The sequence below is a fragment of the Salvia miltiorrhiza genome, chromosome 7 (genome assembly GCF_028751815.1).
Source record: "Salvia miltiorrhiza cultivar Shanhuang (shh) chromosome 7, IMPLAD_Smil_shh, whole genome shotgun sequence".
Taxonomy (NCBI): Eukaryota; Viridiplantae; Streptophyta; class Magnoliopsida; order Lamiales; family Lamiaceae; genus Salvia; species Salvia miltiorrhiza.
This window is the reverse complement of record NC_080393.1, coordinates 51,481,725-51,553,813: the sequence shown is the minus strand read 5'-3', so window position 1 is coordinate 51,553,813 and position 72,089 is coordinate 51,481,725. Positions and strand designations below refer to the sequence as shown.

The 72,089-nt window shown below is 38.5% G+C and overlaps 2 protein-coding genes and 2 long non-coding RNA genes across 4 annotated transcripts; 2 read left to right on the top strand and 2 right to left on the bottom strand.

The window, feature by feature from the left end:
• Positions 1-641: 641 nt before the first annotated feature.
• LOC130994719 (uncharacterized) lies at positions 642-1,933 on the top strand. Its single transcript, XR_009091895.1, has 3 exons — positions 642-1,277; positions 1,366-1,475; positions 1,568-1,933. It is a non-coding gene; the product is annotated as an uncharacterized LOC130994719 (long non-coding RNA).
• A 36,163-nt stretch (positions 1,934-38,096) lies between these two features.
• LOC130994363 (uncharacterized) lies at positions 38,097-40,986 on the top strand. Its single transcript, XM_057919408.1, has 8 exons — positions 38,097-38,106; positions 38,160-38,231; positions 38,796-38,861; positions 39,017-39,082; positions 39,623-39,688; positions 39,850-39,924; positions 40,017-40,082; positions 40,176-40,986. Exons 1-8 carry the CDS (start codon positions 38,097-38,099, stop codon positions 40,841-40,843), a joined length of 1,089 nt encoding a protein of 362 aa, XP_057775391.1. The 3' UTR covers positions 40,844-40,986.
• Positions 40,987-41,390: 404 nt separating this feature from the next.
• On the bottom strand, positions 41,391-42,628 carry LOC130994717 (uncharacterized). Its single transcript, XM_057919786.1, has 2 exons — positions 42,562-42,628; positions 41,391-42,467 (listed from the first exon to the last, which is right to left on the bottom strand). Exon 2 carries the CDS (start codon positions 42,286-42,288, stop codon positions 41,818-41,820), a length of 471 nt encoding a protein of 156 aa, XP_057775769.1. The 5' UTR covers positions 42,289-42,467; positions 42,562-42,628; the 3' UTR covers positions 41,391-41,817.
• A 12,058-nt stretch (positions 42,629-54,686) lies between these two features.
• On the bottom strand, positions 54,687-56,229 carry LOC130994716 (uncharacterized). Its single transcript, XR_009091894.1, has 2 exons — positions 55,453-56,229; positions 54,687-54,940 (listed from the first exon to the last, which is right to left on the bottom strand). It is a non-coding gene; the product is annotated as an uncharacterized LOC130994716 (long non-coding RNA).
• Between the last annotated feature and the right edge of the window lie 15,860 nt (positions 56,230-72,089).

Here is a 72,089-nt window from a genome sequence, read left to right as displayed (position 1 = left end):
TTAACACTATTACCGGCGGCAAAACACGCTGCCGGTAATTAACGGCGGTAGGTCCCGCCGTTAGTTGTCCTCGGCGAACGGCGGAGATATGCCGGCAAATTACCGGCAGCATGATGCCACCGGTAATACTCACCGGACGGCGGCGGTGAATATCATCGGTGATTGTTGCACTTATCGGCGGTAAAATGCCGCTGCTAATTGCCGGCGGCAAAATGCCGCCGGTAATTTTTTTTTGTAATTCAATTAATTAATTAATTATTATTATTATTTATTTATTATTTATTATTTAGACGAACTTCCCAGTCGGTCACCCATCTTAGTTGTGCTCTAAGTCAAGCACGCTTAACTTTGAAGTCCTTTCGAATGGTCACCGGTACAGAACACTCGTATTATTGATATATATAGTACCTATTAATTCATTTAAAGTCTAATTCAATATACAAAATCATATATATATTCTTAACCTTATAATATATCAAGATGATATCGATGAGATGCTGTTAATTACGGATCGAACTCATTTTTGTCTTTATTTTTATGTCGCAAAAGTATTTATTTATTAATTTATTATTATTATTAATTAATTAATTTTTTTTAATCAATATAGTTTATATACACCATTAGTATTTTATGATGATAATTGTATTTTGAATTTATTTCCATACGTCCTTATTTTTATAAAAAACAAGGAGATAATTTGTTATAAGATAAGTAATTTGAATTTATTTCCATTCGTCGTTATTTTGAATTTATTACTTTGTTACGAATTAATTGTAATGTTGTTTGAAAACATGAAATTACTAGTTGCTCAACATAACATATATAAATGTAAAAAGAAAGTGCAAGTGTAATTTTGTTCCTAAACATTGTTCAAACAAATAGTTCCAAAACATGAATTAATTAAATAGTCCAAAACATTAAATTAATAGTTCCAAAATATAAAGTGCTGCTCAAGGTAGCTGACCCGACCGCCTCATGAACGCCTCGATTTCAGCCATACGCTGCTGGAGGGCCTCACGTTCTGCTTGTTCGGCCAGAAGGCGCTCTTCCAGCGTGGAGATCCGTGTCTCATACATCTGCTGAGACATCATGGAAGTGCCTGTGCTTTGAGAAGACCCCCTACTAACCTGGCTCCTACTGGCACTTCCAGTGCCGTAGAGCCGGGACCTGTCGGGCCGTACGACCTCCAAGTAGATCTCAGGCAGCCGGTCCTCTCGCCCAGTCTCAACAGCAATGCGACGAATCTCCGCCTAATTCAGACATAACAATTGAAAATTGTATTAAAATAAATACATTTCACTATGAATTACTAATATTTGATTAAACTTAAGCGCTTACATCAATGTCCGCATCCCTCTGTGACAGAAAAGATCCATCCTCGCGCATGTGGAGACGGAGGAAGGTGCTATAGTTCTGTGCAGTCAGGGGGAGTCCAGTGTCCAAGCTCTGTCCATGCATGCATATAAGATAAACAAGTTATTATTTGCGATATTATATATATATATATATATATATATATATATACTTATGAATTTATTTGATAATTACTAACCAGACTCTGCTGCAGGACACGAGTGGACCGAGACCCTCCCACGTGCCTGCTGATCCCTGTACTGGGTCCATCGGGCTCAGACATCCGGTTCGCACGTGCTCGCTCGGAAACGGCCTTAACAGTCTCCTGACTCCAGTATGCCTTGAGTCCTATCCAGAATTCGGCAGACATCCAGACGGGTCTATCCATCTCCCGACCTGCATCGGTATGAGCCCTGAGCTTCCTCTTGTAGTCGCTCATCATGTCACTGTACCTCTTGCTGGCTTTCTGTTCCCACATGGCCCTGACCTCAAGCTCGTCCGCAGGCGACCAAGAAAACTCTTTCTGTTGAAAGAAATAGTTAATTTAATATATAACATTTTACAATAGATAATGATAAATTTATATGCACCATAAATTCAATCATACCTGTAATTCGGCATAGTACAACTCCTTCACATCCGGGGGAGTCAACCTCCAAGTGTACCCGCCTGGGTTATCCACCCTCTTAAATGTTTTAGTGCGGGCTTTGGCCAGGCCCACTGGCTCCATCAAAGCACTGTGTAAAACTAATTTAAGGATTTGTTTGCTATACGAAAAATAATGATTTAAATTAAAATACTTACCCATCGGGCATCCTCTGAAAGACAATCCTCCCATGTGCTTCCCTAGGCGCGTTGGCCCTGATGGTGGCAGCTGGAGGGGCGATGGGCCTTCTAGCCTGTGAACTACTAGACGCCTGGGGGGTCTCAGGAGTCGCAGAAATCCATGTACCGGACCCATCAGATGTGTCATCAGTCGGCTGCTCATCTCGATCAGACCGACCAGATCCACCAAACGAAAATATACTTCTACGGCGAGACATGTTACCTGTTTCAAAATGATTTATATAAGCATTGACACACACAAAATATCATGAATTACTTGAATCTAACGAAATTTCGACAGCATAACCCCCACTATCCATCAACCAAGCAAACAAATACATTATCAAATACTGGGTGCAAACAAATACATTATCAAATACTGGGTGCAAACAAATACATTATCAAATACTGGGTGCAAACAAATACATTATCAATATGTTCCCTAACCAACACTACTGTCATCATCACTATCGTCGTCATCAGATGTCAACGGTTGATCATCTGATTCTGGTTTATCGTCATCGTCAATGTCGACGATTCCACCGAGGGGATGAAGAAGAAGTGGCTGGTCAATGTCTATAGTTGTGTGGGTAGACATAATGGTAACAACCTCTTCTTGGAATGGTTGATCTAATGTTGAATTAGATGTGTCAGTAGAGACCTGAACCTTTGATCTTGCGTTGACCTTGCATGCTGACCACCAGTTTTTCTTTGATTGGTTCATACTGGGATAGGGGCAGTAAAACACTTGAACTGCCTGACTCGCTAAAACAAAGGGATCATACTTCTTGTATCTTCTTGTATGGTTTACTGAAACCAACTTGAAGTCCGTATCAATAGAAGTTCCCTGAGCCGACAAGTCAAACCATTCACATTTGAACAAGATTGTCTTCTTAATTGGATACCCTGGATACTCCAGCACGCAAACCTCATGCAGACGCCCATAAAAGTCTAGCACATCTCTGTCATAGACCGAGCCTTTAATGCAAACTCCACTGTTCACAGTCGCACTGTCCCTATCACGATCGGTAATGTGAAATCTATAGCCATTCACAAAATAGCCGGAGTACGTTTCAATCTCATGTAAGGGCCCGGCTGCAAGCGACTTAACATACGGGTTCAAATCATCGTTATAAGGACGACTCACCTGTTACACGCATTGATTTTAGTTTGCAAGCCAATTTTAGTCACGTAAATGTATATTAGACATAAGGAAGTCGCATCTTACATAATGGCTAAACCACACGAAAAAATTGTTATCATATGCAACCTCTAACTCCACTTCGGTGATTGAAGGATTTGCATATCGCATTTCCCCCTCGAAGATCCTTGGATACACAAAAAAAGTTATATGTTATTACCTATGTACGATGCTGAAAATATACATAAATTGAACGAGAATACTTACTTGATATATGTGTCTGCAACTTCCGCACAGTTCCTCAAAATATACATGTGTGCAGCAAAGTATTCTTTTGGCTCCATGTATCTCCTTGTCGTTCGACCAATCGGACGTCCAACTGATTTGAATATTGCGAGTACATTGGGATCATCATTCTCGGCAGTAGGTTCTTCAATATTGCGAGGCAAATTTCTCCACTTTGTAGTCACATGATCCTCAAAATAATACGAAGAGAAAGTTGACATTTCTTCTAGTATATATGCATTGTTGATGGATGCCTCAACCTTGGCTTTGTTTTTTATATGATTTTTCAATGTCCTCAAATATCGTTCAAAAGGATACATCCATCGATACTGCACTGGACCGGCAAGTCGAGCTTCATCTGCCAAATGAACAGTAGGTGCTCCATTGAGTCAAAAAAACTCGGTGGGAAGATACGCTCAAGTTTGCATAGAGTAACAACTATCTTCTCACTCAGGGTTCCCATATCATCTATTGAGATGTTGCGAGATGTTAATTCTCTGAAGAAGAAACTTAACTCTGTAATTATCTCCCAAACGTTCTTAGGAAGAAGTTCTTTAAAGGCAACATGTAGCAGTATTTGCATGAACACGTGACAGTCGTGACTTTTCATGTTGTGCATCTTCAGGTTGTTCAAATCAACGCATCTGCTAATATTTGACACGTACCCATCAGGAAACTTAAGACTCTGTATCCATTGTAGTAAAATCTTCTTCTCATCCCTTTCAAGCGTGTAACATGCTTTTGGATACTGTCGGGCTCCATCCAGTTTCTTCAATTCAGGCCGGCGATAAAAGACGTTCAATTCTTCTCTTGACTTTTTTGTATCTTTCGTCTTCCCCTTCACATTGAGGACAGTATTGAACACATTATCAAACACATTTTTTTCAATGTGCATGACATCCAAATTATGTCGAATCAAAAGATCCTTCCAATAGGGAAGATCCCAAAATATGCTTTTCTTCTTCCACCCTATATTTTGATGTTTTGCAAGTTGAGCGTTTCTCCCATCAAAGTCTTCTGTAACCTTCACGAAGCCCAACTGCTCTATTTGATTCAAGATTTCTGTCCCCGATCTCTGTTCTGGTGCATACACATTGCAAGTCTTATTCTTCAAGAATGATGTTTTATTTCTTCTAAACACATGGTTACGAGGTAAGAACTTCCGATGACAGTCAAACCATGATTGTTTTCCACTCTTCGTTAGAGTGAAAGCTTCTGTATTCTCCATACAATGTGGACATGCCAATCTCCCAGCTGTACCCCACCCAGACAACATAGCGTACGCTGGAAAATCACTGATAGTCCAAATAAGAGCTGCCCGCATGTGAAAATTTTGCTTCACAGATACGTCGTAAGTGTTCGCACCTACGTCCCACAAATATTTCAACTCTTGTATCAGTGGCTGCAAGAATACGTCCAACTTCATCTTTGGATTGGATGGGCCAGGTACGAGAACTGTGAGGAACATGAATTGTTCTTTCATGCACAACCATGGAGGCAAGTTATATGGTGTGACAATGACCGGCCAAGAAGAATATTGACGTCCTGATTGTGCAAAGGGGGCAAAACCATCTGTAGATAGACCTAATCTCACATTTTTGGTCTCTTGAGCAAATTCAGGATAAACTGAATTCAAATGCTTCCAAGCCGGAGAGTCTGTCGGGTGGCGCATAACCCCATCGTCTGTTGAAGTCGCATGCCAACGCATATTCTCGGCTGTTGCTACAGATGCAAACAACCTCTGCAGTCGGGGCGTCAAAGGAAAGTAGTACATCTGTTTGGCGGGCACGTGTTTCTTTCGACGACTTCCAGATGCACGCAAATTCTCCTTATATCGTGATTGGTCACAGAACATACAACTATGTAGCTCACTAGTTTCCCCCCAATACAACATACAATTATTAACGCAACAATCGATCTTTTCCATGGGCAAACCCAAACCGCGCAGATTTCTTTTCGTACTATAGAAGTCTTCTGGATAGTTGTTATCATTCGGTAAAGCATTTCGAAACATCGAAGACAACTGATTGTAAGTTCTCTCTGACATGTGACTTTCAGTCTTTATGCTCATGAATTGAGTCATCCAGGATAACTGTGAGTAAGTGTCACAACCTGGGTACAATGGATTATCGGCCGCGTTCAACATGTCGTAAATCTGTTGAGCATCAGGATTGGGCGGCTCCTCCAGATTTGACACATCTTGATAATTACTAGGTCCAGCATGATCATGCACCATCCTTTCATAGTTATTGTATGACCCATCATCCTCATCCATTACTTGGTAATTACTAGGTCCAGCATGTTCTGTCGCCATACACATCGGTGCTTCCCCGTGATAAACCCAAGTTGTGTAATTGTGGACAAATCCACGCCTAGTAACATGTTTTCTGACTGTAGGTACAGATAAAAAGGCTTCATTGTTACACTTCTTACACGGGCACCTAATGTTACCTACTCCATCTGTATACGCCGTTTGATTTATCGCATAATCAAGGAAACTCTCCAGCCCCGTTTCAAATGCAGAACGATCATTGTATCTCGCATACATCCACATGCGATTATCACTCATTCTTGCAAATTCTAATTGAAAAAAATAAATAAAATATCATAAATTACTTGAATCAAACGAAATTTCGACAACATAACCCCACTATCCTAACTACCAAGTGCTCGACTCTACCAGCAGCTATAGTGACCATAGTGGTCCTAATTTACTAAGCCTATACTAGGTCTACCCGGCCCCCCAATGTCGAAGCAATAATACAATACATATAAAGCAATAAAAAATAAAGTTTGAAATTTAAAACAATCATTTATTGGGAGAAGATCCTTAAGAAATAATCAATTTCTATCCCCAAGGGAGAAGATCCTTAAGAAATTGATTAAATTTATCCCACAATATATAATATCATATCATTTCATGATAAACACATACTAGCATACTTAAAATTCAATTAATCATACTTCATTTAACAAAATTATTTAACATAAATAAATCTCTAACAAATTCATACTTAAAATTAATCATGCTTTATAATTAATCAAACAACTTTAATTTAAAATTAATCAAACTCCAACTAATTATTAATTAGATTGTAAAAACAAATTTCAATATAATTTAACTAATTAAAATTAATCACACTTCACATATTATAAATTAATTAAAATTAATCAAATTAACATTAATTAGATTCTAACAAAATAATATTAAAAACAAATTTTAAATTAATTAATCATACTTCAAATATTATAAATTAATTAAAATTAATCTAATTAATTTTAATTTTAATCTAACAAAATAATTAATAAATAAATCAAATAATTAACGAGAACGAAAGCGTACGGTAGTGGTCGGCGGCGGAGCGGTGTCGGCAACGGCGCGGCGTCGTTCAACTAATTAAATGTTAAAGAAATAAATTAATTAAATGTGAAAGTGAGAGATAAAGAGAAAGAGAGAGAAATAATACCTGCAGGGGTGGCTGGCCGGCGGCGGTGGACTGACGGCGGCGGCTGGCAGTCGGCGGCGGCAGCTGGGTCGGCGAAGAGGCGCGGCAGGGGGCAGGGAGAAGGGTTTGAGGGCTGCGTGTGAATGCTGTGAAAGAAAAGGGGATCTGAAGTCGTTTTTTATTTAAAGAATTACCGGCGGCATTTGCCGCCGATAATCAACAATTTTTTTAAAATTAAAGTTAAATTAAATTAATTTGAAATTACCGGCGGCGAGCCGCCTCTAATTACCGGCGGTGATAATGCCGCCGGTAATACCGTCGTTAAAGAAAAAAACCGACCCGCCTTCTTTCGGCGTCGTTCGGGCCGCCGATAATTACCGACGGGCATTTTGCCGCCGGTAATGCTCGATTTTTTTGTAGTGGGAGGAATTCACTGTGAAGATAAGAAAGGATGAATTCTCTGTTAGAAACAATCAAAAGAAGGTGGTTCTGAAAGGATTCAGACAAGGAAGTCTCTACGTCGTCTCATGGGAAGACAGCCCACCAGAAACGTGCCTCATCAGCAAAAGCAGCTTGGAGCTCAACTGGCTGTGGCACAGGAGACTCAACCATCTCAATTTCAAGACGATCAACAAGCTTGCTAAACATCAACTGGTAGAAGGTCTTCCTTCTATTGTGTTCGAGAAGAAGCAAGAATGTGAAGCATGTCAAAGAGGAAAGCAGACAAGGACGTCATTCAAGTCAAAGTCAGGACACTCCTCTAAAAGAATTCTTCAACTACTTCACATGGATCTATTTGGCCCAATCTCTCCAAGAAGCTACAACGGTAGGAACTACACCTTAGTTGTTGTAGATGATTATTCACGATATACTTGGGTTATCTTTCTCTACACCAAGAAAGAGACACTGGAGGAATTGCCAAAGCTGCTGAGAAGACTGAGCGTCGAAAAGGAAGTCAACATCATCAGCATCAGATCAGATCGTGGGACTAATTCCTCAATACTGTCATTCGTGAGTATTGTGAGGAACAAAGAATCAGTCATCAAACTTCTGCAGCAAGAACTCCTCAACAGAACGGAGTTGCAGAAAGAAGAAACAAGTCTTCGAAGGAAGCAGCAAGGACGATGCTAGCCAAATCAAAACTTTCTTTGAAGTTTTGGGCCGAAGCAGTCAACAACGCTTGCTACACGCAGAATCGCTCATTCCTCACTCAATGACATGGAAAAACTCCATACGAGCTATGAAAGAATAGGAAGCCTTCAATTGCATATTTTCATACTTTTGGTTCTAGGTGTTTCATCCACAACAATGATAAGAAGAGGTTAAACACATTTGATAGCAAGGCTGATCCAAGAATCTTTCTTGGATACTCTGGAATAGAACGATCCAGCAAAGCCTATCGAGTGTTTAATTCTCAAACTCTTTGTGTTGAAGAAACACCACATGTTGTCTTTGATGAGTCTACAGATGATTTTAGGGAACAGGAATCTGAATGATGTGTTGAGAACACTGAAGTTTCCAAGGCTGAAATCGACAACACCAAGCCTTCTACTGTCTTGGTGTGGGGACCAAGAAAAGATGAAGATACTGAGAAGCTTCAGTATCAAAAGATCAGCCAAAGGTCTGAAGTTCAGACTGGAGCCAATGCAGATGGCATCAGTCAAGGGGGAACTCCAGTTGCTGAAGAACGAGTTGAACATGCCGAAGCAGCTCCAGCTCAACTCTCCCCTGCTCCAGAAGGTGCTCAACACTTCAGAACCATTCTGACTGAAGAAGCCCCACCATCACCAGAAGAGATCAAGAAGTATCGAAGATGGTTTGAACTCCATTCAAAGGAGAACATCATTGGAGAACCATCAGACGGTGTCAGGACTCGAAGATCAATGTGCAACCTCATCTTTGATATCAATCAGAACTGCATCAACGAAGATAAGAATTTCAGCTGTTTTTTATCATCTACAAAGCCCAAAGATGTCGAAGAAGCTCTGAAGTCCACTCAATGGATCATCGCAATGCAAGAAGAACTCAATTAATTCAACCGGAATTCAGTTTGGGAGCTTGTGGATCAACCAGACGATGCAAAGGTGATTGGTTTGAAATGGATTTTCAAAAATAAGAAAGACAAAGAAGGAAACGTTGTGAAAAATAAAGCAAGGCTAGAAGCAAAAGGTTACAGTCAAGAAGAAGGAATCGACTACGATGAGACTTTTGCCCTAGTTGCCAGATTGGAAGCAGTCAGACTCTTCTTAGCCTTCGCAGCTCACAAAGGATTCAAGGTACACCAAATAGATGTGAAGTGTGCATTTCTCAATGGAGTGCTCACCGATGAAGTCTACGTGGAACAACCTCCAGGCTTTGAGGTTGCAGGACCATAAAAGGTGTACAAACTGAAGAAAGCGCTCTATGACTTGGAGCAAGCTCCAAGAGCATGGTATGATACTCTCTCGGAGTATCTTGTTGAACAAGATTTCAAGAAAGGATCTGTGGAAAGAACGTTGTTCACTCTTAAAGTAGGAGAAGATCTCTTGCTTGTTTAGATTTATGTCGATGACATAATTTTCGGATCCAAATCCGAACGCATGTGCAAGAAGTTTGCTGACATCATAACCAACAAGTTTCAGATGTCCATGATGGGATAAATGAATTTCTTTCTTGGATTGCAAGTCAAGAAGACCAGCGAAGGAATACTGATCAGTCAGTCCAAGTATGCCAAGGAACTGATAGCCAAGTTCGGTATTCAGCACATGTGTAACAACCCGCTCTTTTATCAGTATTTAATTCCAGTATTGCGTGTTTATATATCTATCTGCCAGTAAATGAAGCACCTTATGTTTTCAGCTATGTTTCTGAATTACGTATTTTGGAGACAAAGTCACTACACTAGCAGTATGCATTTCTATTTATCTTCGCGTGTTTAAGACCGCGACGAGAATCTTTGAGTCGAGGAATTATTATTACTCAGTTATAACCAACTTAGCGAAGTTGTGTTATTTATTAATCAAGATGGAGATTATTTCATGTTGTTGCTTAAGTCGTGAATTACTTCCGACTTTGAAGCTAAGTAAATCTATGGATTTAATTTAAGTATTAGAATGACGAACGAATTAAATCTACGGATTTAATTTAGCATTTATCGATTTTAGCAAACACGAAACCAGTATTTCTAATACAGAGAAACCAACACTGAAGGGTTTTACTTAGATCTTTTTCTTTTAGATCACACCACCACCCACGCCACCCTATCCTGCCACCTGCCAACGCCATAATTAAGGAAAAGAAGGAAAAAGGGAGAAAAGAAAAGGTGAAAAAGGTGAAAAAGGTGCTGCAGCAACAGCTCTTCCCTATGGCTGGGCAGCCGAAAGGTCTCCCATCAAGCTGCAGCAACAGCTCTTCCCATTGGTTGGGCAGCCGAAAGGCCTCCTATCACCTCGACTGCTGCATCCCATCCCACGCCATGCAGTACTACAACCAATGCCCTCCATTCGGCACTCAAGTGCACACCAACCGAGCTCCTAGTATAAATTCACTCTTCAATCCTTGAGCCACCCCTTTCTCCTTTCAACACTTAGAATTTTCAGCAGCAACAACAAGAAGTTTCATCTCTCTCGATGCCTTGCACGAAGGGAGGTAGAGCGAGATTCTTGCTGCCGACTTGAACAAGGTAAAAACTCGGCTTAATTTTCCTCCCCTTGCCATGTTTCTTTCCACCTGTTTTCAGCCTAAGAACAGCACCCTTTTCATTTTCAGTTTGCACCTCGACGCTCGAAAAACCGAGAGAGAAACCATCGTTCTTTACCCGACCAAAGCACGCGATATATCAAGGTAACCTTCGACCTCTGTTGCTACTCCAATCGGCATGAATCACACTCGCAGAAATCATGTTTCATGGGTTGTAAACGAATGAACAAAAAGCATGTTAAGTCACGTTTTTGTGGAACTTACAACTTGAAACCTTGATGAACGATGAGAACTTTAGCTTTAAACGTAGACGAACGTGAATAATCACAGCATGCTCACATAGGTAGAGATTAAGGTCTGTGTACGAGTGAGAATCGAGGCGAGATAAGGACGGAGAATTCTGGTTTTGGAAACTGGAGTCTCCGTCGCTCTTCCCAGACCAGAGAAATGGCCAGACCAGAGGAATGGCCAGAGCAGAGGAATGGCCAGAGGAATGGCCAGAGCAGAGCGGAGAAAATGCCTCGCTAGAGGAATTGCTTCGCCAGAGAAGTCGTTCTTCGCCAAAGGAATCGCTTCGCCAGAGGAATCACCTCGCCAGAGGAATCACCTCGCCAGAGGAATCGCTTCGCCAGATGAATCACCTCGCCAGAGGAATCACCTCGCCAGAGGATTCGCTTCGCCAGAGGAATCACTTTGCCAGAGGAATCACTTTCACCAGAGGAATCGTTCCTCGCCAGAGGAATCACTTCGCCATAGAGCTAACTCAGCCAGAGTTGACTTAGAGGCTAGAGCTGACCTCCAGAGCAGAAAGCGAGGAAGCAGAGCAGACCGCGAGAGAGAGAGAGAAGAGAACATAGGGTGTTTAAATCTTTATTATTTCCTTTCCCTTGCTTACACGAAGGGAGATTATTATGTTTTACTGACAGTTTAGAACACCCTAATGAGAACGAATCAATGTAGTTAATTACTTGACTTCATGGGATGGAACCTAGTTGGGTTAATTGTTTAATAAAAAGGAATATGAGCTATGCATAATTACATTACGCATCCTCATTTATTTGAGAATTTTCCTCGGACTAAGACCTTACGTTATTTCTTTTCCGAATCAAGGTTGAACGCAAGAGTTTAAGGCTTAGTCGTGAGTCTCCACTACCAGGTGGGCTTTCTTACATATAAACTAAAACCATATTATAGAATTGTTACGACTTTATGCTTATGAATTTGAATGATATTGTCAATGCCTAAATGCTTTATATTTTGTTATTAATTGCCTATCTGATGTTAATCAAATTCGGATTCCGGATGGGACCGCAAATCCCTTCGGAATTAGTGTACACCCTTGTGATCGTGAGTCATCTAGCGGGTTGGCCGATCATAGTGACCGTAGAGGGAGGCCTCCCTCTCGGCACGAGTTACTGATATGGTGATTAATGATATTAAAATGCCTGCGCGGGTTATTGATGAAAGAAATGATGTTATTTTTTTTTGGTAAATACGAGTATTTAACGGAAAACCCTCGTATCTTACTACTGTTGAAAGGCTTGACAATAAAATATTATGCATGTATGTAAATTTCGGCAAGTGTCCACTAAGTACTCCCGTACTTAGCCCTGCATGTATTTTTAAATGTGCAGGTTGAGCTGTAGTCGGGGATGTAGTGTGCAAGCGGAGCTTTTGTCAATCTAGGACGAGAATCTCAGAGTGGAGTATATGTCTTCATACATATATTCGAATTGTTGTTTTTCCGCTGCAAACACTGATTTTTACTAAGATATTATGTCATTTGGCAAACAATATGTATTATTTAACAATGTACTCGAACTCCTTGAGTACCCTTTTTGGATGATATTATGTACGGTCCCCTTGTGGCCTTCGTTGATAACTAGTTATTTCGATTGTTTCCCTTATACAAAGTCGAGTCATCAAGAAGCTATGTATGTCCCTTTCTAATCCCGCTCCTAAATCCCCTCCCCTAGTCGCGGTTTCCCCGAATTTGCTACCTTAGCAAGCGCGGTCGTGACAACATGAAATCAGTCAAGATCCCAATGAATACAAACTGGAAAGTTGATCCAGGTTCAGAAGGAAAATCTGTCTCTTCGACGAAGTACAGAGAAATCATTAGATCATTGTTGTATTTGACTGCGAGCAGACCAGATATCGCATATGCAGTCGGGGTTTGTGCAAGATATCAGTCAGATCCAAAGGAAGCTCATTTGGATGCAGCTAAGTGAATTCTGCGATATCTCAAAGGCACACCCAATTTAGGATTGTGGTACCCAGCAGACGACGACTTCAAGCTCACCGGATATTCAGACTCGGATTTTGCAGGTTGCAAAATTGATCGCAAATCAACCTCTGAAACCTGTCAATTCCTAGGCAACAAGCTCATCTCATGGTTTTCAAAGAAGCAGACTTCAGTCGCCACCTCCACAACTGAAGCTGAATATGTTGCTGCCGGAAGCTGCTGTTCACAACTCCTATGGTTAGTCCAACAGTTGAAGGACTATGGGATAGACGAAAAGGAAGTCCCAATCTTTTGCGACAGCTCCAGTGCTATTGCAATCTCCCAGAATCAAGTTCATCACACCATAGTCAAGCATATTGCTATCCGACATCACTTCATCCGTGATCACATCGAAAAGAAGAATATCACTGTTGAATGGATTCCAACTGCTGTTCAGAGAGCGGACTTGCTGACCAAAGCTCTTCCAGAAGAAAGGTTCAACGATCTGTGTGGAAGGATCGGCCTCATCAACCCAGAAGAGTGATGCTGTGTTTGAAGATTTTCTTAAATAGTCATGATGACTGGTGGTCAACCAACTGCTGTTCTACGACCGCTGACGTGGAAAGCAATGAAGATAAGCGCTCATCTGAAGAGAAGTCATCCTGATAAATCAACCAGGATCAAGTGGTATCGACTGACTACAATGATCAGTCGATCAGTAAGTGTTTTTCAAGCTTACTATTTAAAATCAGTTATTTCAGTTAAGAGCTTTGTATTTTAAGTTCAAAATCTTTCTCTAACTGATCAGTTTCTTTCAAAATCTTTAACTGATTGTTGAAAAGTGGAATATCCGAGAAGGACAAGTATTTTTAAAAGGAGAAAATTCGTATTTGATTGAACTTGCCCTGATCTTCTCTAAAAATCTTTCCAACCATTTGCCTCTGTGATCAAATTTCTTGAAAACCTCATTGACATGACATAATGCAATGATACCTCTCACTTTTTGAAGCTTCCTGTCCCTTGCAGTGACGGCGGACGTGAATTTTTACTTCAAAAATATTTTAGGCACAACTTTTGAAAAACTTTTCATCTTCTTACTTGGTAAATTTATCTATTTATACCATGTTGTCTTCACATATTTTCTGCATCAACTAACAACTCTCCACAGCCTTCACTTGTGAGAAAAAATTCCAATCTTTCCAAAATTTGCAGAGAAAATTTGTTCCGACAAAAGAAGAAATCAATGACTGCAAAGTCATGGAGTGGGAGAATGACGCTCACATACTTGGCCTTCACCGGACCCTTCCACTGGATCTCAACGTCTCTCCGATGTCAAAGTTTGCTCTACCCTCACTTGTATCCAGTGAAGTGAGTGTCTTCCATCCTCATGCCCGGCCCATGGTTTGAAGTACCTGTCTCAAGAAGACGAACTTCACCTGGTTCTTAGGAAAGCTTCTCACCTTTTTGTGAAGCTTCCATGTGGTGCAACAGCAATGAGCAGGAGCTCGTTGTCAATCGGCGCAACATCGACAGTGTCTATCCTCACGATAGCCGCTGATTCGATTTTCCTTACCCACACACCTCCCCTCTTATGCTTCTTTCTCTTCACCAAAAACCCTCTCCTCAACTTCCTTTGGTTTGCATGTTCACTGCTCTCTTCTTCCCAGTCTCGAGAGCCATGCAAATCAACCCCTGCCCCTTTCTTCGTCTCCTCTCATCTTTCACTTTCTTCTTTTTCTAAACCTCCGTATTCTCCATCTACCTCTTACCCTCAGCATCTTTCTCTGGACCATTCTGCGATTCTGTTTCCTCGCAATGGTCTTAGCTTCATCCTTCAGTCAATTCTACCTTTTTGATGTTACCAAAAAGGGGGAAGTTCTTAAGAGACTTATTCTCAAAAGACTAAAGACGATCAAGCAAAATGATCATCTCAATGATCATGAGGAATATTAGCCAAATGATAAGACCTCAAATCAACGGAAAACAAGTGAGAGTGGAACAAGCTTAGGAACACAAAGACAGAGATGAAGATCAAGAAGTTCAAGGCGCAGCAATGAAGACTGCTGGAGTCCATGGGTTTCCCATGATGTTTTTGTTTTTCTTTTTACTCCAATGTAAGTCTTGCTCTGTACCTCGACTGATGCTTATCAATCTTACTTTTTAATGAAAAGAACTTCTTTTTTACCTCAACCTGAAGACAATGACTCTTTGTCCAGGCTCTGATTAATGTTTTTCTGTCTTCTCCTTGTTCTGTTTTAGAACTGTTTCGTTCTTGACTCTAAGTACAAGTTTTAGGTTCTATTGTTAAGGGGGAATTGTATTCACCCAGTTTTAGAACTTGTGCTATGAGTTCAGTCTTTTTGTTGTCTAGAACTCCTGTATGGATTTGGCATCATCAAAAAGGGGAAAATTATTGGGAAACCTTGTGGAATATTCTAATCCTTGTTTTGATGATACCAAAATCCATAGGTCTTAATTGTAATAGACTAGAACTATTTGAACTCAAGTGTTAGAGTTAGTTTCTAGTTTAGCTTGCGGTTCTGAAGACTGAAGACTGAAGACTGAAGGACGATGGATTGAAGACTGAAGACTGAAGTTACCAACTGAAGTATCAGTTGAAGAATCAGTTCGGAACTGATTACTTAATGCGTGCCGCGTGGACTCAGCGGACTGATACTTAATGCAAAGCCAAAAATCAGTCACTGTTGATTACACACATTCTCTTAGACCTTAGGCAAACCTCTGTCTACCCAGAAGCCAAGGTCAAACTTGCTCCAAAGAACTTGTTCTTTAAAGTATAGTTGGCAAGTGTTCAAACCTCCTTTCGAAAGAAAGAGTAGAGCGTTTGAGTGATTCGGAGTTCAAGAAGGTACTCTGACTCTGAGAGATCTTAGCACGGGTTGTGCAAAGAGTGATAAATCCGACACGAGTGAAGTGTGGGTACTGAAGAGTGGAATCTTCAGTGGTACAGTTGTGTGCACCCGGCAAGCACACAGATTAGTTTGGAATGCACCAGTTAAGCATTTACGGAGTGGATTGTTAGTCTGATCAACCGACCGTGGATGTAGGAAGTCTTTTCCGAACCACGTAAAAGTCTCTGTGTTATTTACAGCTTTCAGTTTTACATTCTTACTTGTGTTATTTCAATTGATAAACTGAATACTGAATAACTACAAAGAAAAACCTAAGACTAACAACGTGCTCAACCGAGGCTATTACGAAATAAAGTTATTTCCGCTGCGTATGATATCAGTCTGACTTATCTATCCTCTGATAGTCAGGAAGAGTGTTATCATCTCTGTTTTAGCAAACTCGACTGAAGCCCTTACGTGGATCAGTTAAGTTCCAGTAACTTAACTGATAACTCCTTACTGAAGAATTTTCAGTATCAGTCGTCAACCCTGTTTGGTCAAAACTCTTTTCAGTTAACAAGTGTCATAGTTTGCGTGTAAAGTTTCGTTTTGATCTCTATCTTGAGATCCCTCTATTTTAGAGGAGAAAAATAGCCCAAAGGTGTATTCCCCCCCATACACCTATTCGAGACCCTCCGGACCTAACAACGTCCCTTTACTTAAGTTGAACTGTATTCAGTTTTTTGTTTTACAAATATTATTTAAACATTGTTTAGGTATCTCGTATACTTTATAACAACTTTTATTTTTTATATGAAGTTATTTTATGTCGATCGATTCAATATTATTGGTGATATTCCCCAAAAAATGTTCCCAATATTGATGAATTGGTCTAGTAGTGACTTACGTGAACGACAACGCTTGGAAATGGCTAAACCGGCTTTCGGAATTGGGACGTTGCGCGATGCTCTAAGACTGCCCCCGAGATATAATGTTCGGTCAAAAACTTCGGAAGCATCAAGCTCTATACCATTGAAACTTCAAGAGGATGCCAAGTTCATTGCAGACAGGATGGCTGAACTCCACAAACTTGCGAACAGTGCATCCATGAGTTAGAGACAAACAAAGTTTCTTGAAGACAGTGTTAAAGAGGCATCATTATTGACTGGTATGTGTATCGTTGTATCTGAACCAACTTTCGAACACACGCCTACTGTTGTTGTAGATATAGAGGACTATATATAATATCTAGACGATTTCCTAGCATGGGTTGATACTGTATCGGCTGAAGCAGATACCAAGAAGAAATCCATCAAAATAAAAAAAGATGAAATCCCAAAGTTTGATTTGTCCATTGCTAATGATGAGGCTGTTTTATGGAACGAGGTGATTCATTATGTATTACAGTCTTTACAATTAAATGTGTTGTGGTTTATTACATATCGGGTCTCATGCTTTCCATTTAATTATACACTCAGTTGTTATGTGCATTATACATTCATCAACAACACGTCCGTCATCCATAAAAATGAAGAATGTGCAGGTATGATTTTTAATATGTATAGACCACTACGTTAAGATCAGATTAAACATACAATCATAATTCATTTAAATATATTAAAGTGCGGGTGTTAAAACAGAGGAATGGTGTGCCACAAGTAGAAGTCAATAATGAAAACATCAGTTTCCAGACACCCGTTAAATTTGTAAGCCTTTATATATATTTTTTTAAATGTATTATTTTGGTAAATATTGATTCATAGCTTCTCATTCACATAGGTACCTGATGCCACCAAAGCGAGGGTTGCGCTTCAACAAGTTGATCCCAACCACAGCAGAATGACATTAGATGTATGTCCAACTAATACTGTGTATGTTTAAAAATCTTTTATATCTCAAATGTATTAACATGGCTCATTTATTTTATTTTCAAGGTCCCCATTGGAGATTCCCCAATTCTTGGTTGCGTAAGGAAAAAATTATACAACAAAGGATCACACTCCCGGGGGAAAGAAATCGATAATACTGTCTGCACCAAAACACAATTGAGCAATAATGAAAAGGCAATTGGGTCGTTCTGTTTTGACGTTGGTGGAGCTGACGTGTACGATTTTTTGAACTTATACAGTTTTAAATATATACAGTTTTATAGTTTTATGTATTGATCTGATTTTAGTTGTTTCTGTTGGACTATATGAAGTGGGGAAATCTTATTCTGGTTCAAAGAAGTTGAGTTAAGGAAATATGACATGATGTTTTTGAAGCTTGGAAATTCAATACAGCCATCTTTAATTGATGCATGGTCGGCCATTCTGAACAACATGGAGAATTATAGCGGTGTTAGTAGGCCGACACGTTTCTTTGGATCCACAGACATATATGTAAGTATTTAATAGCATAAACTTTTAATTATAAAGTACGTATCATGGGTCATCTTATTTTCGTGTAATGACAGATTGATAGCATTTATCCGACTGACATGTCATACGAAGAACAACATGCAATTTTTTATCGGGCACTATCCAATGATTTGCGTATGTCCAAGAGCAACCCAGTTGGACTTATAGATATGGTAATATTTTATGTTGGTTTTTTATAAAAACCATTTTATTGAACTACTACTAACACTTCTAACACAACTATAGTTTTTCTTTCCTATTTTTGACGAATAGCACCCATATGCGTTGTGTGTTGACACACGTAAATGGACAATGTTCGTACTAAACAATTCGGTATTGCTAAACGACAACTAGGTTCAAGGACGACCTTACAATGTCTGCAGCGTTTTTGTAAGTTAGCGTTCAAAAATTATGCCTCAGTTTGTGTCATTTTACTATTTTACTATTTTACTTAAATATTTGTTGTAACAGCGCAAATTGTTGTCGGAATACTTAACTCATCTTGGTGAGAAGTCTAAGGGTGCCTCGGTTTCTAGATCGACTATCCACTTTTTAGATCTTGAATGGTTTGCTGGATCAAACATCATAGACGTTGGGATTCATCTTATGAGATGCATGGAAATTTTCAAGGGAGAGACTTTGCCTAGCTGGAAATGTGGATTATTGGATACAAATTATGCCTCAATTTGTCGAATGAGGATAAGATATTGTGCAGCGATTATTGAATGGTCTGGGAACAAGTTTAAGGATCATGTCCTGAAATATTCACATGAAAGATATGGTGTGTTACTTGAGACAGATGGGTTGAAGTTTGATGAATTACTATTTAGTTGATATTTTGACAATTGAGTTTTTTCTTTATGTGCTAAACGATTTGATGGTGGATAGTTTAAACTTAATAAATTTATCATTTATTAGCTTAGTTATGAACTGAAACATTATTAATATGTTCGATCATTATTTCTTTGTTCTAAACAATTTATTTTGTTGTTCAAACTATCATTTTTTAATTAGTTAAGCAGTAAGAGCTTCTTAGCGTAATTTTACTGAAATTACTTTTTTATGTTTGATCAGTATTAGCATATGCATATCATTATAGTTAGTTGTAACTTTATAAATCTTATAACATTTGAGATAAGTTATGCAAGAAGTGGTGTTTATCGTTATTTTCTGAAATATCCTTTTTATATTCAATCATTATCAACCGGTTCATATCTGTGTACTGAGATGTTCAAAAAATATTAAATCGATATCTTAATACAATTATCCTATTTGAATTAGTCATGCGTTATCAGTTTATTAGTGTAAATTTTTGAAATGATTTTCTATGATGGATCACATTTATTATGTTCATATCATTAAAGTTAGTTGTTAGGTCTCGAATAGGTGTATGGGGGGAGGGGAGGGAATACACCTATGGGCTAATTTTCTCCTCTAAAATAGAGGGATCTCAAGATAGAGATCTAAACGAAACTTTACATGCAAACTATGTGTCGCAGCCCGATCCCGACACTAGTGATAGTGGGGTACGAGTATCGATACGACTATTTTAAAAGAATAAAAGACAAGAAGAATAGGTCGAACATCAAGCGGAAGCTTACATGAAAAAGTGTTAAGGAAAAGCATCATAATTTAACTCCAGGGGTATAAACGTCAACATCGTCATAACTCCATAAATATCGGGAATTTCAAGATCAAAAATAAAGCAGGTATAGCTTATTTTTCATAAGGAATAATAATATGCAGAGTATCGCAGCAAAAGGCGAACCGATTATATGTATGAAGACACATAACCGTGAGTATATTACTTGATTCAAAAGAAAAAAATAAAGTATTTCAATCATCAAGACTGTATCAATCATAACGGCAATATTAAATATGAACACATCGATTGAAACGTTCCCCCACCAGCACCAGACCAATCTCGCTCCCCGCTTAGCCTGCACATTTAGAAATATAGCAGGGCGTGAGTACATAATACTCAGTGGGCAAACGCCGAAAAATAAGAAAGGTGCTCTTAGAGCTATAGGTTTGAAGCTTGCCACATCTCAGCAATACACAGAAATAAGTTAGCATAAATGAATCTGTGCATGCAGTTTTAATAATAAGCATCATAAATAAGTGTCTGCAGACAAGTAATCGACATGTATGTACCGCATCTACAACTCATCATCATAAACAAGGTACTGAGAAGTAGGCCTCCTTCTCAAGCACCGTGACCGGCCGACCCGAAGACGGCTCACAGTCACCTCTGTGTACACAACCCCGCTAGTAGCAGGATCTGAATTCGTCTCATCTCATCAGTAGAGGGTAACATACAAGCTCAACATCAAAAAATTGGCAAGTGAAACAGTTCTCAAACATCATTTATCTCAACATTTGATAAACTCATAAATATCATCATCAAAATCATTTTAGAAAGCTCGTATAATATTTGTATACTCAAAATATTGCTCATCCGAAGACCTTACTCAAAATCTCCCGTCAAAGCGGAGTTACTTACTTCCTTGCTCTGCTCGTGTCTTCAGGGATCATCATCATCATCGAAGGTTCATGTCATAAAATGAATCTCGATTAGAAACTCATTAATTGACAAATTCTTAAGCCTTAACTCATGCTCTATCTCATATTCTATCTCCTTACTCAACTCTATATAAACTCTTCACTCATCTCAAATCCTTAAGTTCAAGGATAGGTTTCAAGAAAATCATGGTTCTAAGTCTCGATTTCACTCATATAAGGCTCGTCTAATCTCATTCAAACACATAGGCAACACAATCACATAGAAGCACATAAGAAACACAATCAAACATCATCAAAACATGCTCTGTTTTTACACTGACTCAACTTCAAAATTTAACCTGTTCTGACTCTAACACCTCCTGGACTCGAGACTCATACCGAAAGAAAGATATTTGAGTATAGTTTCATATAAGAAAAAGTAGAGTCGAAAACTCCAAGTGGTTTGAGAGATATGACGTTTTTACCACGATCTACCATTTTTGGCAGTTTTGAGCAATCGAAAACTTGGATTTTTGAAAAACAGTAAATGTTGTCAAACTGGGCTCAACTTTAATAGATATCTAGATAACACGATAAGATTAATACCATAAAAATTTGGAAAGCTAGCTCACACAGGAAGCTACTGAAATGAATGACTCTTGCCCCTGTTCTCTGAAATTCTCGATAGTAATGTGCAGTTTAGGTTTTTCATTTTATAAAAATAGTAAACGAAGTCCAAATGACTTGAAATTTTACCGGTGTGCTCAAGACTCATGTAGGGACTTGATATAAAATTTTCAAAGCTATTAGATATCGACAAACCATCGATCACAGTAGGTCAGTAGGCCTACGAAATTCACCAAAATCTCATCTCAACTCTTTAAATGCTCAACTCAACATTCCTTCAAAGAAAACTCATCAAAGATCATTTTTTTGTAAACACTTATAGCACTCAAAATCATTCAAGCACATTATAATACTCATCATACTCAATCTTGACTCTCTTCTTACATCATAAACTCAAATCTCAAGGAAAACGTTTCAACGAACGCATCAATTCAATTCTCTTTTCATTTTCCCTGCTCCAAATTACTCAATCATTTATAAATGACCTCATACATCATATAAATCATTATACACATATAGATCCTCTTAATCATGCAAACTAAACTCGAAGGAAAAACTCACGTATCCACGTAGACTCTTAATAAAAGCATGACAAACGTTCACATAATGATCATAAAGCAATTAGACCTCGTTTTATCAATCATCGACTTCTCAAAATATAAAAACTCAAAAACTCATACAAACTAAACTAAGTCAAAAATTTTCTTAGCCAACAAAAGACTTAATCAAACATAATTATACACTAATATCATGCTCAATTACATATATCCTAAACCAAATCATTTATTAAACACATAGGCAAGAAAGTCATATTTTTCATTAAACTAAACTCTTTGAAATTTTATAAACACACATGATACCTTAATCTAATCATAGATCTATCAATTTTAACCATTTAAACTCACATATAATCCATTAATTTACAATTTAGGGCATAGATACACATATCCCTAATTTTATTAAACTAACTCACCTCAAATTCATCAATTAACATCATATACTCAATCTACTCCATCAATCATCATCATAGACATCTCATAGACTCATTCACATCATCTATTCATCACTTAATACATCAACTCACAAACTTCCCAATTTTGGGGTAAACTAAACTTCATCGATTTTTGCATTTCAAGGCATAGCCTTTCAAAACACACATCAATCATCACCAATCATCACATAGATCTCATTTTTCACCCCAAATCAAGGAAAGAAAAATAAAATTTTTTGAAGGGTAGAACACCCATATTTTCGAAAATTTGAGGAATAAAGGAGGGGTGATTTTCTTGCTTCAACCTTTCAAAAATACTCACATACAACATCATACAAGCTAAATCTATGAATTTAAAGATCACTTACCCAAACTTACACCAAAACTCACACTTTCTCTATCTAGCTTTGGAATCAACCTTCAATGATCCTCTTGAATTCAATGAGATTGAAGGTGTTTAGGCAAGATTTTGGAGTGAATTGATGTGGTTGGTATAATTTTTGGAAGCTCCGAAGGTCTCTACAATGGATGTCAATGGAGGAAAATGAGAGATGAGGGAGAGAGAGGGGTGGCCGATTGGTGAGGATGAAGGAGAGAGAGAGATTTTTGAAAGATATGAATTGATATGGCTAATCTTTGATAGATTTGCAAATCTTAGCAAATATATGCAATTAATGCATTGTTCCCTCTCTAGTCTCTACACTCTCTATTTAATCCACTTGGCAATTTGTGGTATTTAGTCACATGTTTGAGAAATTAAAATAATAATGTGAGAGGGGTGATTGAATAATAACCATAATAATCATGGAAATGTTACTCATTAATAAAATACCATAGCATAAATATTCATGTGACCAAATTAAAATAAATATGGCACCAATATTAGTGCACTCACTCAATTATAATATTCCTCATCATAGGAAAATAATTTAAAATAGGGCAAATTGCATGAAAATACCTCACTTTATACCAAAATTTGGTTTTTTGACAATCTTTTCAATTGTAGCAAAAATTTGAACTACCTTTCAATTTGTTGCAATTGACTTCCGGAGTAATTTTCCGGCCAACTTAATGCTGATGTGGATTCCCGTAAAGTTGATGTGGCATGCCTCGCCGGACGACAAATTGCATGAAAATACCCCACTTTATACAAAAATCTGGTTTTTTGACAATCTTTTAAATTGTAGCAAAAATTTGAACTACCTTTCAATTTGTTGCAATTGACTTCTAGAGTAATTTTCCGGCCAACTTAATGCTGATGTGGATTCCCGTAAAGTTGATGTGGCACGCCTCACCGGCTAATCAAACGACAACATCTCTAATTACCTTAAACGATGTCGTTTTCCACGATTTTAGGCAAATTACAATTTCTAGTTTTATATATTTGTCGATTAGGGCTTCAAATGTCCTCATTTCTTCTCCCAAATTTTCTCATCTCAGTTGAAATTCTTGTTCCATAAATTCTCATTTGCAGCAAAAATCTTTGAACTGATGGATTCTTCTTCTCAAACGGGACGACTGAGCTCATACAATTTTCCCTTACCTCCAAAATTCTGCAGATGCGAAGAACCAGAGCCGTGCATCTTGCAGGCTTCAAATAGTGTGACTAATCCGGAGAGGCGCTACTTCTCATCATGTACAAAAATACCCACATCAAGTATCTTGTACTCTTTAAAATATACTTTTATTTAAGAGTAAAATTTTGAAGTAGCCAAAATGAAGCATAAAACACAATTTATGGCCACACATTGAAAAAATCCAAAATAAGTGTCATAAGTGCCAACGGAAATCCAAAATAAAACCAAGTAAAATGGTCATTTTGGCACTTATGGCACTAATAGTGCCATAAGTGTCATACGTGCAGCACAAATACAGACACAACAACTTATGAAACAGGCGGAGAGGAGAATTGGCCGGATGAAAGTTCACGTCGCAGGTGAGATAGAGAGAGAGAGAGAGAGGATGAAAGCTGAATCATGTGTATGTGCTGCTGCATCCCTAAATCTGGATCCGGGTCAAAGGAAGCTGTTGGATCTGTTGGAAGGGTAGATTAGGTAGAGCACATAAAAGATGGCCAAATATTGATATTTCAACAAATTGAGCTGTTGGATCTGTTGGAAGTCAATTGCAACAAATTGAAAGGTAGTTCAAATTTTTGCTACAATTAAAAAGATTGTCAAAAAACCAGATTTTTGTATAAAGTGGGGTATTTTCATGCAATTTGTCGTCCGACGAGGCATGCCACATCAACTTTAAGGGAATCCACATCAGCATTAAGTTGGCCGGAAAATTACTCCGGAAGTCAATTGCAACAAATTGAAAGGTAGTTCAAATTTTTGCTACAATTGAAAAGATTGTCAAAAAACCAAATTTTGGTATAAAGTGAGGTATTTTCATGCAATTTGCCCTTTAAAATAAAATATGCTAGGAAACATTTTCACAAACCGGCATCATTCAATTTCTCGGTAAAAATAAACCGCACTTGCTTTGGAAACTTAATCAAAATTCCAAGTGCTAAAGTCTCGAATAAAAATCATAATAACTTGGTCATAATGACACACGTAACAGAAATCACATAATCAATCAGTCACGTAAGTTCACATAACATCACATCAAAGCAGTCGGCAAACACAGACAACCTAGACGTCTCTCTGACCGACTCTTTTCATCAAGGTTTCTCACTCTTTCTTTCTCGACTCTATTTCCAACTCATTATTCCTATTTTCTTAATAGGACAGTCAAACTCTGATAATTCGGTATCTGGTAACTCTATTCCCGGTAGTTAAAAATAAAACAAGATCTCAGTTCAATTCAATCAGCATTTCTATCTCAACTCATTTCTCAAATCTCATCACTCAAACTCCATCATTGGTTTGTCCACTCGTAACTCTAGTTAAAAGACAATCTGTCTTATCTGCTTAAAAAAAAAGTCTCACATCTCGACATCTCAGTACTCTCAATAGTGTTAAGACACTATCTCACAACATAAGGAAAAGTACGGGGTATTACACTATGACACCTGTTAACTGAAAAGAGTTTTGACTAAACAGGGTTGACGACTGATACTGAAAACTCTTCAGTAAGGAGTTATCAGTTAAGTTACTGGAACTTAACTGATGCACGTAAGGGCTTCAGTCAAGTTTGCTAAAACAGAGATGATAACACTCTTCCTGACTATCAGAGGATAGATCAGTCAGACTGATATCATACGCAGCGGAAATAACTTAGTTTTGTAATAGCCTCGGTTGAGCATGTTGTTAGTCTTAGGTTTCTCTTTGCAGTTATTCAGTATTCAATTTATCAATTGAAACAACACAAGTAAGAATGTAAAACTGAAAGCTGCAAATAACACTGAGACTTTTACGTGGTTCGGAAAACACTTTCTACATCCACGGTCGGTTGATCAGACCAACAATCCACTCCGCAAGTGCTTAACTGGTGCACTGCAAACCGAACCGTGTGCTTGCCGGGTGCACACAACCGTACCACTGAAGATTTCACTCTTTAGTACCCACACTTCACTCGTGTCGGATTTCTCACTCCTAGCACAACCCGTGCTAAGATCACTCAGAGTCAGAGTACCTTCCTAAACTCCGAAACACTCAAACACTCGACTCTTTCTCTCGAAAGGAAGTTTGAACACTTGCCAACTATACTTCAAAGAACAAGTTCTTTGGAGCAAGTTTGACCTAGGCTTCTGGGTAAACAGAGGTTTGCCTAAGGTCTAAGAGAATGTGTGTAATCAGCAGTGACTGATTTTTGGCTTTGGAATTCTCTTCTTCGATTCAAGCTTTGAGGAGTTTAAGCTTTTGGCTGAGAAACTATTTTGGCAGAGTTTCAGCTTATGTCGTTGAATCGATGAAGATTGAAGTGATCCTCGAACGCTATTTATAGGAGAGGTCTTGAATAGATCCGTTGGCGAAGAACGTCTTCAAGATTTCTTTCGTTGGAGAGCATTTCGAAACGAACTCTAACACTTGAGTTCAAACAGTTCTAGTCTATTACAATTAAGACCTATGGATTTTGGTATCATCAAAACAAGGATTGGGATATTCCACAAGGTTCCTAACAATTTCCCCCCTTTTTGATGATGCCAAAACCATACAGCAGTTCTAGACAAACAAAAAGACTGAACTCGGAGCACAAGTTCTAAAACGAGGTGAATACAATCCCCCCTTAACAATAGAACCTAAAAACTTGTACTTCGAGTCAAGAACGCAACAGTTCTAAAACAAAATAAGGAAAAGATAGTAAAACATTAATCAGAGCCTGGACAAAGAGTCATTGTCTTCAGGTTGAGATCAAAAAGAAGTTCTTTTCATTAAAAGTAAGACTGATAAGCCATCAGTCGAGGTACAGAGCAAGACATACATTGGAGTAAAAAGAAAAATAAAAACATCATGGGAAACACATGGACTCCAGCAGTCTGCTTCGCTGCACCTTGAACTTCTTGATCTTCATCTTCTGTCTTCGTGTTCCTAAGCTTGTTCCACTCTCACTTGTTTTCCGTTGGTTTGAGGTCTTTACTGGAACGTTATCCTTACAACTTCTGGTGATCCTTTTGCTGTCCCATCTTCAGTCAAGAAAGAAGATACAGGAAAAACCTTAGAGAAGGTTTCTTTCTGACTTCTGACTTTCCCCCTTTTTGGCAACATAAAAAAGAGAGCTGATGATGGAAGCTATGATCAGACGGTACCCAACTCCTAGTCTCAGAAGCTCTTGAGAAGATTCGAGAATAGGATGAGTCCAGAGATGCAGAAGAGGAAGACGCCAGTTGGGAGGTGAGGTGAGGAGGGATACGGAGAAGTGGAGAAGGACGAGAAGATGAGGTTGAGAAGATGGAAGAGAGAAGGGATGAGGATGGAGAAAGATGGAGAGAAATGAAGAAGGGTGTGAGAAGGAAGAATCGAGTCAGTGGCAGCTGAGAAAACTAACACCGTCGATTCGCCAGCACGAGGTCTTTGAAGAATAGAGCTTGTGCGGCTGAAGATGCCGGCCGACAACGAGAGAAGTCTCGTTGTTGTTGCATGCCAGGGAGTAGTGCAATATCTGCGATAAGGATGATCTCCTCCAGAAGCTGTGAAGCTTCTTGGCGCCAGGCATGAGGATGGAAGACACTCCCTTCGCTGGATACAAGTGAGGGTAGAGCAAACTTTGACGTCGGAGAGACGTTGAGATCCAGTGGAAGGGTCTGGTGAAGACCAAGTATGTGAGCGTCATTCTCCCACTCCATGACTTTGTAGTCATTGATTTCTCCTTTTGTCGGAACAAATTTTCTCTGCAAACTTTGGAAAGATTGGAAATTTTTCTCATAGTGAAGGCTGTGGAGAGTTGTAAGTTGATGCAGAAAAATATGTGAAGACATCATGGTATAAATAGACAAATTTTACCAAGTAAGAAGATGAAAAATTTGTCAAAAACTGTGCCTAAAATGTTTTTGAAGTAAAAATTCACATCCGCCGTCACTGCAGGGGACTGAAGCTTCAAAAGGTAAGAGATATCATTGCATTAAATCATGTCAATGAGGTTCTCAAGAAATTTGATCAGAGAGGCAAAAGGTTGGAAAGATTTTTAGAAAAGATCAGGACAAGTTCAATCAAAAACAGATTTTCCTTTTAAAATATTTATCCTTCTCGGATATTCCATTTTCCAACAATCAGTTAAAGATTTTGAAAGAAACTGATCAGCTAGAGAAAGATTTTGAAAATAAAACACAAAGCTCTTAACTGATATAACTGATTTTAAATAGTAAGCTTTAAAAATATTTACTGATCGACTGATCATCGTAGTCAGTCGATACCACTTGATCCTGGTTGATTTATCAAGATGACTTCTCTTCAGATGAGCGCTTGTCTTCATTGCTTTCCACGTCAGCGGTCGTAGAACAGCAGTTGGTTGACCACCAGTCAGCTTGACTGTTTGAGAAAATCTTCAAACACAGCATCACTCTTCTGGGTTGATGAGGCCGATCCTTCCACACAGATCGTTGAACCTTTTTTCTAGAAGAGCCTTGGTCAGCAAGTCCGCTCTCTGAACAGCAGTTGGAATCCATTCAATAGAGATGTCCTTCTTTTCGACGTGATCACGAATGAAGTGATGTCGAATAGCAATATGATTGACTCTGGTGTGATGAACTGGATTCTGGGATATTGCAATAGCACTGGAGTTGTCGCAATAGATTGGGACTTCCTTTTCGTCTATCCCATAGTCCTTCAACTGTTGGACTAACCATAAGAGTTGTGAATAGCAGCTTCCGGCAGCAACATATTCAGCTTCAGTTGTGGAGGTGGCGACTGAAGTCTGCTTCTTTGAAAACTATGAAATTAGCTTGTTGCCTAGGAATTGACAGGTTCCGGAGGTTGATTTGCGATCAATTTTGCATCCAGCAAAATCCGAGTCTGAATATCCGGTGAGCTTGACTGATTTCATGTGCTGAATACCGAACTTGGCTATCAATTCCTTGGCATACTTGGAGTGACTGATCAGTATTCTTTCGCTGGTCTGCTTGACTTGCAATCCTAGAAAGAAATTCATTTCTCCCATCATGGACATTTGGAATTTGTTGGTCATGATGTCAGCAAACTTCTTGCACATGCATTCGGATTAGGATCCGAAAATTATGTCATCGACATAAATCTGAACAAGCAAGAAATCTTCTCCTTCTTTGAGAGTGAACAACGTTCTGTCCACAGATCCTTTCTTGAAACCTTGTTCAACAAGATACTCAGAGATAATATCATACCATGCTCTTGGAGCTTGGTTCAAAGCCATAGAGCATTTTCTTCAGCTTGTACACCTTTTCTGGTCATGCAACCTCAAATCCTGGAGGTTGTTCCACGTAGACTTCATCGGTGAGAACTCCATTGAGAAATACACACTTCACATCCATTTGGTGTACCTTGAATCCTTTGTGAGCTGCGAAGGCTAAGAAGAGTCTGACTGCTTCCAATCTGGCAACTGGAGCAAACGTTTCATCGTAGTCGATTCCTTCTTCTTGACTGTAACCTTTTGCTACAAGCCTTGCTTTATTTCTCACAACATTTCCTTCTTCGTCTTTCTTATTTTTGAAAATCCATTTCAAACCAATCATCTTTGCATCGTCTGGTCGATCCACAAGCTCCCAACCTGAATTCCAGTTGAATTCATTGAGTTCTTCTTGCATTGCGATGACCCATTGAGTGGACTTCAGAGCTTCTTCGACATCCTTGGGCTCTGTAGATGATAAGAAACAGCTGAAATTCTTATCTTCGTTGATGCAGTTCTAATTGATATCAAAGACGAGGTTGCACATAGATCTTCGAGTCTTGACACCATCTGATGGTTCTCCAATGATGTTCTCCTTTGAATGAAGTTCAAACCATCTTCGATACTTCTTGATCTCTTCTTGTGATGGTGGGGCTTCTTCAGTCAGAATGGTTCTGAAGTGTTGAGCACCTTCTGGAGCAGGGGAGAGTTAAGCTGGAGCTGCTTCGGCATGTTCAACTCGTTCTTCAGCAACTGGAGTTCCCCCTTGACTGATGCTATTTGCATTGGCTCCAGTCTGAGCTTCAGACCTTTGGCTGATCTTCTGATACTGAAGCTTCTCAGTATCTTCATCTTTTCTTGGTCCCCACACCAAGACAGTAGAAGACTCGGTGTTGTCGATTTCAACTTTGGAAACTTCAGTGTTCTCAACACATCTTTTAGTTTCCTGTTCCCTGAAATCATCTGTAGACTCATCAAAGACAATATGTGGTGTTTCTTCAACACAAAGAGTTTGAGAATTAAACACTCGATAGGCTTTGCTGGATCGTTCTGTTCCAGAGTATCCAAGAAAGATTCCTGGATCAGCCTTGCTATCAAACGTGTTTAACCTTTTCTTATCATTGTTATGGATGAAACACCTAGAACCGAAAGCATGAAAATATGCAATCGAAGGCTTCTTGTTCTTCCATAGCTCGTATGGAGTTTTTCCATGTCTTTGAGTGAGGAATGAGCGATTCTGCGTGTAGCATGCGTTGTTGACTTCCCAAAACTTCAAGGGGAGTTTTGATTCGGCTAGCATCGTCCTTGCTGCTTCCTTCAAATACATGTTTCTTCTTTCTGCAACTCCATTCTGTTGAGGAGTTCTTGCTGCAGAAGTTTGATGACTGATTTTTTGTTCCTCACAATACTCACGAATGACAGTATTGAGGAACTCAGTCCCACGATCTGATCTGATGCTGATGATGTTGATTTCCTTTTCGACGCTCAGTCTTCTCAGCAGCTTTGGCAATTCCTCCAGTGTCTCTTTCTTGGTGTAGAGAAAGATAACCCAAGTATATCGTGAATAATCATCCACAACAACTAAGGTATACTTCCTACCGTTGTAGCTTCTTGGAGAGATTGAGCCAAACAGATCCATGTGAAGTAGTTGAAGAATTCTTTCAGAGGAGTGTCCTAACTTTGACTTGAATGACGTCCTTGTCTGTTTTCCTCTTTGACATGCTTCACATTCTTGCTTCTTCTGGAACACAATAGAAGGCAGACCTTCTACCAGTTGATGTTTAGCAAGCTTGTTGATCGTCTTGAAATTGAGGTGGTTGAGTCTCCTGTGCCACAGCCAGTTGAGCTCCGAGTTATTTTTGCTGATGAGACACGTTTCTGGTGGGCTGTCTTCCCATGAGACGACATAGAGACTTCCTTGTTTGAATTCTTTCAGAACCACCTTCTTTTGATTGTTTCTAACAGTTAATTCATCCTTTTTGATCTTCACTGTGAAGTCGCTGTCACAAAATTGACTCACAGACAACAGATTATGTTTAAGACCAGAAACAAAGCTAACATTACTGATACTGGCGTTACCCATGTTGAGCACACCATAGCCTTTTGTTTCTCCGATTGAGTTGTCTCCGAATGCAACTTTGGATCCAACTTTCTCAACATACTGAGATAGATATTCTTTGTAGCCCGTCATGTGCTTCGAGCAAGCCGCTATCCAGATACCATGTCCTGATTGAAGCTTTAACTTCTTCCTTCTTTTTATGTTTTCTGATTTTGACCTGCAAGGAAGAGTTACTTCAGGTACCCAATCAAGATTTGGGTCCTTCAATGTTAGCTCGAGTTTCCTTTGGAATCCATATCTGCTTCAGAACTGGTCTGGCTGATCTCTTGCGCTTTGCTGATCGTCTGATTGAAGTAGTTGGTGCTTCAGTTGGCACATGAACATTCTTATGTTGAGCTTTCCTTTTGAAGGCCTCACTCTTGTAGGAGTTCTGTCTGATGATTTGTTGAGGTCATCATGCAGTCCTTGACTGTTTCTTCCAGTTTGTGATTGGGCCTCTTGATTTCATGAGATGCTCTATCACATTCTGAGTTGGAGATTCTGAGCTTTTCTTCTAGTCGACTGTTCTCCATGATTAGCTGATCAAGACAAGTTTCATCCGGAAAGTAGATGATTGTCTGATTCTTAGCTCGTTCATCCTTGATCTCCTTTTCCATTTTCTGATTCTGCTTGAGGAGATCTTCGAACATTTTCCTCAACTGACAGTGATCAGTCATGAGCTGATCGAACTCGTCAGTTTCATCGGCTGAGTTTTCTCCAGATTCTGAGTAGTCTCCTGAAATCATTAGGAAGTTATCAGTACAAGGAGTCTTTGAATGAGAGATTACCTCTGAGCCATTCATTCCATTGTCGTAGCTGTTGTCGGCCACGCTTTCAGATCCATTGGCCATCAGGGCTTGGCTCTCATCATCTGAGCTGGTAGAGTTGAAGTCGAATGATTCTGATGTGTCTTCGGAAGACTCAGCATCGTCAGCAACCATCGCTTTCTTCTTCATAAAGCTGCGATCCTTCTTGGCTTTCAGCTCTTTGCGCTCAGATTGAGTCAGTTCAGGGCATTCATTTCGAAAGTGCCCTTTCTTTCTGCATCCAAAGCATTCCATGTATTTGATGTCGTAAGTGGCTGACTTTCTTTCTCAGCTTCGATCAGTGGAATGTCTGGAGTTGCTTTATCTTTCCTTTCCTTTGTAGTGCTGCTTGTGGAACCTTCTGTACTTGCGGAATTTGGACTCCATCTTGTTGAATCTTTCAGCCAACAAAGCATATTGACTGAAGAAGTCCTCAAGGTTGAGTTCCGCTGGTTCCTTCGTTTACTTCTTGCTTTCTCTCGCTGAAGCTTTCAGTGCTGCTCCTCTTGAGGTTGATGGACCATCTTCGTCTGATCCTCCAGCCTTCTTGATTCCAAGATTTCTCTGGATGTCGAACTCATTTGCCAAGAGATCAGAGAAAAGCTTGTTTGTTGGGAGCTGACTGAATCCAGGCTTATTCTGATGAGCGACTGAGTAGATCTGCCATTCTCCTCGTGGCAGTGCTCGAAGAATCATCAAGTTGATTTCTCGTTGAGTGTACTTATCTTTCAAGATGGATTGAACTTCATTCAGGATTTGATTGAATCTGAGTTCCATCTCTTCGACAGATTCATTCTTGAGCATGAGGAAGGAGTCGAACTTTTGGCAAGCTATGGATAGCTTATTCTCCTTGATTTCCTCGGAACCTACGCACATTCTTTCAAGAATGTCCCACATCTCCTTTGCAGTTCCGCACTTGATGATCTTCATGACATGCTTGTCAGGAACGGTGTCGGAGATGATGCTTTTGGCGAGGTTGTCTAGCTCATCTTGCTTCCTTTCTTCTGTGGTGAAGTCTGCCTTTTGCTTGGCCTGGACCTCATCGTAAGGATTCTGATTTGGATCAACATGAACTCTTTTGATGGTTTCGGTGATAGTGAGTGGTCCGTTGGTGATGACTTCCTACATTCGACAATGTTGGGCGGTGAGGAAGCTTTCAAGCCGAAACTTCCATATGTCGTATTTTTCAATACTAAACATAGGTAGAGATGATAATCTGCTGTAGTTAGTCTCCATCAAAAAGAGAGAACAGATAACAACAGATAGAGAAAATAACAAGCACTTTTTGAAAGAGAAAAGTTTTTCGAGACCTTTGAGAAAAAGGATCTAGTTCAATTAGAACCTAATCAGAAACAGAGTGTTCTTGCGAACAACCTGTTCTGATACCAATTGTTAGGTCCGGAGGGTCTCGAATAGGTGTTAGGGGGGAGGGGAGAATACACCTATCGGCTATTTTTCTCCTCTAAAACAGAGGGATCTCAAGATAGAGATCTAAACGAAACTTTACAAGCAAACTATGACACCTGTTAACTGAAAAGAGTTTTGACCAAACAGGGTTGGCGACTGATACTGAAAACTCTTCAGTAAGGAGTTATCAAAGAAACTTTGAGAGGATGCCAAGTTCATTGCAGACAGGATGGCTGAACTCCGCAAACTTGCGAACAGTGGATCCATGTGCGTATCGTCGTATCTGAACCAACTTTCGAACACACGCCTACGGTTGTTGTGGATATAAAGGACTATATACAATATCTAGATGATTTCCTAGCATGGGTTGATACTGTATTGGCTAAAGCAGATACCAAGAAGAAATCCATCAAAATCAAAGAAGATGAAATCCCAAAGTTTGATTTGTCCATTGCTGATGATGAGGCTGTCTTATGGAACGAGGTGATTCATTATGTATTACAGTCTTTACAATTAAATGTGTTGTGGTTTATTACATATCGGGTCTCATGCTTTCCATTTTATTATACACTCAGTTGTTATGTACATTACACAGACACCAGGTTTATCAACAACACCTCCGTCATCCATCAAAATGAAGAATGTGCAGGTATGATTTTTAATATGTATAGACCACTACGTTAAGATCAGATTAAACATACAATCATAATTCATTTAAATATATTAAAGTGTGGGTGTTAAAACATAGGTTATATATATTATATGGTGTGCTTCGTTTAACGAACAACGCTCTACGTACGTTGTTATATTTAGTGTAGATTTATAATTTTTAAACTTACAAAGGAAGTCTATTTGAATAATGATTTGTTAAGCCAAGCATATTTTTTTCTCTTCATCAATTGTTAGTCAAAGAAAAAAATAATAAAAAATTCTCCTTCTTTCTTTAAAGTCTGATTCTTCAGTACTTGTTCCCGTAAATTCTCTGTCCAGTCACGGATTAAACTATGTAATTTATAGATTTATTTGTGGAGAAGATCATTCTCTGTTCGAATACGCTGAAAGAAGCGTTTCTGGTATGGCAGTACATCAGGATCGACCAATTGGAAGAAATGGCAGTCGCCTTCCTGTGTTCAACAGGATAAACAGTCGACAAATGATTAATAGTCTCAAAAAGTATAACCCAAAACTTAGAAGAGGAAAAAATAAAAACATGGCTACTAACTTACCGTTTTGCACTTGCAACATAGAAATCTTCGATACGGATTGTCGAAAGATTTAGACGTCTTCATATCTGCTGGCCACTTATGGTAACAATTAGTTCGGTTATTATCATTGTTCTGTGTCATTTTTCCAGATCTAGAATATGGTGGGTTCATGGGTATTGGACGAAACGTTTTACCCTAAGAATCCAAAAGATTCATTCAACAGTATTGGATGTTTTTTCTTTTTTTACATGCTGTTATTTTTTTTTGTTTATACGTCACAAATTCTTAGTATACATTGAATTAAAACTGATTATTGTTTACAATTTAGTAAATAAGGATTTTGGTGTTAGATAGAAAACATGTATAAATATATGGACCCTTTTAGTATATATTCAAATAAAGAAATTTTGAAGTCCATAAGTCTTTAATTGTCAACCACCGGGTGTAAGTGCATTTATTGTGGAAATCATTAGTTCGATGTTCTAGAAATTATCGAATTATTTCGCCGTTTTCAAGAATGTTAATTACTTCAACATTTTATCCTCGTCTGATTTTTTTCACACAGTGATCCGCTTAATGTTCGAAAACTTGGATGCTAATTATTAGAACTATCGTGACAAAAAATTCTATACACCTTAATTTTTAGGGTAAATATCATTTTAAACCCTAAATTATTTTCGCACTATCAATTATATTCTGAACTATTGAAAATAATTTTTTAAACCTTGAACTATCAATTTTGTATCAATTGTACCATTCATTCATTTTTTTAGCTTCAAAAATTTGACCTGGCTCACCGGATACCACAATGTATTTGTTATTATTCTTTTTTTTTTTACTTATATTATATAAAACGACATGATTATATGCATTACTCATTAAAAATTCAAGAGATGAAAAATGGATAAAGGGTGCCATTGATACAAAATTGATGGTTCAAGGTTTAAAAAATTATTTTCAATAGTTCAGGATATAATTGATAGTGCGAAAATAGTTTAGGGTTTGTTGGGAACTTAATGGAATATTCTGATCCTTGTTTTGATGATACCAAAATCCATAGGCCTTAATTGTAATAGATTAGAACTGTTCGAACTCAAGTGTTAGAGTTCTTTTCTAGTTTAGTTTGTTGTTCTGAAGACTGAAGGACTAAGGACTGAAGACTGAATACTGAAGTTGCCAACTGAAGTATCAGTTGAAGAATCAGTCATGAACTGATTACTTAATGCGTGCCACGTGGAATCGGCGGACTGATACTAAAGTCAAGTATCAGTTAAACATTCTTCCTCGGACTGAACCTCCAACGTTCAAAGGAAGCCACGTACTCCAAAAAGTACAGCCGCATTAAATGCAGAGATCTCAGGATCATCCTTTCTCTGCAGAGGTCATTCCTATTTGGTGGCTACTTTATCAGAGACGTCGCATCTCTTGCTCCTCAACATAGCCGTTCTCACCAAACAAGAAATCTCGAAGATTGAAGCCTCAGCCCAAATTCAAATTGCTCTCCAACGGAAGAAATCTTGAATAACTTCTCCGCCAACGGATCTATTCAAGATGTCTCCTATAAATAGCGCTCGAGGATCACTTCAATCTTTACCGATTCAACGACATAAGCTGAAACTCTGCCTAAATTATTTCTCAACCAAAGCTTAACTTCTCCAAAGCTTGAATCGAAGAAGATAATACCAATGCCAAAAATCAGTCACTGCTGATTACATATATTCTCTTAGACCTTAGGCAAACCTCTGTTTACCCAGAGCCTAGGTCAAAACTAACTCTAAAGAACTTGTTCTTTGAAGTTTAGTTGGCAAGATTTCAAACCTCCCTTCGACCGATAGAATCGAGTGTTTGGGTTGAAAATGAGTTCAGGAAGGTACTCTGACTCCGTGAGATCCTAGTGCCAGTTCGTGCTAGGAGTGAGAAATCCAACAAGGTGTGTTGGTACTGAAGATTGGATCTTCAGTTGATTCGGTTGTGTGCACCCAGCAAAGCACACGGATAGGTTTGCAGTGCACCCGTAAGCACTTGCAGAGTGAAGTTGTTGGTCTGATCAACCGACCGTGGATGTAGGAAGTGTTTTTCGAACCACGTAAAAATCTTTGTGTTATTTACAGCTTTCAATTTTACTTTCCTACTTGTGTTCTTACCTTTGATAAACTGAATACTGATTAATTGCAAAGAGAAACTCAAGACTAACAACGTGCTCAACAAAGGCTATTACGAAACAAAAGTATTTCCGCTGCGTATGTTATCAGTCTGACCGATCTATCCTCTGATAGTCAGGAAGACTTATAACGTCCCTGTTTTAGCAAACTCGACTGAAGCCTTACGTGCATCAGTTAAGTTCTTGTGATTTAACTGATAACTCATTACTGAAGAGTCTTTCAGTATCAGTCGTCAACCCTGTTTTGGTCAAAACTCTTTTCAGTAAACAGGTGTCTGAGTTTGTGTGTAAAGTTTCGTTTTGATCTCTATCTTGAGATCCTTCTGAAATTAAAAATAGCCTATAGGTGTATTCCCCCCATACACCTATTCGAGACCCTCCGAACCTAACAGGGTTTAAAGTGATATTTACCCTAATTTTTAATACAATGTTCCAAAATTATTTCGAATGAAAAATGACATAAAATTTGTAAATGAATAATTGATACCAATGCAATATATGTGAGATGTGACAATTAAATTAATAAAATATTTTGTGTAACAATACTAATTAAAATTTCATATCTGTAGTTTTAGATTCCCGATAAGGCAACCTACCACCCATTCCACATAAATGTTTAAATATTTAAAAAGGTTCAGCTAGTGCTTTTCAAGTTCAAAATTGTTCGAAAATGAAAACATGGATTAGGGCTTTCCGACTCTTCTTACCATGATCTCAATCTGCCTGATAAACTGTATTAATCATATTTTTTGAAGATTCGACGCTAAAGTGGGTTGGTATACGCCTAGATTAGCACTATATTTCTGCGCGGAAAGAGTTCATATTGCTTTTCATCTATCGGTAGGTGATGATTGTTAATATTTTATTTTTTATTCGAATTGTGAAATTAACCTGGTATTCAATGCATGTTACGGTTGAGTTTTTGTATTTTTTGTTGTTTTCGATTTGTATAATTAGTTACATTTAACCTGCGAACATTTTGAGTAGTTTTTGAGGCGAGGTAATGTTTCTGTAGGACCCACGTTCAATTTCTAACTGATATTTTGGGGTAACCCTTAAAAAAAATCGTTGCTGGTGTTTTATGATAGTTATGTTGGGGTAAAAATTCGAAACCACTTAATATCATCCCACTTTTGCGTAAACTATATCTGTGATCCTGGTGTTTTGTCTTATCCGTCGAACAACCAAGGATTTTAATGAACATTTATATGTGAAATTCCAAGTATACTCTTACTATACCGTGTGTTTTTTTTCATTAATTTTTAAATGTTTTTTGAAATTTAGATGAAGATGACGGACGAACTAAAGACAGATGCGTCAAAGCATGATGGGAAAATTCTAAAAAATCTCTAATGAACATTTGTTTGATTTTTGGACATCATTTTGGTTGACTATGTAATTTTATGTTTATACAGTCACAGGTAAGGATCCACGCAAAGAATGGACGAAATCAGATAAGGAAATAGAGATAGAATGCGAAATTTTAGGTAAGTGTGAACATAAGCTATTTAACACTAAACATATATAATTATAATTGTGTGGCATACATGATTTTGACTGAAATCAATTGTCAATGTTTATATTCATTGGTTCTGTTAAAGACGGGAACACTAATTATGGCATTTAATATTTTCACGATGCAGACGAAGTATCCACAACACAGCCGGTGAAGAGAGTGACAAGGTCATCCGTTAAGATTGAATCAAGTAAAAATAAAGGTACTTAATTGATTGTAGCAACTATTATGTGTTACCATGATAGTGTGCTATGTTATCAATATCAAACTATACTGCTTATTTGTTTGAATAGACATCAATGAAGAAGAAGCCGACTTCAACAATGTTGTGAATAAGAAAAAAGGGGAAGGAACTTCATGGTAAATTTTCTTTGAACTTGTTTTAATGAATAACCACTATACTGATTATCCATTATCTATATTTTAATGAATGAACATTTCCTACATAAATAAATATTGAAATGTAAATTAATTTTTTTTAGTTAATATATATATATATATATATATATTAAAGGAGTTGATTTTTTTTAAACAGATCTGGAAGAAAAAGAACATGATACGATTGATCCGGTAGAAAAGGAAAAGGGGACGGAACATGAAGGTAAAATGTATATGTTTAAAATTATTTTAACTTTTTTTTTTTTTTAAATGAATAAACATTCACACATGAAATATATATCGAAGTTTAACTTCAATATGTTTTATTGTCATATATGTGATTCCATTATTGAAGGGTTTGACTGTGTATTTAAATAGCACCCAACAAAAAGTCACATGGATGCACCAAGGTGTTAGATAAAGGAATTGAGAGTGAACAACAAGGTAAATAATGGTTATACGTTATTATACCTTACCAATTATACCTACCTAAATATATATTGAAGTTAAAATTCAATATGTTCTATTAGTATATTTATGTATGTATTTATAATATGTCATGCCTTTTTTACTAAAAATTAGAACCCGAAAAAAAGGAGACGATACCAACAAGTTGGTAGAAAAAGAGAAGGGGGCGCAACATGAAGGCAAATATCTTTTGAACTTATTATACCTCGGAAAATATATATTGAATTTGAATTTCACTATTTTGCATTAGCATATATATGTACGTATGTGTAAATTTAACTTTAAAAAAAAAAATTAGAACCAAATGAAGAAGAAGAAGACAACAGTAAATTGGAAAAAAAATAAAGGGAAAGGAACATCAAGGTAAGTATGTTTTTAACTCAGAATACGTTTTTTATTTGTTTATAATGAACAAACATTCGTACATAACCATTTATAGAACTTAAAATTCATTATGTTTTACTGTTATATATATTTCTCTATACACTGAAGGGGCTGATCTTTGTTTTAAAATAGTACCAAGTGGAAAAGAAGACGAATCAAGCAAGGTGGTAAAAAAAAGAAAGGTGAAGAAGCGTCAAGGTAATTCCATTTTTATAGACACTAAAACTCAATACATTGCAATATTTTGAAAAGACAATATTAGTGAACGGACGTTGATATGCTTAGAATCTAGAGTTAATGTTTGCAAATATAAATGTATATGCTTTTAAAAAAAAAAAAAAAAAAACTGTCCATTTCAGTGGAACCATGCATAAGAACAAGGGGGGCGAAGAGGCCAAGGCTGTCGTTCAAAGAAAAAATCACTAAATCTGAAGGTATCCTATGGTTGTTCAATTATATGACCTATTTGTATATTTTTATATGCTCTGTATGTAATGAATGTTGACAACAATGTTATGATAATTAGGTGTCAAGATTAAAGCTGAGGGTCCTAGCATAAAGGTTGAAGACCGTAAACGGAAGACATATCGATGTACTAAATTTTATTCATTTTTTTACCTCTGTAATTTTTTGGGTAAATAACATATTTAACATGTTGTCAAACATTTTATTTTTATTTCCCCAGCTACTGGGAAGAAGATTGTTTCGCATGGTGTCGATCCTGAAAGTGAGAATGTACGAGCCGATGGTGAAGAAAAATATGGACCTGATGACTTTATTTCAATTCACACAAGGTCTACAACATCAGCTTTTCATGATTCAATTCGGCGATTGAATCATGCTCAATGCGCAGCTGTACGTGATATGGGGTTTGGTCACTTGCTTCAGCTTCGAGTGAAGGGCATACCGTCGAAGCTTGCATATTGGGTGATTGATCACTTTGATAGTGATAAATCAGATTTCAAGTTGATGTTACAGCACAGGGTTAAGGTTACTGAAGAAGACATTTTCAAAATTTACGGTTTCCCGAGAGGACCTGAAAAAATTGAAACGTTACGGGGTTCAGCAAATAGTCAGTTGATGGACGAGTGGATTACTTCATTCAATGTTGACGATAAAGAAAAAATAAAGATCAAGTTGGTAATAGCGAAAATGCTTAATGAGATAGATGGAGGTGTTTGGTTTAGGAGGAACTTCCTGTTAGTCATGTCATTTTGTTTGATTGAAAGCGGATCGAACGGAATGGTTCCACCGTATATTCTTCAAGTGTTGGACGACGTAACCATGGTGAGCAGATTGAACTGGTGCGAATATACGTTGCGGGCATTGATAGAACAAAAGGAAAATGGTTAAAGAATAAAAGATCAACTTTCACAGGACTACTCCTATTCCTAATTGTAAGCTAATTTGTACAATTAGTTATACTTTTATACTTGTAGCAATAACTAGTTATACTTTTATAATTTGCTCGTGTTAACTCATATCTATTTTGTATTTTTACAGCTGTTCTATGTAGATAGGTTGGAGCTCGAAAATGACAATATTAAGCGATCAATTCCAGTTTTGAACTGGAGCAGCAATGATCTATATATATGGTATGACACTTTCGCTGAGATGACACTTTCGCAGAGATTAATTGATATGGTATGCGTAAGTAACTGTATCTAACGTATCCATATATCAAATCTTCCATAATAACAAAAGATACGGTAGTGATATTTTATGGAAACATTCGGTTACGAATATAAGAAAAATACAAACTTGCCCCCGTAAATATTAATCAGCGACTATATGGAGAATTAATGACAACCGTCTGATTCCTCAAATTGAACGAACAAGATGCAGTCTTCTTGAGGAATCAGACGGTTGTCATTAATTCTCCATATAGTCGCTGATTAATATTTATGGGGGCAAGTTTGTATTTTTCTTATATTCGTAACCGAAGGTTTCCATAAAATATCACTACCGTATCTTTTGTTATTATGGAAGATTTGATATATGGATACGTTAGATACACTTACTCACGCATACCATATCAATTCATCTCTGCGAAAGTGTCATACCATATATATAGATCATTGCTGCTCCAGTTCAACAAAACTGGAATTGATCGCTTAATATTGTCCTTTTCGAACTCCAGCCTATCTACATAGAACAACTGTAAAAATACAAAATAGGTATGAGTTAACATGAGCAAATTATAAAAGTATAACTAGTTATTGTTACAAGTATAAAAATATAACTAATTATACGAGTTAGCTTACAATTAGCAATAGGAGTGGTTCTGTGAAAGTTGATCTTTTATTCTTTAACCATTTTTCCTTTTGTTATATCAATGCCCGCAACGTATATTCGCACCAGTTCAATCTGCTCACCATGGTTACGTCGTCCAGCACTTGAAGAATATACGGTGGAACCATTCCGTTCGACCCACTTTCAATCAAACAAAATGACATGACTAACCGGAAGTTCCTTCTAAACCAAATACCTCCATCTATCTCATTAAGCATTTTTGCTATTACCAACTTGATCTTTATTTTTTCTTTATCGTCAACATTGAATGAAGCAATCCACTCGTCCATCAACTTACTATTTGCTGAACTCCGTAACGTTTCAATTTTTTCAAGTACTCTCAGGAAACCGTAAATTCTGAAAATGTCTTCTTCAGTAACCTTAACCTTGTGCTCTAACATCAACTCGAAATCTGATTTATCACTATCAAAGTGATCAATCACCCAATATGCAAGCTTTGAAGGTATGCCCTTCACTCGAAGCTGAAGCAAGTGACCAAACCCCATATCACGTACAGCTGCGCATTGAGCTTGATTCAATCGTCGAATTGAATCATGAAAAGTTAATGTTGTAGACCTTGTGTGAATTGAAATAAAGTCATCAGGTCCATATTTTTCTTCACCATTGGCTCGTACATTCTCACTTTCAGGATCGACACCATGCGAAACAATCTTCTTCCCAGTAGCTGGGCAAATAAAAATAAAATGTTTGACAGCATGTTAAATATGTTATTTAGCCTAAAAAATTACAGAGGTAAAAAAATGAATAAAATTTTGTACATCGATATGTCTTCCGTTTACGGTCTTCAACCTTTACGCTAGGACCCTCAGCTTTAATCTTGACACTTAATTATCATAACATTGTTGTCAACATTCATTACATGCAGAGCATATAAAAATATACAAATAGGTCATATTATTGAACAACCATAGGATACCTACAGATTTAGTGATTTTTTCTTTGGACGACAGCCTTGCCCTCTTCGCTCCCCTTGTTCTTATTCATGGTTCCACTGAAATGGACAGTTTAAAAAAAAGCATATACATTTATATTTGCAAACATTAACTCTAGATTCTAAGCATATCAACGTCCGTTCATTAATATTGTCTTTTCAAAATATCGCAATGTATTGAGTTTCAGTGTCTATATAAATGGAATTACCTTGACGCTCCTTCACCTTTCTTTTTTTTACCACCTTGCTTGATTCGTCTTCTTTTTCACTTGGTACTATTTTAAAACAAAGATCAGCCCCTTCAGTGTATAGAGAAATATATATAACAGTACAACATAATGAATTTTAAGTTCTATAAATGGTTATGTATGAATGTTTGTTCATTATAAACAAATAAAAAATGTATTCTGAGTTAAAAACATACTTACCTTGATGCTCATTTCCCTTTTCTTTTCTTTTTTTCCAATTTACTGTAGTTTTCTTCTGCTTCATTTGGTTCTAATTTTTTTAAAAAAAATAAGTTAAATTTACACATACGTACATATATATGCTAATGCAAAATAGTGAAATTCAAATTCAATATATATTTTCCGAGGTATAATAAGTTCAAAAGATATTTACCTTCATGTTGCGCCCCCTTCTCTTTTTCTACCAACTTGTTGGTATCGTCTCCTTTATTTCGGGTTCTAATTTTAAGTAAAAAAGGCATGACATATTATGTTGGGAAGTTAATGAAATATCCTAATCCTTGTTTTGATGATACCAAAATCCATAGGCTTTGCTTGTCATAGACTAGAACTGTTCAAACTCAAGTGTTAGAATTCTTTTCTAGTTTAGTTGTTGTTCTGAAGACTGAAGACTGAAGAACGAAGGACTGAAGACTGAAGTTACCGACTGTTAGGTCCCGAGGGTCTCGAATAGGTGTATGGGGGGGGAAGGTATACACCTATGGGCCATTTTTAAAACTCCTCAATCAGAGGGATCTCAGATAGAGATCAAAATGAAACTTTACACGCAAACAAAGACACCTGTTCTACTGAAAACAGTTTTGATCTAACAGGGTTGACGACTGATACTGAAAACTCTTCAGTAGGGAGTTATCAGTTAAGTTGCTGGAACTTAACTGATGCACGTAAGGGCTTCAGTCGAGTTTGCTAAAACAGAGATGATAACACTCTTCCTGACTATCAGAAGATAGATCAGTCAGACTGATATCATACGCAGCGGAAATTAAACTTAGTTTCGCAATAGCCTCGGTGGAGCACGTTGTTGGTCTTAGGTTTCTCTTTGCAGTTAATCAGTGTTCAGTTTATCAAATGAAATAACACAAGTATGAATATAAAACTGAAAGCTGTAAACAACACAGAGATTTTTACATGGTTCGGAAAATTTTTTTCCTACATCCACGGTCGGTTGATCAGATCAACAATCCACTCCGTAAGTGCTTAACAAGTGCACTGCAAACCAAATCGTGTGCTTGCCGGGTGCACACAACCGTACCACTGAAGAAAACCCTTCTTCAGTACCCACACTTCACTCGTGTCAGATTTCTCTTGCTTAGCACAACCCGCGCTAAGACTTCTCACTCAGAGTCAGAGTACCTTCATGAAATCCGAATCACTCAAACACTCTTTTGGGGAGGAGGTTTGAACGAGTGTCAACTATGCTACAAAGAACAAGTTATTTGAAGCAAGTTTGACCTTGGCTTTTTGGTAAACAGAGGTTTGCCTAAGGTCTAAGAGAATGTGTGTAATCAGCAGTGACTGATTTTGGCTTTGGAATTCTCTTCTTCGATTCAAGCTTTGGGGAGATTAAGCTTTAGGCTGAGTAGCAATTTTGGTAGAGCTTCAGCTTATGTCGTTGAATCGGTGAAGGTTGAAGTGATCCTCGAGCGCTATTTGTAGGAGAACTGTTGAATAGATCCGTTGGCGTAGAACGTCCTCAAGATTTCTTCCGTTGGAGAGCAATTCGAATTTGGGCTGAGGCTTCAATCTTCGAGGTTCCTTGTCTGGGTGGAAACGGCTCTCTTGATGGACAAGAGATGTGACGTCTCTGAAAAGTAACCACCAGATAGGAATGACCTCTGCAGAGATAAGGAGATCCTGAGATCTCTGCATTTAATGCGGCTGTACTTTGTGAGTACGTGGCTTCCTCTGAACGTTGGAAGATTAGTCCGAGGAGGAATATTCAACTGATACTTGACTTTATATCAGTCCACGGCACGCATTTAGTAATCAATTCCTAACTGATTCTTCAACTGATACTTCAGTTGGTATCTGCAGTCTTTAGTCTTCAGTCCTTCGTTCTTCAGTCTTCAGTCTTCAGTCTTCGATACTGCAAGCTAAACTAGAACCGAACTCTAACACTTGAGTTCAAAACAATTCTAGTCTATTACAATTACGACTTATGAATTTTGGTATCATCAAAATAAGGATTAGGATATTCCACAAGGTTCCCAACAATTTCCCCATTTTTGATGATGCCAAAACCACACAACAGTTCTAGACAACAAAAAGATTGAACTCCCAACACAAGTTCTAAAACTGGGGTGAAAACAGTTCCCCCTTAACAATAGAACCTAAAAACTTGTACTTAGAGTTAAGAACGAAATAGTTCTAAAACAGAACAAGGAGAAGACAGAAAAACATAATCAGAGCCTCGACAAAAAGTCATTGTCTTCAGGTTGAGATCAAAAAGAAGTTTTTTTCATTAATGAAAGACTTGATAAGACATCAGTCTAAATTACAATTAAGAGATGAAAAGAACAACACTAAAAACATAGAAGTCAACCAAAAGACTCAAGATTTCTGATTATACAATTTGAAGAATGCTTCCCTTATGTCTCTGGCTGCACTGGAGTCTGGATTCAAATTCCATATCTTGCAGATGGCTCTGAACTCTGTCTTGATTTTGTCTCTGTTGACTCCATTCTTGATCCTTGGTGGAGCCACAATCTTCTTCTGAGGATCAGGAATGCTCGTTCCGAGTCTTCTTTGAGCTTCCTGCATTTTTAAGACCAAAGCTCGTTCTGGCAATATTTCCAGGCATCATTCCTGTAATCCCTGTCACCTTGGATGTTGGCAAAAACCATCCACTTGGTGTAGCATTCCTTTGTCTTCTCCCACCAATCGTTCAACTCAGATGGTATCCATTTGTCTGGACGCTCAAACGTTTCCAAGTATGATACCATCAATCCTTCACTGAAGTAGTGCGTAAGCTTTGGACCTTCCAGAAGAGTTGATACGAAGTCGAGTTTCGTCTTCTTTGGCTCTGGCTCATTTGAAGAGCTTCCTCTGGCTCTCTTTCTATCGAGTTCGACTAAGGCAGTGGTAGGAGCAACCTTTGAGATAATATCTTCAGCCCTATTAAAGTATGAAGGGATCCAATCCTCTTCCCTTCGGATGCGCTTCAGCATATCCTCTTCCCCCTTTTTGGCATCATCGGGAGGAAGTCGGCTTTTCAGCTCCTAAAGATCATTAAACATCTTCTGAAGAAGGGCAGAGTCAGGGGACTCTTGAGGTCGTTGGATTTGCTGTTCAACTTTTGTAAGGCGTTCCAGGATAGGGCGTACTGTGTCGGCAACGAGGTATCTGACTTCAGTTGAAGGCATAAACGTCTGCGAGAATTCAAGTTCCATTTTGTTGACCCGTTCTTTGAGCTCAAGAAGTTGCGTCTTTGTCTGGATCTCTGTTTCAAGAAAAAGGTTGCACAAGTTATCGTGATCCTTCTTGATTTTGGGGAGACCGTTCTCTGGATCAAGCATTTTCTTCTTGTATTTGATAAGAGCAACTTCCTCTGTCCTCAACTCAAGTTGGAGCTTATTGATCAACACGGAATGATGAATCATATCTGCAGTTGCCTGTTCCTGGACTTCTTTGAGTTTCTTCACAAATTTTTCTCCATAGATGTTCTGACGTTCGAGCTCATGATGGAGTGAGTCGATTTCAAGCTGTTGATTGGAGATGTGGTCAAGCAAGACAGCGATCGGATCTTCTACATCTGTAGAGATCAGAAACTAATTCTTGTGCGGTCGATTGTGTTTCCAGATTGTAAGAAGCTCGTCAGTTTCTTCGTCTGAATCAAATAGAATAGGTCCCGCTGGGCGAGAAAGCTCGACTTGTTCTATTGGTATTTCCTGATCGGTAGAAGAGGCCTTCGTTTGTCGATCGTCAGATGAAGCTTTTGAAGTGGATGCCTCGGCTGTGCTCGGTGGAGCAGAGCATTCAGCTTTTTCTTCAGTAGGAGGCTGAGAACTCGTCTGCTCTTGACTGATGGTGATGCCTTCAAATGGGGTAGGCTCATCAGTGTTCAAGAGGGGTGTTGATGAAGGTTGAGGAGACTTGGTGATGTCCTCGACTCGTCCTTCAGAGGCTGGGGGATCAGCATTGTCAGCTGATCTCAGTTCTACTGCGGGCGACGAGCAGAGAGGTGCATCTATTTCAATGACACCGACTTGGTCATCTTCAGCAGAGATTGTTGGAGGAGTTGACGTCAAGTTCAACTAACTGATTGGATCAATCATCAGCTGTGCAGAGGCGGCAGGATCAGTTGCAGATTCCGCCTGTGGAGCAGAGTCACATGCAGGAGAGCTGAGTAAATCAGCTACTTGTTCAGAGATGAAGGGCTCTTCAGTCGCCTTTGAAGTGCCAGCATCATCATTGAATGGGGTGGGATGTCTGGATTGATTGAAAGAATCCAAATAATTCATGGCGAATCTGTCAAAAGCCATGAATTATATCCCAAATTTTCTCAATTTGAAAGAGACTGATCAAGGATGCTTCTTCCATCTCGAATGAGTCTTCGGCTTGAGAGCTTTGTGTTGGATTTGTATACTGAAAGCAAGAACTTTATGCTTGTATACAATGATTCCTGTTTTCACTATTCTTATCTCCTATCTGATTGTGTTCATGATTGCATATGTATGTTCTTTATCTCTGTATAAGTAGATTATATGGTGTGTTGTAGATCACAGAAGACCACATAATTGGAATAACCTTAAGAGATATAATATGATCACAGCCGAAATAACTCTAGGACAAGTTATTGGTTTAGGCTGCAGTATAGATGGAAGTAGTTTGTCTTGGCTACTTGTCTATACTGGTACGTCATTACGTATTGATAGGACCACAGTTTGAGATGTATTCTTCTATCTGACTCAAGTGAAGAATCAAGATCTCGGTGACTTATAAATCTTAATACTAATAAGTATTCAGATATATATATTAATTCGTATATCACTTTGACTTACTATGGGTGAAAGTTATATACTAACTCGAGTACTCTGTATCTTGGGTGATAGCGGTTAATATATGATATTTGATTATCTGTATTAGTACCCGTATCCGGTATAGGATAATGACATCCCCTTAAGGAGCTCAATAAGGTTTATTACGCTAAACCCTGCAGGTTGATTAAGTTCAGGCGTAATAATAAAGTTTGAGTGGTACTGCTTAAGGAATTATTAAGAGATTAATTAATTTAAGCTGTCAGAGCTCTAATTAATTAATGGATGTCGGATATTTTAAATACGGAGATTTAATAAGTCTAAATACAAGCCCCGACTCATCACCGGCAATAAAGGGGTAAGTCAGTATCGATTCTCTAGTGGAATGAACTGATATTTATAAATTAATTATGGTCTGGGTTGACCATAGATAAATTAATTTATTTGAGGCCCATCTTTATTCCGTGTATCTGGTCCCTAGGGCTGGCCCAATGTCTCCTAGCCCAAGTAGAGCAGATTTTCGGCCCTCACTAGAAACTGGCGCCCCTCTCTATTTTCTGTATTATTAAATACAGCTGTCAGCTCTCAGGAAAACACACTGATAAAAAATTAGGGTTTTGAGAGCAGAGGGGGCGCAAGAAACGTGAGTGGTGATTTCTGTCTTGGGAATTTCCATAGCTCGTTGTCCATCCAACGTTGGGAATTGAGCGGGATACAGTCGAGAAGATCAGAGCTGGAGTCAGATTCTTTCGATGCGATCATCAACAGTTTGTGCATCCGATTCTCAAGTAAGTTTTCCTAACACCTGTGTGCAGCTGTTAAATTCATAGGAGCATGTTAGGATTTAATCGTTGTATGATGAATTAATAATAATCCAAGAAACGATCATCGGGCAATCGAGTATTAATTCAATTTAATATTCCTTCACTTTGAAGACTGTTGATCCGTGGGCAGGGTGCCGTCTTCATGTAGGTATACGTGAGAAGTCTATGTAGGTTCCGGTAGACTTCTAGTGACGTATTGAAATCACCAAGGAGATAACAGAGGTGATTTGTAGCTTCTCATTGAGCTTCTGACTGCAGGTCAACGATTTCCTGAGTACCTTTTGAAGGAATAGTGGGGGCTGGTTCAGGGAAAGTTTCCAAGACAGCTTTGCCTTTGGATTTCGGATAAATTAGTTTTCTGGAGGATTTATGGGGGAGGGTGGAACGGGATCGGCGGGGCACATTCGTGTGAGCAGGAGGATTTGACGGAGGTGATTCAGGGGTGTCAGATTCAGATGATTGTGGGGAGGAGATATTAATTACCTTCGTCTTCGGAGAAGGTTTGGGTTCTCTTTTTGCAGGCTTAAAGAGACGAAGATTGTCTGTGAAGTCAATCATCTTTGACCATCTCACAAAGCTATGCTTCTTTGTTCCTTGGATGATAATCTGGGAGACCCTGTTCCCTTGTCGAACCATTGTCGCCGGCCTCGTGTTGTGGGCTTCGTTGTAGAGAAGCTTCAGATAAGCTTCTTCCCAATTGAAGGGTTCATCCTTCAGAAGAGCTTCCATAACATTCTTCTGAGGTTGAGAAGCTTTGTCGGGGGTTCCAGTTGCACCTATCCAGCATTTCTGGATTATCTTGCCCAGCATGGCATACTCAGGATGAAGGTGGGAAAGTGTGACTTGGCATTCCGTCGATTCAGTTTCATCCTTCAGAGCAGACTTAAGAGTCTTGTTAGCTTCCTCATCAGTCAGTCTGAAGAAGGAAGTTCCACTGTTCGGGAGTTTGAACAGTTTTTTGACAATCTGAGAGACGTTGAGAGTCTCTACAACACAATCTGCCGAGGTGTAGACACTGACTTTTGAGATGAGTTCTTCAGAGTCGTTGAAATAGAGTTTCTTGTAGAATTCTCTAACACCATCATCAAGTAGATATTACGCTTCACTGGTGACAAATTTGGTCCATCTGTGCTGGTTGAGGATTGTCGAGACTTTCGCATATTCAGGCTTCTTCTCGAAAGATTCCTTGTGCACGAACTGTTCGTATCTGACTTCTTTCTCGATCGGAGCCTCCTTCTTGTTGTCGTTCTTCATGTTGGTCTTGGCCATTTCGAATGTGAAATCTGAGAAGAGAAATTTGCAGAGAGTAATCTCACAGTAGAGTGCTGTGGATTTTGGGAGTTAGAGCGAATGCAAAAGTAATGGAAGATGGAGGAGTGGCCGTAATGAAGAAAGTGTGATCGTGGAGGATGAACAGTTTCCTAGGGCAATCGAAAAGACGTGGGCGGTTTGAAATCTGCGCGCTTAGTCAGGTTTAATGAATTTTGACGTCCGTAATTAATGCCCGTCAGAGGAATACCTTAAAATAAGAGATTTAAACTGATATGGAATATTGGACACGATCTCTTGCTGAAAATAGGAGGCGTACAGTGCATGCAATGATTTGAAAAGATATGCTCAAAAAGAGGTGTGCAGAAATTAAAAGTTCAATACTAAACGCAAAGACGTCAGTTAATCATTATGACCTACAGACCCTATTTTCTTTATCAGTCAAAGATAAAGGCCGATAAAAGTAAGTTCCCAACAATCAGTTAGGAAAACAGTCAAATACTGATAATACATAAGCAGAGTTCCCCCTAAATTGGATAATCCATTGTCAACTCAAGTAATAAGGCACAGGGAACAACGATTGAGAAATAGTAACGAAAGTAAATCAGTTTGGAATTTAATGAGAGTCAAAGATGCATAAAAGTGCAGAAGAACAAAACAAGGAGGAATGAACTAAGACAATCTAAGAATATCATTTACAAAATGAAAGAGTTTCTGATTAGATGACATTCCTTGATCTTTCTTTGTCTTTTAGTTGATGCGGAGCTGCTTGCTTGGTTTCCTAGGAGGACTTCATTTTGGTTCTTCAATCATCTTCCATTTTTCCTTCTTGTCTTCTTCTCGTTTGTCTTTGTCATCGGACTCAGGAACACCGCTGTACCTGTTCTGTATTTCCAGTTGCTGTTGAAGATGCATGACTGTTGATTCAAGAATAGCCATTTTGACTTTCAGCTCATAAGTTGCTTCTTCTTGAATGAGCAGCCTTTCGTCCAGCATTTGAAATCCTCCATCAGTGAGAGGTCTTGCAGGTCTTTGATCTTCAGCAAGTGCTTCTTCACCTCTTGCGTCGGCGGTAGCAGTCTGACGCGGTGGAGACTCACGGTGGGCTTCAGTGTCCTCAGTGTCATCTTCTTTGAGAAGACCTCTGGAAATCAGATACAGTTTGAAGTTGGGTGCCCAGTCATGAATAGCATCCCAGAGATTAGTGACTTTGAATTTCTCAAAGATACTGTTCTCTAGGGCTTCCAATTCTTCTGCAGTGAGAACTTCATCAATTTCTTTGTATTAAGACTTGGGCAGGGTTTTGATGAAGATGAAGAAGAAGTAGTTGACAAGATCCCGAAACTCTTCAGGATTCAGGGTTGCTAAGATTAGGGAAAGGTGGTTGTGACACAGTGTTGGGCCAGTTGTGTCACAAAGTCTTTGAGAAGGGCAGTTTGATTGACAGTGGCTGAGGATGAGGATGCGGCATCAATGTCAGCAGGCTCATCAAACTTCGCCTTCTTGTCGAAGGCAGAAGTGGAAGAATCCTCTGAGAGGTAGTTCTTCTGAATCAGTTGCTTGTGTCTCCTTCGGCTGTTGATTTTCTTCATCTTGTGGTGGAACAGTGGGAGATTGTCGCTGAGTTGTTTTCAGTGCTTGGAATTTGCACTTCTTCTGAAGCTTTCTGTGCAGCTTCTTCAGGATCCACTTTGGGAGACTCTTGAGGAGTGTCAAGAAGAATCTTGACTGGAGATGACAAACTGTCAAATTTTCTTTTGATCGAGCCTCGAGCCTTGTAGCATGGCTCTGTAGTGGCGAGAGGGGTTTTAGTTGTCAGACTGACATTCCCTTTGGCTGAGCTTTTCTGTCCTTCGAACAGATGGATGGTGGAAGACACTTGAGTGGTGTTCTTCCAGAAGCATCGAGTTTCGTTTGCACTGTGAAGAATCAGTGATGAAACTCTGGTTCCCTGACGAAGATGCTTGGTGGAATGGGATTCCTTCTTTTCTTCAGCAAGGATTTGAAGATAGGCCTTCTCCCAGTTGAATGGGCCTTTCTGAAGCAGGGCGATCAGCACCAGTTTGTGAGGTCTTGAGAGATGACCAGGAGATCCAAGAGTGCCAAACCAGCATTTCTTGATCATTTTGGCGATTGGTCTGAGATGAGGATGTAGTCTTGATAAGCTTAGAACATTTGTGATGTTGTGGTCGGCAGATGCATCACTTATCAGCGTATCTCTCATGAGATTTGTGGCTTCGTCATCGGCGAAGAATGGGGCTAGTCCGTCAGTTGGGAGATTGAACACTTCTCTTGCTGCTCGAGAGATGTTGATGGATATCTTTGTGGAGTCTGAGAAATCTCTATTTGTGAACATGGAGATTTCAGTTTTGAGATCACCAGTTGACTCATCAGTCTTGATGTTGTCGTAGAATTCTCTGATGGTCGACCCGTCAAGAAGAAACTCTGGTGAGCATTGAAGGAACTTCATCCATCCATGGCATTCCAAGATTTCATTAATCTTGTTGAACTCAGCAAGATTCTGGAGTGCCTCAAATGTTACAAGGGATTCGTAACATACAACTTGTTGAGATGCTGATTTTCCCATGTGGAATTTTGAGTGAAGAAGATTTCTGCAAAAATCTGTAAATTGGTTCTCATAGAGATTGAACTGTGGATTTTCACTGTTAGCCTTGTAGAGAAAGCACACTCAAGGAATTTTGCACAAATGATTTCTCTAAGATTGAGTAAATCTTTTAGTCGAAGATGAAACGTTTTAGTAGAGAATGTGAAAGATCGTGCACGAGGCGGTTTTAATAAACTTTTGAAATCCGTGCAAATGGAGACGTGGCATGTGGATCACTCCGCTTGTTAGTAAAAGCACGTGTCAATTAAAAGAAATTGAGAATGTAAATAAAATGACACGTCAGACTAAGTACATTTCAGTCGAAAAAGATAAAGAGAAGCAGTCAAAATTACAAGTAAGATTATTGAGAGAAGCTTACACAGTGAATACTACTAAATTAGTTGTTGATTGAAGTGCAAGTTCCCCCTAGAGTGTATGACTGGTTCTTCTTCGGTTTCTAATCTATCGACTGTTGTTGCGCGTTTCTTTCTCGCTCCATCATTCTTCTGTACTGAAGTGTTTCTTCATGAATCACTTCTTCAAAAATTTAAATTCTGTCTCTGTTTTCTTGAGACGTGGCAAAAGTTCTTGTTTCTGAAACTGAAGTAATTTCAGTCTGTTGATCAGTCTGCGCTCTTGAACATCTCTTCTGTCAGCTTCGTCTTCATCTGAAATGAAGTGGTGCATGACGATCCTTCGAGCATCTTGCACATGATCAATCTCACTGATGATCTGCCTGTGCTCCCTAAGGAAATTTTCAATGCTCGTACTTAGGTGTTGATACTCTAATCGTGTTTGATCATATCTGCTCGTTCCTTCTGACTGTGAGTGGGCTGGACTCTGATTTTCTTCTGGATAGATGAATCTGTCGTCATCGTCTGAATCCAATTTCCCGATCTCAAGTCCGTTGATTCCTCGAAAGTATGTATGAACATAATCGCTAGAGGAGTATTTCTTATTCCTGTTCATTGGAGAGAAAACAGGGAGAAACGCACAGAAAACAAGAAAACTGCACGGAGCAAGCAATCTCAAGAGGAATCTTGAGAAAAGATTTTGATCAAAAACAAAATACCATCATTAGGATCTAGTTCAGTTAGAACCTAATCAGATACAGAGAATTCTTGCGAACAACCTGCTCTGATACCAATTGTTAGGTCCTGAGGGTCTCGAGTAGGTGTATGGGGGGGGGGAATACACCTATGGGCCATTTTTAAAACTCCTCAATTAGAGGGATCTCAGATAGAGATCAAAATGAAACTTTACACGCAAACAAAGACACCTATTCTACTGAAAACAGTTTTGACCAAACAGGGTTGACGCCTGATACTGAAAACTCTTCAGTAGAGAGTTATCAGTTAAGTTGCTGGAACTTAACTGATGCACGTAAGGGCTTCAGTCGAGTTTGCTAAAATAGAGATGATAACACTCTTCCTGACTATCAGAAGATAGATCAGTCAGACTGATATCATACGCAGCGGAAATTAAACTTAGTTTCGCAATTGCCTCGGTGGAGCACGTTGTTGGTCTTAGGTTTCTCTTTGCAGTTAATCAGTGTTCAGTTTATCAAATGAAATAACACAAGTATAAATGTAAAACTGAAAGCTGTAAACAACAGTGAGACTTTTACGTGGTTCGGAAAACACTTCCTACATCCACGGTCGGTTGATCAGACCAACAATCCACTCCGCAAGTGCTTAACTGGTGCACTGCAAACCGAACCGTGTGCTTGCCGGGTGCACACAGCCGTACCACTGAAGAAAACCCTTCTTCAGTACCCACACTTCACTCGTGTCGGATTTCTCTTGCTTAGCACAACCCGCGCTAAGACTTCTCACTCAGAGTCAGAGTACATTCCTGAACTCCGAATCACTTAAACACTCTTTTGGGGAGGAGGTTTGAACGAGTGTCAACTATGCTACAAAGAACAAGTTCTTTGAATGTCACGACCGGACTTAATTAAGGATAACTAAGCCGGGAAACCGTGACTAAGGGAGGGAGATTAGAAGCGGGGTTAGAAAGGGAGTGAATAATTTATGAAGGATCGAACTTAATCATTAACAGTGAAGGGGACATTTATGATATAACTTATGTTTAGTTACAAAGATTCAAATAACTAGTAAGTTCGGATGAATCCGACTTAATTCAAAAGGGCTTATTACTGAAGAATACGCAGCGGAAAATATAATCTGATTACATGTATGAAGACATGTATCCAAGAGTTCATTTAATCGACTTATGACAAAAGCTCCACTCGTCACTTCATCTTCATCAGCCACTGCTCAACCTGCACATTTAGAAATATATGCAGGGCTGAGTACAAGAGCACTCAGTGGGCACGTATGCCTAAGTATAAAATACATGCTTCAAAACTGTAAATTGTCATGCCATCATAAACAGTACAGCAAGGGAGTTTTCGTGAAATAGGCCCAAGCTTACTAAATTCTTTTGTGATTCTTAAAGTTCGACTGATCAGTCTAAGTTCTCTTATAGTCTATCATATCTGAAGCTGTGTGCCGGAGAGGTGGCCACCTCTCACGGTCACTTGACCGGCCAACCCGCTAGATGACTCACGGCCCTGGGTGTACACTAGCCCTGGCAGGATAGCTATCAACTGCTCAGGACCCGAATTCGATTACATAACTTGGCAAAGCCACATCAGATAGATATCATACTGAAATTGAAACATTTTATGGCAAGACAATACTTGAAATAACTTTCAGTTCAAGGATTTTGCAATGAAATAACTGTTCAACTGTAATTTGAAACTCATTTGATATATATGAAAGTAATGCCCACCTGATCCTCGGTATGGAAGAGAGGTGGTCTTAAGTTGTCGTACCGTCCTGTGAACCATTTCCTACAAGACGAGTTCTTAGCACTTAGCACATACCATAGATAACGATAATCGTTGTCTACTTAGGGTCTCTGGGTCAACCTATTCCCGAACTTACAACGCATAATCGAACTAGGGATTATGCATTTTACATACATTAGCTTATCTTGATGCCTTATCTAGGTTAACTCACTCATTTTCATAAAAACTTTGCACAAAACATGTCCCAAACTCGTTACGCACATATACTAAATCTTTCATGAAACATCCTTTAAAATCAACTTTGATACATAGAAAATAATTCAACAACTTGAGCTCTTAAGGGGTTGTTTTGCAACAGACACCAAATCCTCCTCGGATCTCCAAATGAGGCTCCAAAAGACATTCTGGAAACTAGACATTTCAAGGATCATTCTCCAATTTGAATCGAATAAAACAAAGTTCAAACGAGCAAGATATGCCCTCTCGAAGATGGGTATTTAACAAGCAAAGATCTGAAAATTTCAGATTTCCAGATTACAACCAAGTCAGTGGGCTTTCTTTAAAAATTCATATCTCCCATTACAAAACTCCACTGGGAACCCCAAGGGTCAATCCGGAAACTAGGGAGAGAGCGTGACACTCTCCAGTTGGATTTACCCCAAGACGATTCATGGTTTAGAAGATATGACTGTCTAAAGTTCAGCGCACAAAAAGGGTTCAAGTTTGGCAGATTCAGAACATAAATCGGAAAAACCACTTTAGGCTTCACCAAAAATTCTAAAACTGAACAAGTAAGTTCCCAACATGTCAGAGAATCAAAGATTTAAGTCGGCCTTTGCGAGCTCAAAGTCATAGGTTTGTAAAACCTACTGGATGGTACAAGGAATAAGAACTAGATTTCAAGAATTTATACCGGTTGTTTCCCTTACTCAAAAATGGTGAGGCCGAAGTCAAAAGAAAGATACGGGAGTCTAGAGTGACATATTAAAGTTTCAAAGGCTTTCACCGATCGAAACTTGACTTATGGTGTAATGCCCCGCTCTTTTAAATATATATTAGATTAAACATGTGCATTAGTTATAAAATTCTTTTAATTATTTATTGTGACTATTTTATTCAGATAATATTATTTCAGCAAAAGTCTGTATAAGAGATACAGAGCTGCGATTTAATATTCAATCATGAATCAAACCAATAATTAAATTATTGGTTTAGCTACACGTTTGAGACCTTGCATTACCAGTTGATTGATTTAATCAATAGTATTAGAAATTTTAGATTTATAACCGATTTCATAAATCGTGTTATTTAAATCGAATTGCTAGAATTATAACTCGAGTTTATGTTAATAATAATTTTATTATTTCACGCTTTATATGTTTAGTACTAAGTCGCGAATTAATTTCGACTTTCACGTATTAAATCTCAAGATTGAGGATTTAATTTATATAAATACGACGAGTATTTATTAAACGAGAATTGGAGAATTATTACAGGAACTAGGAGAAACTAGATCACGGCACTACACGTATGTCTCGATTTTTCATCCAACACATCAATTCCTACACTATTCCCTTGTTAGTCAAAAAGTTGGTGCTAACAATTTGTCAAAAAAAAAGTTGGTGCTTTGCAGAAAAGTTTTGGCTGCTTTGGACTAATGCGCATGATTTTTCAACCTTTGCTACAGTAACACTATTCCAGTTTTGCCTATAAATTGCTAGGATTCGCAGCAGTTTAAAAACACACCAAAGCAGAAAATACTTCTTTCTGTTAGAGAGAGCAAGAGTAAGTTGAAGTAAAATCTCAAATACGAGAGTTTGAGGGTTTGAGACAAAAGCTTAGTTAGAAGCTTTTGGTGTGAGAAAATTAGATAGTAATTTTCTCGGGGTATAACGGGTGTGAGTTGAGTGTTGTGAGTGTTGTAAACACTGTATATTTTTTCCCCCTTTGTTAAATAGAAGTGCAGCAAGAGGTGTGAGGCAAGAGAGAGTTTAGAAGAATTTTTTTAAATTTCTTACTTGCAAGAGCTCAAGTGAGCTCCCTTCGCCGGGCTGTTTCTTCGCCGACCGGCCACTAGGCTCTGAACCGAGAACGTGTACTCGTTCCTCCATCTTCAGGCTACCAAACCCAACAATCGAAAGGCCGAAGCCTTCTCTATATTTTCCTGACCAAAGGCCGCAATATCCTTCGGCGGCCAACGTCGAATTCCCGACTTAGCCACCGGCCAACTTACGGCCTTCGTTTCTCACTATCCTTACGACGAAAAAGGATCGAGAAACCACCGTTGTGTAGCCTGATCTACCTCGCACGAGGAAAACTAAGTCGTAGACCTTCGCGGCTAAACACCATCGCGGAACGACGACCGGAAAACCCCCGACGGACAACTTCCATTAGTGCTCACTTGGACAAGGGTAAGTTGACGCCCTTATTTCGATGCATTCCCGTTTCTATTATATTATGGGAAATTTCTGGGGTATAGATGGGAGTGTGGTGAATATTTGTTCAAAGTTTCATGTTATTTGAACTTCGTTTACTACCCTTTTAAAATTTGAGAAGTCTACTGCCAGTATCTGCTGAAACTGTCGTGAGGCAGATGATTAGGGTAATTATTTCAGTAACCATATGTTTATATTTAGCTCTCAAATTTTTATTGTATGAAGATATATGTGTTAGCTATCTACATATAAAATTTGAGCTCATTCAGGTAACGTTTGCTATTTTTTCAAAAATCTGGACTTTCAGTTGGCAGAAACTGCCGAATCTGGTAGGCGATGGGAAAATCGCTATATCTCTTAAACTACTTGGAGTTTTTCAACATACTTTTTTTTCAATTAAACTAGACTCAAAGAGGTTTCTATTGATATAAAATTCGACTCCATACGAGTTCGGAGTAAAAGCAGTTTATTAGTTGAAGTTGAATCTATACAGTTTTGTTGAGATGGAAATGATTCAAAATAATTCCTATTAAGGATTTTAAAGTTTTATTGTTGATAAAATATCACTTTTAGATTATAAATGAGCTATTGATGTGTATATATATATATATTGGTGATTGGCATTATTAAATGGGGAAAAGGAAAACGTTTTATGTTTATAGAATTATTCTTTATTTATAATAGATAAATAAATGAATAATATAAAATGGAATTTCCTACATCCTCAAAGGTACATGAAATATTTTGATAAAGGAAGAACGATTGTATATGAGTTAGATATAGTCGTTTAAGGAAATATGGGTAGTTAGAAAAATGAGTGAATAGTGATTCACTGCATTTGTTGTTATCTTTTCTATTATTCACTCGAACACATGTTTTCGTGTTATCAAAGGTTCAAATAAACAAAAGCGTCTGAGTAACCTATCGCGCTAAGGAAAGAGAATCATTGTCTTAAGTAGCAATACACTGCAATCAGGTGGGCATTACTTTTACTATACGTATATAGAGATCCCCTACGTATCGTAGGCCTCTTATACGAATGAATGCATGAGATGATCTAACTGTTAATTTCAGTTTCATATATATCAAATGAGTTTAAATGTTACATTCAAGCAAGTTATTTCATGACAAAATCTTTGAGTTAAAGTTATTTCAAGTATTGTCTTGCCATAAAATGTTTAAATTTTAGTATGATATCTATCTGCTTTGGCTTTGCCAATGATGCAATCGAATTCGGGTCCTGAGCAGTTGATAGCTATCCTGCCAGGACTAGTGTACACCAGTGACCGTGAGTCATCTAGCGGGTTGGCCGGTCAAGTGACCGTGAGAGGTGGCCACCTCTCCGGCACACAGTTCCAGATATGATAGATTACAAGAGAACTTAGTCTGCAGACGAACTTTAAGAATCACAAATGAACTTAGTAAGCTTGGGCCTTTTTAGCGAAAAACTCCCTTGCTGTACTGTTTATGATGGCATGACAATTTACAGTTTTGAAGCATGTATTTTTATACCTAGGCATACGTGCCCACTGAGTGCTTTTGTACTCAGCCCTGCATATGTTTTCTAAATGTGCAGGTTGAGCTGATGTGATGATGGTGCTGCAAGGAGCGGAGTCTCCAGGGTTGTTAATAAATAGTTAACCTGTCTAGAATATGTCTTCATACATATGTCTAGCTACTTTCCGCTGCAAGATGTTGTTGATGTTATAGTATGTTATGTCATACTTTGAGTCTTAAGAGAATGGTTTCATATGATGTATAACTTGATTAATGATATTAATTAAGTTTTATGTTGTCTTTCATAGACTATTTTCAATTGAGTATTCATGAATAAAAATGACGAGTTTTATTAAAATGAGTAAGTTTTATTAAGTGAGGGCTTTAGGCTTTCTAGAGAGAGTTTAAGAGTATGGAGGAAGTTGCATCAGCCAACTCTTGGCTTTGGGGGGGGGGGGGGGGGGAGCACGAAATTATGAGGTCTAAGGGGGGTAGGATAGGGTGGGGGTGGCTGCTACCAATGGAAGGTGCCTTGTGGCATGCAATTTGGTAGTTCCAATGCCAAGTCATGATGGTTTTTGTCCCCTTTTGAAATTTCCTTCTTTTCTTTACTTGTAGCGTTGGCAAGCGTTGGGATTGGGTGGTGTGAGTGGTGAAGTGATCTAAGAGAAGATCTAAATAAAATCCTTCAGTGTCGGTCACTCTCAGTATTAAAATACTGGTTTCGTGCTTGCTAACATCGATAAATGCTAAATTAAATCCGTAGATTCAATCCGTTCGTCATTCTAATACTTAAATTAAATCCGTAGATTTAATTAGCTTCAAAGTCGGAAATAATTCACGACTTAAGTAACAATGTGAAATAAACTCCATCTTGATAAATAATCCAACTTAGCTAAGTTGGTTATAACTCGGAAAATTACTAATTCATCGACTCAAGGATTCTCATCGCGGTCTTAAACATGCGAAGATAAATAAATGCATACTTGCTAGTGTAGTGACTCTGTCTCCAAAATACGAAATTCATAAACATAGATGAAAACATAAAACGCTTCAATTACTGGCAGATAGAAAAATTTAACACACAATACTGTAATTAAAATACTGATAAAAGAGCGGGTTACTACATTGAAGCAAGTTTGACCTTGGCTTATGGGTAAACAGAGGTTTGCCTAAGGTCTAAGAGAATGTGTGTAATCAGCAGTGACTGATTTTGGCTTTGGAATTCTCTTCTTCGATTCAAGCTTTGGGGAGATTAAGCTTTAGGCTGAGTAGCAATTTTGGCAGAGCTTCAGCTTATGTCGTTGAATCGGTGAAGGTTGAAGTGATCCTCGAGCGCTATTTGTAGGAGAACTCTTGAATAGATTCGTTGGCGTAGAACGTCCTCAAGATTTCTTCCGTTGGAGAGCAATTCGAATTTGGGCTGAGGCTTCAATCTTCGAGGTTCCTTGTCTGGGTGGAAATGGCTCTCTTGATGGACAGAAGATGTGACGTCTTTGAAAAGTAACCACCAGATAGGAATGACCTCTGCAGAGATAAGGAGATCCTAAGATCTCTGCATTTAATGCGGCTGTACTTTGTGAGTACGTGGCTTCCTCTGAACGTTGGAAGATCAGTCCGAGGAGGAACATTCAACTGATAATTGACTTTAGTATCAGTCCACGGCACGTATTTAGTAATCAGTTCCTAACTGATTCTTCAACTGATACTTCAGTTGGTATCTGCAGTCTTCAGTCTTCAGTCCTTCGTTCTTCATTCTTTAGTCTTCAGTCTTCGACACCGCAAGCTAAACTAGAACCGAACTCTAACACTTGAGTTCAAAACAATTCTAGTCTATTACAATTACGACCTATGAAATTTTGTATCATCAAAACAAGGATTAGGATATTCCACAAGGTTCCCAACACCGACTAAAGTATCAGTCGAAGAATCAGTCTTGAACTGATTACTTAATGCGTGCCACGTGGAATCAGCGGACTGATACTAAAGTCAAATATCAGTTAAAACATCATATCCATTAGGAAATGGATGACGAAACTTACTTGGTACATCTCAATCAACAACATACTCATCTTCGTTTGGTACGGTGGGGCATCGGCTATACTAGCCTCAACATCTCTCCTCATATTCCACATCAACTGCCTCATATCAGAATCCATCATCTCAAACAATTCCGTCATCAAAAAAATACATAACTCATTAGTGAATCAAACTCAGCTCTCAACAGGAAAGCAATAAGAAACAACATCAACCTCTTACCTCGTTAAGCCGGAGGAGATGGGGTGCTGGGGTTTTGTTTCGAACTGACTCTCTCAAACTAGCCTAAGAATTCAATTTAGACTAGTACTCAATTTAAAAAGATATCAGTAATCAAAGGTTCGACTCAATCAAGCAATAGACTCAGAGCAGATGACCTGCTCTGATACCACCCTGTCGCAGCACGATTCCCGACGCTAGTGATAGCGGGGTACGAGTATCGATACGACTATTTTAAAAGAAATAAAAGACAAGAAGAATAGGTCGAACATCAAGTGGAAGCTTACATGAAAAAGTACTAAGTAAATCATCATAAATTAACTCCAGGGGTATAAATGTCAATATCGCCATAACTTCATAAATATCAGGAATTTCATGAACAAAAACAAAACGGGTATAACTTCATAAATATCAGGTCGAACCAAGCCGCTCGTGAACTATTCGGAGCTCGGCTCGAAAAAAGCTCGTTCGAAATTCGTTCGTTTCCTAAACGAGCCGAACTCGAGCCCGAATCCGAGCTCGATAAAATTATCGAGCCGAACTCGAGCCTATGCATGTTCGGCTCGTGAGCTCGCGAACATGTTCGGCTCGAACCGATTCGCGAGCCTATTCGCGAATATGTTTGCGAATAGGCTCACGAATAGGTTCACAAATATGTTCGCGAATAGGCTCGCGAATAGGTTCATTAAATAATAATTATATTTTATTTGTTAAATATTTTTTAAATAATAAAAATAACAATCATAATTAAGAAAAATTACTACTAACTTGATAAATTATCTATTTGTTAAAAATAAATTATAAATTATGATTCATAAATAGTCTAGTAATATATGAACAAATATAATTTTTTTATTTTAATGAAACCTTAATATATAAATAATTCGAACCGAGCTTGAATTCAAAATCGAGCTTTAAATTCGAGCCGAGCTCGAGATAAACGAATAATTAACGAGCCGAATTCGAACCAAACTCGAGCTTGATATTATATAAGCGAGCCGAGCTCGAGCTCATTTTTAGGCTCGAATTCGAGCTCGAGCCGAACCAAATCTTAACGAACCGAGCCCGAGCCTGGAGGTATTCGGCTCGGCTCGGCTCGGTTCGTATACAGCCCTGGCTTTAATTATATTTTGGGGCTTTGTATTGTGAAGGGGCCGAAGCCCATAGTTTGGAGAGTGTTCGGTAACTTAGGGATATTTAATCCCTTAAGTTGTCATATAACAGCCGCCCCACTTTTCATATAGAACACAATTAGCTTAATTAGTTGTTTTTTCTTTTGCTTAAGTGAGGGACGGTAGTTTCAAGAATTGGTGTAGAGAATTCAAGTTTGACTTTTAAGAATTTGTTTTAATCATTAGTTTAGTTTAGTTGGTTTGAAGGAGAGCACTTTCGAGACTTGGAGTTTGTGGAAGCCTTAGTTGATTTTTTTTGGAGTTAATCATTGGCAGAATTCGACTTTTGTGTATTAAAGTGGTTTGCTAGTTATTTCAATTTGTTAATTCAATTGTTTTATTTATTTTATGATTGCTTTTAGTTGTTTTATTATTTTTAGTTTAATTATGAGTAGCTAATTCTTTTAATTCGGCGAGAATAATGAAACTCTAATTTATTAATCTGTGAGACCTAATTGAGCATAAAATTGGTTCCTATTGATTTCGATTTATTCCTAGGGTTTAAAGATCATTCTGATTTTATTTAAGCCTGATCAACTTAGATTAAATTGGATTACAGTCAATTAGCACCTCCAATCCGTAATTGTTGGAACAGGGCTGATTAGTGATAAAGCTACCGTGTTCGTAGTAGGAATAAATTAGTGGATTAATTATTACTAGCGTATCTAGGATAATTGGTCTAAATTGGGTTCCTTCTTCTTAATGCTATTAGAATATTAAATCTAGGTCTGGCGTCTCCAGCTAGGTTATATTTTAATAAGGGAAATAAGCAGGTCTGGCGTCTCCAGCTGTTTATCGACAATGTAAGTAGGAATTGGGGTACGTCCGTTGCGTTTCACGGTATCCTATAACTGGTTGGTTGGTTGGGATTAATTAATTATTGCGTCGATGATCAGAGCTTTGAATTAGTGTGGATTTATTTGAGCCGAATTACCCTTTTTATTGATTTACTTTAAGCGAATTTTATTTGATTTAATTTGCTTTCTTAGTTAATAATATTTTCTCAAAATTAAGGCGTGGTGGCATCACCGTTTTTTATAGATTTAGGGATTTGAATGATTTTTAACTGCTCTCTGTGGGATCGACCCTGCTTACCATTATACTAATTTATTTTGGTAATTCCGCATGAATTATTTGGTGGTTGACGACGTCCACCAAATTGGCGTCGTTGCCGGGGAGCAGTGTTAATTAATTCTTTTCCCTTTGTCTATTTTTCTTTTTTTTATTTTCTTTGTTTATGAGCAGATCGTCCAAGCCGAACCTCCTTTACGATAGCGAAATTGAGAAGACCGCGAAGAAGTTAAGGAAATAGGCGAAGGCGAGGAAGCTACTATATCTGCTGGGTTCACATTCCGACCTTTCGGTTCGAACGGAGCAGTTCGTCGAGGAGAAGCCCGGTACTGTCGCTGCTGACGAGGTTCTGTTTGCCCAAACAGACCACGACTCGGAGATAGAAGCAGACTTTGAAGAAGAAACCGACTCGATTTCGGTTGCAAGTACTGAGAGTGACATGGCTGACGATCCGAGACTGTGCGATCTCTCCAGCCACGAAGCTGATGACCCCCCAACCCCGATCCGGATGCCGGCGGTTGCTACTGCTATAGAGATTAAGCTTGGATTGCTTAATGTTCTTCCTAAGTACTACGGGACGAAAGGAGAAGATCCATATAATTTCCTGTGCGAATTCATCAAGATCTGCAAGGTACAGAAGCGCCCTACTGATGTAACGGAGGAACAATTCAGATTAGCTGTTTTTTCCTTCACCATGACAGCGGAGGCGAACTCTTGGTTCGCGAGTCTCCCACCTTATTCTATCACCACATGGGCGGAGATGAAAAGGCTATTCCTGGAGCACTTTTTCCCTCCCACCAAGACGAATGCGCTAAAGAAGGAGATCAGTGGTGCAAAGCAGGAGTATGATGAGTCCTTAAGCGCTTATTGGACCAGGTTCAGGAGATTGGTGGACAGCTGTCCGAACCATAAATTTTCCGAGGGAGATCTAATGCAGTACTTCTACCAGGGGATGACAATAGACAGCAAGAATTTGGTGAATTCGGCAAGTGGAGGGGGATTTTTCCAAAATACGGTGAGTGAAGCCAAAAGGTTGATACAACACTTGGTGGAAGCAACAAGAGAGTATGAGGAGCCGCGCATTCAACTGCTCAAGAAAGCTGCTCAAGCTAGTTCGTCGAATTTTGAGGATAAGTTCGAAGCAAGGTTGGGAAAAATTGAGAAGATGCTAAGTACTGTGGTGGAGAAGGTTGCAACTGCTGGACAACCGACAGAAAAGCCATGTGGAGCATGTGGTAATCCAGGCCACACGAGCTTGCAATGCACAGGGGATGAGGAAGAGTATCAAGCCCATGCAAACTCTTCCCACAATTTTTATAGCTGCGACGCGCCACTGCCCCATTCACCTAAACGGGACCAGTACTTAAGCAATCACAATGCGCCATGGAGAAATCATCCCAATTTTCGATGGAGAGATCCCGAGCCGAAGCAGCCACCAGCGATGCAGCAACCACAGCAGCAAAACTACCGTCCTCCACATCAAAGGACGGGGTATCAAGCTCTACAAGCTCAGCAACATCCTCCCGAGAAGCAAGGCAAGTCACTTGAGGAGATGATGGTGGACTTGATTGGTAATCAACAATTTTTGCAGAATAATGTGCAACAACTCCAACAATCCCAAGCCGAGCAGAAGGTGCAGATAGAGGGGTTAGCTCGTCAAGTGTCTCAGCTTGCAACGTCCGTGAATCAACTCAAGGGCCATCAAGGCAAATTGCCATCGCAAGTCCAATTGAATCCAATGGAGAACGTCAGTATGATTACTTTGAGGAGTGGAAAGGAGTTGAGTGAGCCCACAACCCAGAATTCAAAGGGGTGTTCGAACAAAGATTCTGGAGTCTAATTCAACCTGGAAAAATTCAAAAATTCTGAAGAGGAAATCGATTCGGCTACCCAGAATACAGATACGTCCGGTTTGGCCAAACAGAACGATAACCCGACAGCTGTGCAGAAAAGAAAAGGAGCAGACCAAAAATTGGTTGAGGGTGAGCAGTCCAAGGTTCATAAACCTTTTAGTCTACATGATCCTGAGATCGAGATACCTATTCCCTTTCCAAGGAGGTTAGCAAAGAAGAAGCCTGAGGAAGAGATCAATGACTTCATGAAGATATTCGAGAAGTTGGAGATTAATCTTCCATTTCTCCAAGCACTCAAACTCTCTCATTTGAGCAAGTTTTTGAAGGACTTCATCGCTGGAAAGTCTAAGAAATCTGGAAAAATTGTCTAAGGTCTCCGTACCTGATGCCCTCCAACCAGGTAGTATCTGCGTACTGGGGCACTAAAGATATCGCCAAGTCTCGCCACGTAGGTGGCAGTAGTGGAATCAAAAGCGTAATGGCCTCCGCGCCATCGATCCCATAGGGAATAGCCCTCTTCCATCGTCGGTGATAGTGTGCCAGAAGTTCACCCAAAGTGTCATCCTCGTCCGATATATACTCCCTAAACCATCGCTGCATCGCTGTCTCAATATGACTCGGCATCCTGTAATATAAAACATCATATCCATTAGGAAATGGATGACGAAACTTACTTGGTACATCTCAATCAACAACATACTCATCCTCGTTTGGTACGGTGGGGCATCGGCTATACTAGCTTCAACATCTCTCCTCATATTCCACATCAACTGCCTCATATCAGAATCTATCATCTCAAATAATTCCGTCATCAAAACAATACATAACTCATTAGTGAATCAAACTCAGCTCTCAACAGGAAAGCAATAAGAAACAACATCAACCTCTTACCTCGTTAAGCCGGAGGAGATGGGGTGCTGGAGTTTTGTTTCGAACTGACTCTCTCAAACTAGCCTAAGAATTCAATTTAGACTAGTACTCAATTTAAAAAGATATCAGTAATCAAAGGTTCGACTCAATCAAGCAATAGACTCAAAGCAGATGACCTGCTCTGATACCACCCTGTCGCAGCCCGATTCCCGACGCTAGTGATAGCGGGGTACGAGTATCGATACGACTATTTTAAAAGAAATAAAAGACAAGAAGAATAGGTCGAACATCAAGCGGAAGCTTACATGAAAAAGTACTAAGTAAATCATCATAAATTAACTCCAGGGGTATAAATGTCAATATCGCCATAACTTCATAAATATCAGGAATTTCATGAACAAAAACAAAACGGGTATAGCTCATTTTTCATATGGAATCATAATATGTAGAGTATCGCAGCAAAAGGCGAACCGATTATATGTATGGAGACACATAACCGCGAGTATATTACTTGATTCAAAAGAAAACAAAGTATTTTAATCATCGAAACTCTATCAATCATAAAGGCAATATTAAATGTAAACACATCGATTGAAACGTTTCCCCACCAGCACCAGACCAATCTCGCTCCCCGCTTAGCCTGCACATTTAGAAATATATGCAGGGCGTGAGTACATAATACTCAGTGGGCAAACGCCGAAAAACAAGAAAGGTGCTCTTAGAGCTATAGGTTTGAAGCTTGCCACATCTCAGCAATACACAGAAATAAGTTAGCATAAATGAATCTGTGCATGCAGTTTTAATAATAAACATCATAAATAAGTGTCTGCAGACAAAGTATACGTCATGTATGTACCGCATCTACAACACATCATCATAATTAAGGTACTGAGAAGTAGGCCTCCCTCTCAATTACCGTGACCGGCCGACCCGAAGACGGCTCACAGTCACCTCTGTGCACAAAATCCCGCTTGTGGCAGAACCGAATTCATCTCATCTCATCAGTAGAGGGTAACACACAAGCTCAACATCAAAAATTGGCAAGTCAAACAGTTCTCAAACATCATTTATCTCAAATCATTTGTTAAACTCGTAACATCAACAAATCATTTTAGAAAGCTCATATGATATACGTATACTCAAAATATTGCCCACCTGAAGTCCTTCGCTCAACTTGAAAAGGAAAACAGGCGACTTACTTCTTCGTCTCGCTCGGGCCTTCATATATCATCATCATCGTCATCGAAGGTTCATGTGATAAAACAAACCTTAGTTAGAAACTCATTTACTAAATCCAATCTCGTCTCAAACTATAACTTCTCACTCAACGTCTATTTACCCAATAAAACTCAATCCCTAGGTATACTTAACTTCTAAGGATTCACAAGTCCTACTCTCGACTTAACTCTCAACTCGGACCATACTCATAGCAATCAAGCACATAAACAAGCATAGACACTTAAGCATATAAAATTCACACATAGACAAGTCAAAAACAAACTTCACTCTGCACTGACTCAAGTTCAAAACCTCACCAGACTCAGTAATGAACTCCAATGGAGTCGTAACCTATACCAAAAGAAACCTCTTTGATTCTAGTTTCATTTAAAAAAAAGTAGGATTAAAAACTCCAAGTAGTTTAGGAGATATGACAGTTTTACTACAGCCTACCATATTCGGCAGTTTTGTGCAATCGAAAACTTTGATTTTTGAAAAATAGAAAACGTTGTCAAAAAGGTCTAAAATTTGGTGGGTATTTAGATAATACACTCATGTCTTAACAATAAAAATTTGGGTTCCAAAACGTTAAGGAAAGATACTGGAAAAGGTGACTCTATTGGCTACTCACCGAACATTTCGGCAGAACGTAGCAGTTTTGGTTTTACATTTTATAAAAATAGTAAACAAAGTCCAAATGACTTGAAATTTTACCGGTGTGCTCAAGACTCATGTAGGGACTTTCTATAAAATTTTTCAAAGCTATTACACATCGACAAACCGTCGATCACAGTAGGTCAGTAGGCCTACGAAATTCACCAAAATCTCATCTCAAACTCTTTAAATGCTCAACTCAACATTCCTTCAAAGAAAACTCATCAAAGCTCATTTTTAAACACTTATAGCACTCAAAGACATTCAAGCACAACTTAATACTCATCATACTCAATCTCAACTCTCCTCTTACATCATAAACTCAAATCTCAAGGAAAAGGTTTCAACGAACGCATCAATTCAATTCTCTTTTCATTTTCCATGCTCAAAATTACTCAATCATTCATAAATGACGTCATACATCATATAACTCATTATACACACATATATCCTCTTTAATCATGCAAACTAAACTCTAACACAACTCACGTATCAACGTGGATTCTTATTAAAAGCTTGACAAACGTTCACATAATGATCATAAAGCAATTAGACCTCATTTTATCAATCATCGATTTCTCAAATTATGAAAACTCAAAAACTCATACAAACTAAACTAAGTCAAAAAATTTCTTAGCCAACAAAAGACTTAATCAAACATAATTATACACTAATATCATGCTCAATTACATATATCTTAAACCAAATCACTTAATAAACACATAGGTAAGAAAGTCCTAATTTTTATTAAACTAAACTCTTCGAAATTTTATAAACACACATGAATCTTTAATCTAATTATAGATCTATCAATTTTAACCATTTAAACTCATATATAAACCATCAATTTACAATTTAGGGCATAGATACACATATCCCTAATTTCTATCAAACTAACTCACATCAAATTCATCAATTAACATCATATACTCAATCTACTCCATCAATCATCATCATAGACATCTCATGGACTCATCTTCATCATCAATTTATCATTTAAAGCATTAACTCAAAAATTCCCAAATTTTGGGCAAACTAAACTCCATCGATTTTTGCATTTCAAGGCATAGCCTTTCAAAACACACATCAATCATCACCAAACATCACATAGATCTCATTTTTCACCCCAAATCAAGGAAAGAAAAAGAAAATTTTTTGAAGGGTAGAACACCCAAATTTTCAAAAATTTGAGGAATAAAGGAGGGGTGATTTTCTTGCTTCAATCTTTCAAAAATACTCACATACAACATCATACAAGCCATATCTATGGATTTAAAGATCACTTACCCAAACTTACACCAAAACTCATACTTCCTCTCTCTAGCTTTGGAACCAATCTTCAATGATCCTCTTGAATTCAATGAGATTGAAGGTGTTTATGCAAGATTTTGGAGTGGATTGATGTGTTTGGTATAATTTTGTGAAGCTTCGGAGGTCTCTACAATGGTTGATAATGGAGGAAAGTGAGAGATGAGGGAGAAAGAGGGGTGGCCGATTGGTGAGGATGAAGGAGAGAGAGAGATTTTTGAAAGATATGAATTGATATGGCTAATCCTTGAGAGATTTGCAAATCTTAGCAAATATTGGCAATTAATGCTTTGTTCTCTCTCTCTCTAATCTCTACACTCTCTATTTAATCCACTTGGCAATTTGTGGTATTTAGTCACATGCTTGAGAAATTAAAATAATAATGTGAGAGGGGTGATTGAATAATAACTATAATAATTATGGAAATGTTACTCAATAATAAAATACCATAGCATAATTATTCATGTGACCAAATAAAATAAATATGGCACCAATATTAGTGCACTCACTCAATTATAATATTCCTCATCATAGGAAAAATAATTTTAAAAAATTTTCCATAAACCGGCATCATTCGATTTTTCGGTAAAAATAAACCGCACTTGCTTTGAAAACTTAATCAAAATTCCAAGTGCTAAGGTCTCAATTAAAAATCATAGTAACTTGGTCATAATGACACACGTAACAAAAATCACATAATCAATCAGTCACGTAAATTTACATAACATCACATCAAAGCAGTCGGCAAACACAAACAAACTAGACGTCTCTCAGACCGACTCTTTTCATCAAGGTTTCTCACTCTTTCTTTCTCGACTCTATTTCCAACTCATTATTCCTATTTTCTTAATAGGACAGTCAAGCTCTGGTAATTCGGTATCCGGTAACTCTATTCCCGATAGTTGGAAAATAAAATAAAATCTCAGCTCAATTCAATCAGCATCTCTATCTCAACTCATTTCTCAAATCTCTTCACTTTAACTCTATCATTGGTTTGTCCACTCATATCTCTATTTAAAGACAATCTGTCTTATCTGCTCATAAAAAAAAAATATAGTCTCGCATCTCGACATCTCAGTACTCTCATTAGTGTTAAGACACTATTTCTCAATAAGGAAAAGTACGGGGTGCTACATCCCACCCCCCTTAAAAAAAATTTCGTCCCAAAATTTGGGTTATTCACCTTCGGGGAAAAAGCTCAGAATACTTCTCTTTCATCTTCTCTTCGATTTGCCCTGTTAATTTTTCTTGATCGTGATGTCTCCATTGGATTTTCACCAAAGAAATTGACTTGTTCCACAATTGTTGGATCTTCCGGTCCAGAATAGCATCAGGTCTCTCTTCATAGCCCAAATCTGGTTCCAGGGACACTTCTTCTTGGTGGATGACGTGTTTTGAGACAAACACGTACCTGCTCAGTTAAGAAACATGGAAAACGTCATGGACATTCGCGAAGCTCGGAGGCAACGCTAGTTTATAGGCTACATGGCCTACTTTCTCTAATATATCATAAGATCCTATATATCTCGGTTTAAGTTCTTTGTTAACTCGAAAATGACATACTCCCCGAGATGGGGAAAACTCACATAAACATCGTCTCTAACGTCAAAAGAATCTATTAGTGATTACTCAACTGTTGGATTTCCTTCTCTTGATTTTGCTAATCGATGCCATAATTCATGGTTATGTGGTCCACTTCTATTGTGGAAATCTCTAATAGGTGTAATTTGTATAAGGTTGCCAAAATGGCGCCCTCACGCGTTAACACATCAAACATCTTTCTACGAAAGATGCCATCTCTCGCTTCTTATTCTCTTATCAAAGTGTCGTTTCAGTCTTGGCACATTTTCATACTTTCTGCATGTGCGGTGTAAGGGGTATCATGAGCTTCGCTCGTAATTTCGTTCTTCAGCTCTTCTTTATCAGGCACACACAGTCTCTCTCTTTAAACAAAATGGCATTATCTGCCGCCTCTTGATAATTCTCCATTTTCTCGATTCGAATTTTTATTCGCAACCTTTCCATCTTTTGATCCTTTCTTTGAGTTGCGACTATTCTCCCTCGTAAGTCAGGTGTAACGTTCAGTGCAGCAATTACTATTTCTGTTGTTTGTGGTGGTATTACTACCTCCAAATTCATCTTCTCGAATTCCTTGATCAGGTTCTCTTCTCGAGTAAGGAGAAATCCTAACTCTCCCTAATTCTTTCTGCTCAACGCGTCAGCTACAACGTTAGCCTTTCCAAGGTGATAATTTATTCCGCAATCGTAATCTTTCACAAACTCT

Coding starts and splice junctions, on each gene's coding strand:
- LOC130994717 (XM_057919786.1), bottom strand. CDS start 42,288: ATGGGGTTTGGTCACTTGCTTCAGCTTCGAGTGAAGGGCATACCTTCA.
- LOC130994363 (XM_057919408.1), top strand. Junction 38,232..38,795: donor GATAGAATGCGAAATTTTAG/GTAAGTGTGAAC, acceptor TTTTTTAAACAG/ATCTGGAAGAAAAAGAACAT. Junction 40,083..40,175: donor TAAACGGAAGACATATCGAT/GTACTAAATTTT, acceptor TTATTTCCCCAG/CTACTGGGAAGAAGATTGTT.